This window comes from Microtus oregoni, unplaced genomic scaffold (assembly GCF_018167655.1).
Source record: "Microtus oregoni isolate MIOR12 unplaced genomic scaffold, Mior012 000017F_ref0000208, whole genome shotgun sequence".
In the NCBI taxonomy this organism is placed as follows: Eukaryota; Metazoa; Chordata; class Mammalia; order Rodentia; family Cricetidae; genus Microtus; species Microtus oregoni.
In genome coordinates this window covers 20247512-20319600 of record NW_024543076.1, presented here as the reverse complement: position 1 = coordinate 20319600, position 72089 = coordinate 20247512, and the positions used below count along the sequence as shown (strand labels likewise).

General features: G+C 41.4%; 1 protein-coding gene across 1 annotated transcript; it reads left to right on the top strand.

Annotated features, from left to right (window-relative positions):
- Positions 1-20888: 20888 nt before the first annotated feature.
- On the top strand, positions 20889-65269 carry Gpr63 (G protein-coupled receptor 63). The gene is made up of 2 exons (XM_041667688.1): positions 20889-21019; positions 62679-65269. The coding sequence occupies exon 2, from the start codon at positions 62827-62829 to the stop codon at positions 64084-64086; it is 1260 nt and encodes a 419-aa protein (XP_041523622.1). The 5' UTR covers positions 20889-21019; positions 62679-62826; the 3' UTR covers positions 64087-65269.
- The last annotated feature ends 6820 nt before the right edge of the window (positions 65270-72089 follow it).

The following is a 72089-nucleotide window of genomic DNA, read 5'->3' as shown; positions in this document are numbered from 1 at the left end:
CCGAATCTCTTACAGTTGACATACAGTAGTGCAAGGCATGGAATGATCCACTCTTCAGGTGTATGAAGGGTAAGAAAAGGAAAAGCTTTCCTAAGCTGGCCCTCAAGGAAAGTTCTATGCGAAGGGTAAGCACTTGTGGACTGAAAGGCTGGCAATGGGGGCGGAGGTTGCGTGGAAACCTGTGTGTGCTATTTCATGGCTGTGTGCCCATCATCTCCATGGTTATTATTGTGCACAGAGCAAACTAGTGCTCTGCTAACCTTGCCACTCTGCTGGACCTTGCCTAAGGTCCTTAAACCTACAACTTAAGCCTGAGTTGTGCCACTAACTGAGAGGTTTTGGAGATAATCTGAGCATCAGCTTCAACGACAGAATCTCTTATTTTGTCAGAAACTATGTAGCCTATTTCTTTCATAAATATTAATTTTTTTGTTGCTGATATATTAAGATGGTGTTCCATTTTCATTTTATTGGTGACGTAGTTAAAGCTCAGAAAGTTTTTACTAAAAGAGTTTGGGGATGCTGGAGAGATGGTTCAGAGGTCAAGAGCACTGGCTGCTCTTCCAGAGGACCTGGTTTTGATTTCCAGCACCCACATGGCAGCTCACAACTGTCTGCAACTCTTCTTCCACAGGCCTGAAGTTGGTTTCACAGACATATGTGTAGACAAAACACCCATACACATCAATAAAATGAATAGCTCTTTTTAAAGAATACATATTTAAAAAGAACATTTTGCCTATATTATACTTTGCAACTTGATGTTTTTCTTAAGATATCATTACTATACTCATTGCATGATTATTTCCTTATACTGTAATTTTAAATGGTCACATAAATTTCCTAGCATATGTGTGGTACGTATGCTTTCAGCTGCTAGACAGTCTGATGATACTGCTGTATTTGCTAATGCTGAGGGCTGAGTTCTCACATGTTGTGTATACTGTGGGTGGAGCTATCAATTTGACAAGACATATGTGAATAGGGCTATCAACCAGTCAACATTTATGGGGGTGAAGTAATCAGTTTGAAAAGATGCATGGATTCAAAATGTTCATGCTATTTGGGCAATCACACACATCATCAGGAAAAGCTGGTCAAATGTGAAGAAACTAGAGAAACAAACATTCAGAAATTAGAAATTAGTGGAATCATTGTATATTCATAGAGTAGAATACATCAAAAGAAAGATTCACGTGTGGTGTCATGGAAAATTATCCAATATAGCGTTTGCCTGAAAAATATTAGGTAAAAGAACATACAAATGGGCATTTAAAGAATGACTGAAGCATATTTAAAGTCATGAAAACCATGACGAAAGTACTGAAGTTTGAAAGGGGTAGTTAGATATATGAGGATGCTAGAAAAGCTGCAAGGTTTTCTGTTTTGTGTGTTCTTGTTTTTCTTTACACTTAACATCATTCTTATTAGAAAAAATGGGGGGAGGAGAGAACTCAGTGGTTAAAAGCATGGGCTGCTCTTCCAGAGGACCTGGGTTCAATTTCCAGCACCAAGATGGTGGCTCACAAGTATCTATAACTCCAGTTTCAGGGGATCCAATTGCCTTCTTCTGGCCCCCTGGGGCACTGCACATTTATGGGGGACATATATACATACAGCCAAAAAACACATAAAGTAAAAATAAATATTAATAATCTTTCAAAAACATGGGGAAAATATGAAAATGCCAGTTGGGTTTCTGGGTCCCTATCACGGTTAACCCAAAGACCATCTGTTTTCTGGCTGTTGCACACAACTGATTCTCCTGCTGGCTTTTGCCCAGTGGAACTGCCTGGCCCTGGGGACCTTTTATTCTCTTAGGACACCCAAAGAAGCTGAAGCCTAGGCTCAAAGTTCAGAACATACACCTGTCCTCACTCCACACAGCTATGGCTGAGGTTCACATCAGCCCCGTGCAGGTAAATACCTGTCAGCTGTCTTCCAATGGCTGCATCTCTGGTTATTAACTGGGAACTGGATTTCCCCCTCAGTTGAAAGGTAGAACTAAAAGTTCAGAAAAATGTTGGTCATTGCCTTTATAATGTGACACAGATTATGGTGGTCAGAACAATAGCATGCTGATGACATTCCTTTTAATGCACTTAACAAATATTTTCACTAATCTGTAGGCAGAGTTTTTCATCAGGACTGCAGGTCACTTCTGTCCCACCAGCCTGCTCCCAAATAACCACACAGAAACTTATTATTAATTATAAATGCTCAGCCAATAGCTTATGCTTATTACTAACTAGCTTTTACAACTTAAATTAACCCATGTTTTACGCCTACCCTCTGCCATGTCGTGGTACCTTCTTTCAGCATGGCATGTTCATCTCCTGCATCTTGCTGAGACTCTTGACTTTCTTCCTCCCAGAATTCTCTCTGCCCTGAAAATCCCGCTTAGCCATCGACCAAACAGCTTTTCATTAATCAATGAGAGTAATACATATTTACAGTGTACAAAGATTGTTCCACAGCACTAATATTTCTTTCTCTCTAATTGGGATTGAACCCAGGGCCTTGCACAACTAAATAAGCACTTTACCTCAGAGCCAAAACCAAACTCTCTCTTTCTTTAATTCAGTTCCTACTATATTGTTCAGTTTGGCCTTGTACTTATTTCATGACTGAAACAATTCTTGAATTTGTGATCCTCCTGCCTCAGGCTCCTGAGTAGCTGAGATGACAGGTGTGCTAGTGCAGGCTTAGCTGATTTTGATAATCTTCCCAATTAATCGTGGAAAAAATGGTCTATGTAGAGGGGGGATTGCTTGATATGCTGGAAAAAAAAACACCTCTAGCGTTTGGGAAGGAAGTCTAGACCTGGAGATTCCTTTTAATTCAAGTGGTGGATGCAGAGCTAACTCGTTCTGCTGATGTGTGATTATCTCGAGTGCACCCCACACTTCCCAATATTCTTGGTGTTTCCTATAAGTTGGTGAACCTTATTTATTCTCAGTGCTTATTTATGAACATGATTGCATTGGCCCATAATGAGGAAGAATTTAAAATAAATGTTTTGCTGTTAATGGACTGGAACAACAGCTGTCTATTTTATAAAATTTTTTTATAAAACAATTATGTACATTTATAGTTTTTAATTTTTAACTTAATGAGACCATGTGGGGGGGCACATGAGTGCCATGGTGTGCATGTAGAGGTCAGAGGATAGTTTTGGGGAGTTGTTTCTCACCTCCCACCTTTCTGTTTCAGGGCCACTCTTGTTTCTGCAATGCAGTGGACTCCAGGCTACCTGGTTCCCAGGATTCCTGCTGATTCTCCTATCTCCACTCTCCTATTCATGTAGGAGTGTGTCTTGGTGAAGCTGGATCTTTTTAAAGACTTATTTATTTTTATTTTGTGTGCATTGGTGATTTGCCTGCCTGTTTGTGTGAGAATGTCACATCCCTTGGAACTGGAGTTACAGAGAGCTGCGAGCTTCTATGTGGTTGTAGGGAAGTGAACCTGGGTCCTCTGCAAGAGAAACCAGTACTCTTAACCATTGAGCCATCTCTCCAGCACTTTGATTTTTTTTTTTTTAACGAAGGTTCTGGGGATCAGATTAGGTCATTCATGGTGATTCATATAAAATTATGAAAATATCTCTTACATTCTAAGACACTGGAACTTTTGGTGAACCTCACAACCAAAGTTAATAATACACCCTGAGGTCCCTCCTCTGAAAGCTGCTCCCAGAATGGAAGAATGAAAATCACAGCTTCCAGAGGCAGGAAGCCAGCAAGACAGACGAAGGCGGGAGAGGCTCCTAAGTGGTTGTTACTTCTTGGCTTCAGCTCTGCCCTTGAGCTGTTTTCTGTTTCTCACCACTAAAACGGTCTTAACTAGTGCTATAAGTAAGATGAAAAGCCACAAAGTCTTAAGCATGAAATTCGTGCCATGGCCTTAGCTGGGAGGAGTGTATTGCAGCTCTCAAATGCTGGGATTTGTTTCTGTCTCCTAGCTGTGTGTAGAATGTCCTTCAGTAATCAAACAGCTGGCACTTAACTGTAACATTTCTCAGCCCCCCCCCCATGCTCCAATGGGAAGGGAGTGCTCAAAGTGTCTCCAGGAAGGTACCATTCTTTTGGAGTAGAGAAGATGGGTACCTCTGTGCCCACTCTTATCTTAAGTACTGGAACTTGATCCCATGAGTATAATATCAGGGGTTTTTCTAACTATGCACAAGGAGATGCTGCCTACTAAATCTTGTGTTTCGAATGCTCTAAGATAAACCAAAAACAGTGTATATATGAAGATATCACATGGTACACATAAAGCTAATTTCTTGTTACCTAAAAAATAATAATTTAAAAAATAAAATGGAGATGGCTCCATTGGTGAAGTGCTTGACATGTAAAAATGAGGACTCAGGTTTAGATACTTAGCATCCACATATAGATCCAAGCTGAGAGATACACATCTGTATTGGCAATGCTGGGAAAATGGAGACAGGTAGATCCATGCCTAGGGCTTTGTGGTCAGCCAGTCTAGCTGAACCTGTGAGCTTCTGGGTTATTGAGAAATTCTCAAGAAATCAGGCAGAGAGTGATAGAGGAATACACCTGACATTGACCTCTGGCTTCATGTGTTTGTCTACACATAAATGCACAAACACACACATGCACACTCACACACATACACACACAAGAATATATGCATATGCATATGCCATATACATACCTGATAAAAAGAAAGAAAAAGAAACCAGAAGTAGAATGGAGGAAGAGGAGAATCCAGATTTGGTATAACTTTAAAAGACTTGATGAGGGTCTGGGGAGGAGGCTCCGTGCATTTAGGCACTTGCCAAGTAAGCATGAGAACCTAAATTCAAATTCCCAGAACTCATGTAAAACCCGGACACAGTAGCTAATGTCTGTAATCCTGGCATTCCTAAAGGAAACGGAAGGTGGAGATGAATGAATTCTGGGGATCTGGTTGGACAGCTAACCTGCATTTGTAAGAGGAAACAACCACAAGGTGGATGTCCTCTGACCTCCATGGGAGCACTGTGGTCCCTGGGTACCTGCGTGTACACACAAGAACACACACATTCACACTCATACACACAAGATAAAAAATAATGAGGAAAGAAGAAATAGTAGATGTACATGGGTAAAATATGAAATCTTTTTTCAAAAGTCTATCAACTGTTAGAGAAGAGGCATGAGGAAGCATGAATAAGCTACCTGGATAGTTTGAGAGAGAGAAAGACTGAGGATGAAGGTTCTATGGAACAAATATGCTTGTGAGGGATGAACAAATATGAAACATAAGATTCTTCAACCAGTGATGCAGAGTAGAAGCACTCAAGTTTGTTCTGCCAGACACTTCATGCTTCGTTTTACGTTCTCTTTGCTGCACTAGAAATAAAAATGGAAACAATCCCTATTGGTATCCAAGAGTCTCAAAGGCCAGTCCTGATATAAAGGAGAAGGAAGCCTAGTTTTAAGATTTAGTTGCAGGGTACAGTGGGCCCTGAGGGCCAGTGTGAAACAGTGTCAGGCAGACCAGAGTTTGTGGTGAGGAGCCTCCTGATATGGAAATGCTCTGGGAGCTTGGGGTTTCCCCAGCACAAGTGAGATGTTTGAGGAGTGAAGAGAAGAAGCTCTGAGCATCCAGTTTTGATTTGGGGAAGAACTTTAAGATCAGCATGAAATAGAAGTAGTCTTCTGGAAGATTCCTACATCCTACCCAAACATACAGAAAGAAAATTTATGTCAAGGACTTGAAAAGTGAAAATAGCTGTAACATGAATTCCAGACGTGAAACTGGTGGTCTACTTCTGCACATAGAAAGTGTGGTTTCTGGTTTCTGATACAGGTCTGAAATGGAAAAAGAGATCTAATAGTGACCAAGAAGAGCTTCCTGGCAGGGACAGAGCAGAAGAAAAGCCCTGGATGAATTAGTGAGAACAAAGTGAGCTTTCTCTTCTGCAGGACGCAGTTTTATCCAGTGTTGACTTTGGTTCAAACACCAAAGTATTATCTTCTCTTCCCCACCCCCACCAAACATGTTCTCTTACAAGGAAGCTCTGATGGCTTTCTTCCCGAAGGCTCAGCAAGTGCTCCTCCTTTTCTTAGCAGAAGTCAGCAGCATTACCAAGCAATAGAGATTATCCAGGCTATCCAGACCTCATGCTTGTGGAAACAGATGAAAAGGCTTCCAACTTGTCACTGAAAATTTTGTTTCAGAGAGGTTAGATGTTGATACATATGGGGGGATTTATGTAATAAGGTGGAATATCAGCACATTTGGTCACACATTTTGGGTATCTTTCCTTCCATGTAGTTTGAATGTAGAAAACTCAGGTTTATATAAACCACTGACTTATTTCCTGTAGTCAGAAGTCTGAAATTTATAGTGAAATGTCTTTAGTTGAGACTCTTTTAAAAATATTTTATTTTATGTGTATGAATGGTTTGCCTAGATGTATATCTGTGAACTATGCAGTTACATGCAGACCCAAAGTGGGCACAGAGATAGAAGAGGATACTGAGTACTTAGAACTGGAATTATAGACATTTTTGAACTGCCATGCAAGTATGGGGAACCAAACCTGGGTTTTCCAAAACAGAAGCAAATGCTCTTATCAGCTGAGCCATCTTTGCAGCTCCTATATGAGCTCTTAGGAAAGCTGTGTGATAGCCACACATTTAAACATTATATATATGATGATTATTTTCTCATAACAGATTCCTACATGTGGGACAATTTCTCTGGGTTAATTCCCAGATAAATTCCATAAGTTATAGATTGGTAAAGCCTTAAATCTGTGCTGGTCCTGGGAGGTTGGTTTGAGAAAGAGAGTTTTGTGTAGAGGTAGAAACAACAGAGGGCAGATCTGGACTTGATCTGGGCATATGATATAAGATGCTGAAAGCTTTGCAAAGTAAAAACAAATCCCAGGGCACAGCAGCACTGCTGTAGATACACAGTTGTGTCCCTATCATTTATTAGATAAGACAGAGAAGAAGGAAGGAAAGACACTTGCCATGTTGATTTGATAGAAGTCTTTTATTCCCTAGTGGTGAAAGTAGTATGTGCTCAACTGAACAAAGGCACCAAAATTATTTGTGTATGTGTGTGTTTGTCAACATATATACTAGAGGGTTTTGGTTAGATTGTTCTCATCTTGACAAGCTAGAATCATCTGGGAAGAAGGAAACTCAATTGAGAAAAATGCCTTCATCAGATTGGCTTGTAGGCAAGTTTGTATGTCATTTTCTTGATTAATAATTGGTGTGAAAGGGCCCAGCACACTGTGGGCAATGCCATTTCTGGGCAAGAGGTTCTGGGTTGCATAAGTGGACTGAGCAAGCCACATGGAGCAATCATGGTCTCAGTTCTGGTTCCTGCTTCCAGGTTTCTGCCTTGGCTTCCCTCAGTGAGAGACTATGATCAGGACATATAAACCAAATAAATTCTTTCCTCCCCTAGTTGGTTTTCATCAGTGTTTTATCATAGCATCAGAAATCAAACTAGGGTGATGGAGTATACTGTAGATACAGTTCATTATCCTCCTCACTGGGTAGTAGTAAATCATTAGCATTTCAAAGTCTTTAAAAGTTCTCCAGAAACACAATTTAAAACAGCTGCATAGGGGCGGGAGAAATGGCTCATCGGTTAAGAGCATTGCCTGCTCTTCCAAAGGTCCTGAGTTCAATTCCCAGCAACTGCATGGTGGCTCACAAGCATGTGTAATGAGGTCTGGTGCCCTCTCTGGCCTGCAGGCATATACGCAGAGAGAATATTGTATATATACAATAAGTAAATAAATAAATATTAAAAAATAAATAAAACAACTAAATAAATAAAACAACTGCATAAGTGATCAGAAGGATGTATTATAATTTATTTAAGGATTCTGGTTTATATTTTATACTATTGCATATCAACTGTAGGGTGTTGACCATGTTAGGCAAACTACTGATCTACATCCTCAACCTTTAATTTGCTCTTTTGAGCATTTTTTTAATGATGACAGTCACTGTACTTAGCCATAACTATACTCTTATTTCTTTTCTTATAACATATATCTAAATATGGCATTACTTAGGACAAAAGATGAACTCTGTTTTATGGTTCTTCATTTATGTTTTAACTGAACTCTAGAGAATTGGTTCCAGTTCATGAATGAATGTCCATTTTCTTATTCTGAGAATTTCCTAAATTGTGTCTTCTAATATGCTTTGTACCTTGAAAAGTTTGAATATAGCTATTATCTGAGTCTGGGGAGAAGGTTCAGCAGTTATGGGTGTATGCAGTTTTAGAGGAGGCCCCCAGGTGAGTATTATAACTATAACTCTTGCTTGATACTTGTTCTGTGTTACGAAATTTTACTATGTCAAAATTAAAAACTTCCTTTTTAATTAGATAGAAAAGGGGAGATGATGTGGGTTGTTCTTCTGTATATGTGATACTTTTATTGGTTGATGAATAAAGTTGTTTTGACCAATGGACAGGCAAAATATAGCTAGTCAGGAAGTGTAAACAAAGATACAGGGAGATCAAAGGTAGAGTCAGGAAGATGCCATGTAGCCACCCAAGAAGAGAGATGCCAACAGCAGCCAAAAAAAGAAAGATGTCAGAACAGAGGTAATGCCATGGCCATGTGGCAGTGCACAGATCAGTAAAAATGGATTAATTTTTATGGGAGAGCTAGCCAATAAAAAGCCCAAACCATTGACTAAACAATTGTACTGATAATAAGCCTCAGAGTGGTTATTTCGTAAGTGCCTGCAGAGATCCAGTGGGTGGAGAGAAAACAGTTAAATGGGACCAGACTAGACAGAGAAGAGCCTTCTGTCTTCAGTTGAGCTCCCAAAATCCATGTCAGAGAGTTCACAACTGCCTGTAACTCTAGGGGATCTGATATTTTCTTCTGGCCTCCAATGACAGCTGAGCTTACATGCACACACCAATGCACTGAGACAAGCACATGCACATAATAAATAACAAAATAAACCTTTTAAAATTGTCATTGTTTTTATTTACATTTCTTTGAATAATACTGAGCTTGAATACACATTTCCTCTTCTACAAATATGTTTACTTTGCTTTTCTTATGAAGGCCTTAGTGTTTCATTAAGATACTGCATATCTTTATATTAAAGAGATTAAAAATTTATCCTATTAATGGTACACATATATGTATTTCTATGATAACAATGGAGCTCTTTGTGTGTGTGTGTGTGTGTGTGTTTGTGTGTAATATTTTGTGGAAATGGGGTTGTATCTTTTCCTGGTTTGCCTCAGCCTCGCAAGTAGTTCAGAATACAGGCATACAAGAGGGTACTAGACTGCTGAAGTCTATTTTGTTCTATTCTCATGTCCTTGTGTTACACTCTTGTTAATTCTTGTTGAGGGCCAAGTCAAGTGTTCATTTCTTAAAGGCCTTTAAAGTCTCGGCAGTGGAACCAGGCATCTCCTTTCCACAATCTCTCTGCATTTGGTCTTCTCTGCAGCGCTTGCTTTCACTACTGCAGAGGAACAACTTCCTCTTTGGAAAGCAGCCATCTTGTTTTCTGCCCTTGGTTTTCTCTTGCAACACTCAGCACAGGGCTTTATACAAGGGCTTCTTGAATTTTGCATGCAAATGGATGGAAATAGAAAACACTATCCTGAGTGAGGTAAGCCAGACCCAAAAAGAGGAGCATGGGATGTACTCACTCATATTTGGTTTCTAGCCATAAATAAAGGACATTGAGCCTATCGTTAGTGATCCTAGAGAAGCTAAATAAGAAGGTGAATCCAAAGACAAACATATAGGCATCCTCCTGAATATTAACCTTCATCAGGCAATGAAAGGAGACAGAGACAGAGACCCACATTGGAGCACCGGACATAAATCTCAAGGTCCAAATCAGGAGCAGAAGGAGAGAGAGCACGAGCAAGGAACTCAGGACTGCAAGGAGTGCACCCACACACTGAGACAATGGGGATGTTCTATTGTGAACTCACCAAGGCCAGCTGGCCTAGGTCTGAAAAAGCATGGGATAAATCCGGACTAGCTGAACATAGCGGACAATGAGGAATACTGAGAACTCAAGAACAATCGCAGTGGATTTTTTTTTTATTTTATTTTTTTATTTTTCGAGACAGGGTTTCTCCGTAGCTTTTGGTTCCTGTCCTGGAACTAGCTCTTGTAGACCAGGCTGACCTCGAACTCACAGAGATCCGCAAGCCTCTGCCTCCCGAGTGCTGGGATTAAAGGCGTGTGCCACCACCGCCCGGCTAATCGCAGTGGATTTTTGATCCTACTGCACGTACTGGCTTTGGGGGAGCCTAGGCAGTTTGGATGATCACCTAACTAGACCTGGAAGGAGGTGGGCAGTCCTTGGGCTTCCCACAGGTCAGGGAACCCTGATTGCTCTTCGGGCTGAGGAGGGAGGGGGACTTTATTGGGGGAGGGGGAGGGAAATGGGAGGCGGTGGCGGGGAAGAGAAAGAAATCTTTAATAAATAAATAAAAAAATATTCAAATTTGTTAAAAAAAACAAAACAAAACAAAAAAGTGCTCAGTCAATGTTTGTTATTAAATTAAACTCACTGTAATTTAATTTTCAAAGATGATAGATTCCTATTACTTTCCAATGACAAGCATGGAATAATTGACAAAAATCAGTTACAAACTGCATGAATAACAATAAAAATCTCACAGTGAATTTTCCCTCACAGCCCAAGGTTTTATTTAGCAAAGACAGTAGAGATTTATGAGTCCTGTAATAGTTTGGTTGAAGTTAGTCACTCATGAGCCTTTTCTATGCCATAACCTTGAGCCCATATAATTAAATTTCACTGGAAGAAATATATCAGAAAAAGTACGTTAAGTGACATGGTTATAAAAAAAGAGAAATATATATCAGACAGGAACACTTAATCATAACTTCTAATAGGATTAGAAATATGAAAACAATAACCAGACAACAAAACATCCAGGAATGTTGAGTTAAATTTACCAGGAGTAATTCTTGGTGAGAATAGTTTGTTTTATTTGTGCCTAGGTCCCTTAGGGATATTTAATAAAGAGATAAACATAACTCATATATTGTTTAAGACATGTGTAATAGTTGACTACTGAAGATGAATACAGATAGAAAAATACACCAATTAAAAAACTCAAGCTCCTTGATTTTCCTTGAGAAGTTGATCTGACATCCTGCTACCCAGTGCCTCGCATATCCCAGCTACATTCTCTACCCACTGAGCTATATGTACAGTCTCAATATCCTGTTTTCAGATTTTATACAAATGTATTCCTGAATGGAGAGTCACAAATAGAGCTTGATGGCACTAATAGGTGTTGATTAATATATAGTAGAATAACTTGTTCTGTGTTCTCTTTTATTTAACAAGGAATCACCTAGTGTCTGGTTGTAGTCACTCATCTGAACTGTCAGGAACACCCTCTGAAGTTGGTACCCTTGCTCTCTGTCAGGGAAATTATTTCAGAGTAAGAAGATTCTCCAAAACTTGGAATCCAAAAAGGACACCTTTTTGTAGGATGTGGATTTTGTTGTTGTTAGTTTTGTTTGTTTTTTAAAGCTTTAAAGTTCAAAGTGTGCAGCTTCAGCAGGAAGCAGAATGGGTCTGGAGTAGGTGGGTCTTGTTCTGCCAAAAAGATGAAAGCTTATCTTGAGCAAGGGGTGCAATAGGGGTGTAGCTAGGTTCTGCCTCACCAGCCCTCATACCTTCTGACTTGACTCTCAGGAGCAAATGCTTTGTTGGTAGATAGGAGGAAACACATAGAGCACTCTCCCTTCATTTGGGAGAGATCATGATGGAAAGACCACTCTTCTCAGTAAATGTCCAAATCCACTGTGCAGGTAGGTGGTACAGAAATAGTGGCAAAGGGCTGATGGGCCCAAGGGAGTGCTCATGGAAAGAGAATAGTTATGATCAAAGCATACATGCTACACTAGGATAATGACAGCAAAACCTGAAAACCGAAACGCTCTTTCTGGTGCTCTGTTCAAACTCCGAATGAGTCAGTCTGACCCAGTAATGTAATTACTGGAACCAACTCAGGGCATTGAAGGCAGAGCCAAGATCAGATTAGCATCAGAGGCTTCTTCTCTTCTGGAATCTTCTTGTTCTCTAGTAATTCCTAACTGCCCAAGATCTTGTTTCTAAGCGTTGATCACAAACATTTTTTATAATTACATATTTTTGTGTAATTAAAATGTTTTATTGTGGTATATTGTAAACAAAGGTATTGGAAGAAAGAAACAAACAAAAAGCCAAGGGTCTAGGAAGAAAAGTGTCAAGCCTCAGTCCAGGTTTGTCCTACACCTACCCCACACCACAATCTCAGCCATGCCAACTGTTTGAATGGCCTCACTTTTTTCCTTTTGATCTTTATTACAAAATAAAATCCTGATGTGTTAATTTCTTAATTTTCTGAGTTTGTATTTTACTTACGAATTTGATAGGAAATTTAGTTCATTACATCCACCGCTGCCCTTTTTTTATGCCTCCCACACAATTCATTATTATCATGACTCTGCATGATTTCCATGCAGAACAGTGAGTGACAATCAGTGCTGGCCAACCAGGGCTGAGAAATCAGCAGTGATGAAGAAGAGCTCAGCATCACAGATGGGAAATCTCAGGGTCAGCGCGCAGAAGCTGGGGCCCAGAGGGGGCCAAGGGTGTATCTCACGCTAGCAGCCGAATTTGGTCATATGTAAGAGTCACCCAGGTGGTACTTGTTTTAAAGGCATGAAGGAGTCAGAAAACTTGGCACTGTAAGGCAGGGCTAAAGTTCCTAAAGAACGCCTGGAAGAAGCCATTAGTGAAGGTGCTGTTTAGTTGCTATGGAGATCAGCATTTTGGAGATACCCGTACTATGAGAGGACCACCAAGGACCGAAGCAGTTGTAGAGTAGACCTGGCCTGAGCCTGGAAGACCTGCTGTGTGGACTTTAGTTGGCAAAGCTAGAGAAATAGAGCTGTTGTAAGGCCCTCTGGCCCCCAGAAGACTGTGAATATGCGGGACTGGCCTGAACCTAAGAAGGAGTCGAAGTATATCTAGAACCCCAGATTTTCTCATCCAGTTCTCTGCCTTGTGTGGGCACCAACAGACCCAGCAGATAGACTTCCCTGGAAGCAGACGAGCCCGTTGCGTGTAGCAACTGATAAGCTCATACCTTTCCAAGGCTACGAGGACTGGCTGCTGTTTATCTGCCTGCTGAACCATCCCGGGCTGGACTTCCTTTCTTTTCTATATGACCTCATAAGGTTCCTTCCTCTGGCCGGCCCTTGCTGCTCTGCTGCTCCCGAGAATGTAAATGGAACAAACCCCACTCCTGTGTTCTTGCTCCAGCCAATGACATACCATCACATGGTTCCAACCAGTTATTCCTGGAAATAACAGTGCCCTGCTCTCTCCTGGTAAATGAGAGAGAGGTCCAGACACTGGATACTGAGTTGTTTACAGTGTTGGAGTTTGGTCTTGCTTGTTCAGACTGTGACTGTGTCATGGTTTTTCTTGGATTTGTTATGCCCAGGTCCGTGAAGTCACTCAAAAACCAATAAGGAGACTGATTCCCGTATGTAAAAGCAAAGAGCCTTTATTTTATGCAAGTTTGCAAACTCAGTCTCTCCATGTGTCCAACGTATTGGAATAATTGGAGAGCCCTGAGCTCTGTCAGAGTTGGGTTTTCATAGTAGTAAAGGTGGGGGTGAGGGATTTCTAAGGTTCAGAACCCCTAATTGGCTGGTATTTGCTGGGGTGTCCTGGTGAGAGTGTGCTGGCAGGTGATCCTATCTACATTGGTTGGAACATTAGGAATTTTTTTTTTTGTGGCCCTTCCTGAAACCAGGTGTTGCCTTAGGGTAAACTACTGAGACTCATGTCTCCCTCCATTAAACTTATTGATGGCTAAGTCCTACACTGGCAGGTGATAATGGCCGGAAGCTAAGAACTTCCTTTGGGTGGTTGTTGTAATATGAGCGGCGGGGCTGCATCCTCGGTTCTTGGCTGCCCACATGGCTAGCTTATGCCCCAAAATAATTACATGGACCCTGTATTCTTTTAAACACTGCCTGGCCCATTAGTTCCAGTTTCTTATTGGCTAGCTCTTACATATTGATCTAACCCATTTCTAATAATCTGTGTAGCTCCACGAGCTGGCTTACCAGGAAAGATCTTAACCTGCGTCTGTCTGGAGTGGGAGAATCATGGCGACTCCTTGACTCAGCTTCTTTCTCCCAGCATTCTGTTCTGTTTACTCCGCCTACCTAATTTTATGTCCTATTAAAGGGCCAAGGCAGTCTCTTTATTTAACCAATGAAATTAACACAAAACAGAAGACTCTCCCCCATCAGGTGGTCTGTTCCTATTAAGCTTATCATGGCTGGCTGATCCCTACAGATTAAAAATGTATTTAACTTTTATGATTTTATAGGTGCCCACAGTTGAGAGACTTTAGATGTTTTAAAGACTGGGAATTTTAAAGTTTGGAATATGTTTTATATTTGTGGTATTGATATTAGTATGACAATTAGAGACAACAAGAAAGAGAAGATAATGATTTAAAAGTGATGTATTTGTGTGTCAAGAAGAACCTAAATATTCATAGCCAGATTAATTAAAGCAAGCTTTTTTATTTTACTCCACAGGCTGTCTCTCCCTACGATGGGGGTTCAAAAGGTCAGAATTGGATGTGGGGAAGGTAAGGGCTTTTATAGCTCAGGTGTAGGGGGTTCCTAATGGCGGACTTGGCAGGCAAATAGGTGGGGTTCCAGAAGTAGAACATAACAAGGTGGTTATAGCAAGGAAGTCATAGTAATCCTTTGAAACAAAGGTAGGGTTGGATGTAAGATGGCCATGGTTACAAAGTAGTTATAACTTTTTAAAAACAAAAACATAATTGTCATTTTCTGGAATAGGCAGTAGAGACTGTAGTTAAGGTTACAGGTGGAACATAGGCCAATCCTTGAGAAACAGGTTAATCATAAACAGGAATGAATCTAGTATGTCTTTACTATAAGATGGCTTTCAAACCCAAGATGGAGGCAGGCTCGTTCATCAACTGGATTTAAAAATTTAAGTTTTCTCCCTTGTTTTAGTTGCTATATCTCTTTAGATATATTTGAAATTGTGTTGTTATTATTATTGTTCCTGAACCAAAGATCAACTCAGCCTGGATTTACATTGACAAAATTACAGGGGTTCTAGATTATGGCATCTTAGATAAATTGTATTTGATGGATTTTCTCCTATTCTAATGCAAAGGGACTGTCTTTATAGGGGGAAGTGGGTTAGCCATTGTGGCAGAATGACTGAGAAATGTCCCTTGTGGGAACCTGCGTCAGAAGCTGTGAACGTACTGTGAAGTATGGACGGGACTAAGTGCAGAATGTTCTTCCCACGAAGTGGCTTTCTAGAAAGAATTGCATAAACTATGGCAAATGAATGCACTTGAAAGCAAGGGCATAAAGGGAATTTCCTGCCATGTCCACATTATCTCAGTGGGATAGACAAAGCCTGGGCAGAATATTCTTGGCTCTTTTTCACATAGCCAAGATGACAAGACATAATATGAGATATATTCCCTCTATTCCCTCACCATACTTCCATTTGCTTAAGCTAACTGGAAACATCACCTCGTGTTTTGATTTCTTTAATAATAAAGACGAGAAGTGCTTCTTTTTTTTTTTTTTAAATACTTTTGAGCACAGAACCCTCGAGTCCCTGGTTATTTCACTCAGATCTTTGGCATTTGCTTCAGTCTGTGGAGATTTGGCCCAGCTGGCTGGAGCAGGTTCACAGCCTCTCATAGGCTCATGTATTTGAATACCTCGCTCTAGCGCCCTATGGGGAGGATAAGAAACTGTTAGGAGGTACAACCTTTCTGGAAGGAGGACCCAGCCCACATCCAGTTTGCCCTCTCTGCTTCTGCTCTGCAGTTGAGGTGTGAACTCTCAGCTTCCTGCAGCAGCATGGACTCTCCCTTCGAATCCAAAAATAAACATTGCTTCTTAAATTGTTTCTGGTTGTGGTGTTTAATCCCAGCAACAGAGAAGTAACTCATGCAGTTATGCACACTTCAGAGGAGTTAGTGAATAAAAAAAATTGCAGAAAAGCGTGCCAGTGCTATATTTAGAAGGGGCTGTATGTAGGTATGAACATTATATTTATAGTCAGGATCTAAATAGCTCAAAGTTAATGAGTGATTTTTTTTCTCTATCCAGAGTATGGATTTCCAAGACCACTTGTTCTAGGTTTTCTTCTCTTCCCGAGGAACTTTTGGTGGTCTTTTCCTTCCCTATTAACTCCTCCCGAGATTCTTATAGTCCACGTGGAAAGCACAGATGAGATTTTGATTAGGACTCATGCTGTGTTCCCGGCTGAGCTAAAGCATATGCAGTTTGAACCCCAGGTGAGGATGTTTCCGGGGCAATGAAGAGCAGAAGGCAGTTAGACGTCTACCACCTGCCTGCCATGCACTGGCTCAGAAAGGGAGAGATCAGTCAAGACTTGAGTAAGGAAGAAGGAGCACACACATCACGCTCCTCAGTTCCAGGTGAGTTCTGCCGTGTGACCATCCTGGGGGCTCAGCCATGCTAGAATCTGAATCTCCAGGGAGCTTCTGCTTTACCTCTGTCCAGCATCACTGAGGGTGGGCGCCAGGTGCTAATTTTAATAAGGTTTCAGGTGATTCCAATGCATAGGCAGTGTTGAAAATTCTCAAGTTAGCTCGTATTTAGAACAACCGTTTATAGGCCTTACCATGATTACCTGGCTACGCTGTAAATGCACATATGGAGATTTTCTTTTTCTTCCTTTAAGACAGGGGCTGTCCTAGAACTCATGATCCTTCTGCATCAGTCTTCTGATTGACAGGGTAACAGCTATGTGCTGCTCCCTTACCCAGTGAGAAACTGATTCCCGGAAAGGCCCTATTTGCTTAATATCTTGCCACAAAATTTGTTTCATATATTTGGTTTCAGAGACAAGGATTTTCAATTTATTTCTAACATGACTGAAAATAAGACAGAATTTACATAATTCCAAACATACATTATAGAAAATACTAACAAATAATATTTTTTTAAAAAATAATAAATAGGCAGGCTGTGGTGGGGCATGTCTTTAATCCCAGCACTAGGAGGGCAGAGGAAGGTGGATGTCTCTGAGTTCAAGGCTAGCATGGTCTACAGAGTGAGTCCCAGGACAACCAGTGCTACAAGGAGAGACCCTGTCTCAGAAAAAAAAAAACAAATTAAAAATAAATATTTAGACAGATATGTGATTATAGATATATATTTAAAAATAGAATATAGGTTTTTATCTTGTCTAAAGCAATAATAGTGGAGTCTACAGGTCCTCCCTTATGGTAGAGCACCTGCTAAGCACATACGATATTCTAGGTGAGATTACCAGAGCACCTGCTAAGCACATACGATATACTAGGTGACATTACCAGCCTGTGCCCTGCCCCAACACAAACAGAAAATGACAGTGGTTTATCTCCAGTGAAACGATTTCAGGACAATTAGAGACATTTTTTCTAAGCCAGGAAAACCCAGGGCTCTTTTCTACTCCAACAAATTGCAGTATCTTTTCCCCATCAAGATCTTCTCATTTTATTCTCTTACTTAGGCCCTTCCTTTTGCCTTTGTAAGTCTTTAAAGTCGTTGATAAAAAAAAAAAAATGGACCAACCAAACAAAAAGCATTTCCAAGATTATTCCCACTTATAGTGGTTATTTTGATACTTATTCTTATCACATGGACCTTATCACACACATGTGAATGTGTCTGAGTGTGTGCACACATGTGGATGTCTATGGATGTGGAGGCCTCCACAAGTAGGGAGGCCTTCATCATTCTCCACCTTATTGCTGAGATAGGCTGTCCTACTGAACCTGGAGCTCCCTGCTCCATTTAGAGAGGCTGACTGCCAAGTCTCAGGGGTCCTCCCATCTCTGCTCTCCAGGCTGGAATTCTAGGCTCTTCCTGCCATGACTGGCTTTTACGTGGGTGCTGATGAGCCTATATGCAGGGCAAGAGCTTTGCTGGTGGAGCCATCTTGCCTCCCTCATCATTGGTTTTTACATCAAATTACATGATACATTGTAATGCCCGGTAATTGGTTTATGCCTTGGAGGGTTATGTCTCCTTAACGCAATTTAATTTCGTTAGGACTGTGATCACAATTTACATTACTGCTTCTTGACATTTAGAAGGAAGACACAACTGATATCAAGAACAGTCGTGTGGCCCCAAACAAGCCGGCTGTTGAGATCTTTTTTATTTCTTAAGTGAAAGGGAAGTTTTTGGTTACCCTAAAGTACCTTCTAGATTTATAGATGTGATGTGTAAAGAATTTTACCATATTTACAAATAAAAAGAGAAATGGTTTAGGTCTGTGAAGAATAGAAAGTTTCGTGTGTGGAAAGAAACAAGTGGAAGCTGACATCTTAATTTTATGACGTTCTGTGTGTGAATGAGTGTGGGTTCATTCGTGCTGTGACATCTGTATGATGGACAGAGAACAATTTCCTGGGAGTTGCTTCTACCATCAGCCCTGGGGACCAAACTGAGGTCAGCAGGCTTGTGTGGCAATCACTTCTTCCCACCATCTCCCCAACCTGGAAGCAGGCATTTGGGGTAGGAAAGCATCAACTCCTCCATTCTAGCCCTGAAAAGATGGAATAGTTATTAAAGCATAAAAATGAAGTTGGGCCCTGTGTCCTTGGGACACTGAAAATGTGGTTATTCGTAGACTTTATTCTTTCCAGTTAATGACTACAAACTTACAGACTGCTGTGTAGTAGAATCGATGACATAAAAATACAAGACCTAACAATTAATATAGGTTGGGATGAATGTTGGCAAAGGGACCATAGGTTAGGGAAAAAATAACCAAATAAAACACATCAGATAAAGTTTGTCCACAGTTGGTTACACATCACTGAGGATGTTTCCAGTGGCTACTGAGGATACAGCTACCCAGTTCAGAAACTTGTGCCTCCAGGACCACAAATATTCTTGCTCTTCCAATCTTAAGAGTATTGGTAAAGGACACACGTGGGCAATCTGTACCTGTGGTGGTACATGCAGGTGCTGGACAAAGAGCATTGCAGTGGGTATCTGTTCATCTAGTCGATGTACTTAACCTTTGCGTAGCAACACTTTAATTTTCCTTTAGGGATCATCCTCAGCTCAGTCCATGTGGGTTGTATATATGGAAACTGGTTCACTACGGCTTGACATAGTCGTCGTTCTTGTTTTGTTTGTTTTCAGACACAGGCAAAGGACCCCTGCCCGTCAGGGAACTTTCCATCTTGTGGTTCCAATGGCTAGTTCAGAGGTAAGCATGGGATCCCAGTGGTCCAGCGCACCTCAGCCTGCTCACGTGTTGGAGGCATCAGCTGTTAAGGATGGTGGAGGTACATCTGGAGTTACAGTTCTCATTCCTGATTAGAAAAATAGAACTAGTACAGTAAAAACATGGGCAAGATGAGAAGAGAAACTTAGAGTCACCCTTGAAACAGCTGAAGGAAAATGTTTAAAAAAGGAAATTTGAAAAGATTTTTTTTTCTGACTAGGTCACTTATTAGTCTTTATAAACCTATGAGTCAATAAATTCCACTCTGTACGTAGGTATTAAGTCACTGTGAGTTAAGTCCTGGCTATTAGGTCCGACTAGTCTATTTTCTGGTGGTATTCTCTTTACTCCCGCTGCATGCTAGCCTCCTTCAATGCCATTTACAAAACCTGGGGGTTAGGTCCTCTCCATCTGGTAACAAAAACTGCGTCCACCTCTTGCCTACAGTCTTTGTGCACACACTACAGTGTCCTGAGGGGAAGAACTGAGTTGATTGAGGTCAGGGCTATATGGCACAAGCTCCTTTGAATTAGAAAATGTTTCTCACTTCTTCAGAGTCCTTCGCTGGGACTGATGCTTTGGAGCCCATGTTGTATCATAACCCCGAATTACCTCATAGTTATTGCCCACCTCGGAGCAGTCTCAGGAGTGAGAATCAAGAGGCAGAAGAGCAGCTTTCTATGAATACTCCCGCATGCTGGTCTGCTGTGTGGTCAGGGCTAATGCTGACGTCCTGAGTGTTCAGGGCCCTCCACTGAGCCTCTCGCCACAAATGTTGACGATGGTTAGGAAATCAGTTTCATCTCTCATGTGGACGCCACATATCAAAAGCACCATTATTGAAATTTGAAGATGAAATATTTCCTCTAAAGGAAAGGCTAGTTGATCATGAAAGCTAGTGGTTCTGCCATTGCAGTTGGAGGCCACCTGGCAAATGGCTGTGGAAAGAACAGAGCATGGGTCGAAGTAAGGCATGTTAGCCACTGTACTGCAAGACTCCTTCCTTCAGCGGTCCAGGTCCAAGCCGGTCTTCAGTTTGAAGTGCTCTAGGTTGAGACGCTCATCATAATGTTGGAGATGAAGAAGCAGCATCAGGAAGACTGTACACTCAGTGGAGGAAAATAGTCCCACAGAGCCATGATTTTTAATTGGCAAATGTGACCCAGAGATGGAGTGTTTGGTCAAGACCTTAACAGAGTGTTGGCAGCTCAAGCAAAAGCGGGGTTCCCTAGGCGGCCAAGTAGAGGCTAGGCGCCCTCCATGTAGGCTCTGAGCACTTACTCCCTTAAATTACTCTTGCCCAGGAGCATAGAGGGAGGTGGTCTGGGGTCCTGGAGCAGGAGGAGTCTGAGGTTAGATTGCTGTGGCCTCCCGGGATCCCGTCTGTGGGGCCCCCTCCCCCTTTCCTTGCCTCCTCCCCACTCCTCTCTGCTCCCTTACCTCGCGGCCTAACCGGCAGCGGGCGCCTTTAAGAGCAAGCGCTGGGTATCCGGGGGCGGGAGCCGTCGGCAGCCGGCAAGGCGGAGGCACTGCCGGGCGATGCCCCGACTCTCCGCCGCCGCCTCGGCCTCCTCCTGCGCCAGGGGCTCGGAGCCGCGGAGCTGCGCTGCGATGTCCGCAAAGTTCCAGGAGGCAGCGGCCGGCATCTCCCTGCGCTCCCGCCGCGGCGCCTTTTGTGCGAGGTGCGAGCGCGTCCCGGGCGGGCGGGCGGGCGGGCGGGAGAGCGGGTGGACCGGTGGCGCCGAGCGCGGCTCTCCCGGGTCCCCGCGACTGCACCCGGTTGACTCGGCAGCCAGCGCCCGGGAGAGGCTCCCGGCGGGGACGCGGCTTGCCGGGGGCGGCCCGATGCTCGGCGCTGCTCCGGGCCTCCTTGATGCCGGGTACTCCCGCCGGGACCCCGCCGAGCACAGCCTTGCGGAGGGCTGGGACCCTCGGGAACTTTCCCGCTCTGGGTTCTCGGTTCTGGGCTAAGACTCAGCATGTTCGCTGGCGTGCTTTAAACAGCTCAGCAGCACAGCTTTATGAGAAATCTTCCCCAGGGCTGGCTCAATTTTCAAAGTGATCATTTAGTCTTTGATGAAATATTTAGACAGTCTAGAATACTTAGGAAATACGGGCATCCGCCTTAGGATACACTTTTCCTCGGTGAGGTGGGGTGTGAGGTTTAGCGGTATCTTTTAAAAACTGGATTTTCTTTGTTTATCGACCAGTTGGCTTTTCATCAAGTCTTTGATTAAGAATGCTCCAACTTCTTAAGGATTTTTAGGAGTAATGTTTCTAAGAATGGCAAACAAAACCTGGTTTATTGTCTAATATGACTTTACTTCAGACAGTTTTGCCCATGGAAGAGGTAAGTAGCCATGTGATAAAATCTGATAGAACGTTCATTTACTACACGCACAGTCTTTCTCCACGTGTCCCGTATGTGAAGGAAGCCCCACATGCTCACCTTCTGGCCTGACTACCCTCCTGTGCTGTGTTCTCCAGTTACTGAGGTGAGCTGATGGTGTCCGGGGAAAATCAAAAGTGTTGACAGAATTGTGAGCTGTGTTGCATGGTACCACGTAGCCCACATTTTGGTGACACAAGCGACTACATTACCTAATTCACTTTGAACAATAAAAATAAAACACCGGCACTTCCAGAAAGTATCCTGAAGTGTTTAAAGTAAGTTCATTGGCATGTGTTCCTAGACAGTTTTGTGGAGGAAAGATACTTGCTACTCATGTAGTCACCATAGCGGAGGAAGTGCCTTATCTGTAGCATGGAAGTTTTGAAATGACAGAAACAGCCACGGATACTTGACAAAAAAAACCCCAAAAAAACAAACAAACAAACAAAAAAATCCGGTAACATTGATTTTTGTCTTGGATGTGACTTTGCGGTTATATATACCGGAACTGAAGTGTAACACAATATTTTAAGTGTTTTCTTGTATTTTTCAGTCAACATTCTTGGAGAAAAATTTACTCAGATGACAGTCACACCCTTTAAACCTTAACTCTGGCCACAATTGACCCTTTAGTTGGTTGGACTCTAGGCAAGATGGTAAGAATTGATATTAAAGATGACTGTGACTGAGTTCCTAGAATTATACTTACTAGTGTGACTGCTTTGAGAATTGTATAGGTGTATTTGACTTGAGACATACATTTTATGAGGATTCTTTTTGAGACCTGTTCTCTGTATACATGTGTATCCATAGGGATTTATGTAGGTGTTATAATGATGTCAGACACATGAATCTGTCATCTATCTCTGTCGTCTGGTCACAGGGAAGCGAGCGAGGGTCGCAATGATGCATGCCCACTAAGAACAGTAGATCTAATTGATTAGAAGCTAAATATAGTTCCTTCAGGGTGTGTTAGCTTTGACCATTTTAGCCAAAGAATACTGTTTTCTAGCACTTACCTGAACTCTTATGCTTGGACCAGCATGCCCTATACCAGTGATCTTAAACACACATTTATCTATTAACATGATCCCACCACTGAGTGACTGAATCAGGCATTTCTCCACTTCAAAAATTTACCATTACTAGGTAGGCAATTTCTAGTTTAAAACTTAGATGGTCAAGATGGTGTTTAGTTTAGCTTTGTTTGTTTTTAAGCACCTCAGAAATGACCGCTGGTGATTCTTCAAAAGCTGGGAACTTAGAAAGCTGACCTCAGAGGTAAACCTGGGGGGGGGCGGGTGTTCTGTGTTCTCCTTTGTGAAAGCATCTTAAATGTTAATGGTCTTTGCTGTTTGATTTGACAGTGGCCCACTGATGGTTGGGCAGACTGTACCCATAATACAATGCTGCGGTCACATTTAAGGGTAACAATCTTCCTTCTTTGGAGTACTTCAGAATTTCAGCATCTGCATCAACATTAGAGGTGGAAGCAATAACCCATTAGAGGGTTTTTATTTTTGTCTTAATTTGCTAGGTACTTGGGAAATCCGTTTGCATTTACTGTAAATGTTGTTTACATTGTTGCAAGTGGCATTCATCATAACCTCCCCTTCCTCTGCTTTTGACAAGCAAGATTCCTGTGAGTTCTTAGTGTTTTCTTGAGATACATTTAAAAGTCCCACAAAATTTACATTATGTCTCTTTACCTTAAGAAATTCACATTTGAAACGTTTGCCTAGGAAGGTTCACAGCTGTTTGACGCTGACGGGATCTTGGTTTAAGTTGCTTGGGAAATCTCGGTTTTCAGGTCAGATGTGTCTTTGATTTGAACTGGATGATGCACAAACCCAGTATTTTTGCAACCACAAAACATGGGGAACATTCCACATAATTCGCAGTGTGGGCAGCCCAGCATGCTTTAGTGTTTAGTCGGCTTAAGGCGGCATGTCATGATTGTAAAAAAAAATATATGGTTTCTCAAGTTGACAGCAGGCTGCTTCTGTCTTTGAGCTTGGCACATAGGATCAAATGCCTTTGCCTCTACACAGATCGATGAAGACCAAGCTGACGAATGAATTTCCGTGCATTTCTGTCTGTGCGACAGAAGGTTTAGGAAGCTAAAGAACGAAACTCTAGTACACTGGAAAGTTCATGATCATTGTGCATGTAAGGAACATGTAGGAAAGATTTTAATATAGCTCCATGGGTTTGGGGAGGAGTGTGTGTGTTTGCCATTAAGAGGGTAACTGCTGGTCACCTATTGAAATTAATAGGCCCAGCTGAGATTAAGAAGGTAACCAGCCAGATCCTGTATCAAACATTGCTGATTGATTCGTAACTAATTTCCAGTTGAAACTCTTCTTATTCTTTTATTGTTTGTTTTACATACTGTTTGGGGAGTTTTGACCAAAGGTTATTGGCTAACTTTTTACTTGACCAGATGAGCTCAGTCTGTATCTAAAGCACTGGGAGAAATCCACCTTGGGGAGGAGGTCGGAAGAGGCAGACATCATTCTGCATGGTGTGGTGACCTCCTGAATGGAGACACCCTCATCGTGTCCTACTTTCTTAAAGGAAAAAAAAAAGCTTAGGCGATTTTAGAGAAAGATAATCAACAGGGATTTAATAATGCCCACCGTTTGGATGATAGTTAGGTTTTGACTGGCAATGATGTGAGAATCAATCAACTTGTGTGCTAGATATTTATTTAGTTCTGTGTCCAGGCTGCAGGTGTCTGCTGCAGTTCTTTGCTCTCCTGTGGCATCCCTGGAAGGATGCAGGTACAAAGAGGTTTAATGTTGGGAGGGTCATGGTATCCACTACCTTCCAGAGGTAAATGTTTGCCTGTATGTGTATAATATAAACCATTCTTTCCATTATTTTAGCTTGCCTCCATTTTCACCCAGGCAAGAAGGGGAGCATTCTGCTTGCTCCATTTTGATTAAACCCACACAACCTCAAACGCCATCTAAAATCTTACTAGTGAGAGTCCAGTCTTGAGTTTTCAGTTCGTTGTCTCTTTGCATTGTCCAATTCTTTCATGATGTGTTAGTCTTAATCCCCAGACCATCTGTTAGTGTTCGTCACAGCTGTAAAATGTTATCTTCAAAGGAAATACAGCAGTTGATAGTGTGCCTCTTATCAACTTCAGTCACCTTTACTTCATTCATGCTTGGCTGCCGTAGGTTTACGCACTCTGAGGCACACATAACCGCTCTGAGATTAAATGAACATTGCTTATTATATGGTCATCTTTAAAACTTAAAGATTGTTTCTCTTACTTATGATAACCAGCGCTTGGGCTCTTAACTTTGACTATAAGTTTGTAAGATTTAGATGCACGGAACTTAGCTTTGAGTTGTGCCTGCACGTGTAGACCTATATTTTATCCATGATTATATTAATCCTTCTTCACTCTGTCAATAACATTAAACTATAACTTGGCCAAATATTATCTTTGAAAACTAGATAAGTGTCATATTGGTTATTTATCTTTTAAAATGTGTTTATTTCAGTAACAGAACAAGAGATGCAAAATGGGCATGGGCAGGAAAGAACATGAGTGAGTTCCTGCCTCACGCTCAGAACTGAAGTTGTCTTTAATCATCCAACATAACTCTAAGGGGTCCATCATTGCTGCACTTTCCATGCTCATCCCTTAGTTTTAGAATTTAGCATCAGCTGTGGAAGGTGAGCAGCACCCCATATCATTTTCTGGACCAGTTGTTTTCTTCCACCTTACAACAGGTGGTTCTTTCTTTGTCTAAGTCAAACAGTCAAACATTCAAACATTCAAACTTAGTTTACTGTTTTCTTCCAAGCTGGTGTTTTTTTTCATGGCTTTGCACTTAAAAACAAGGTGTTTTGTTTGTTTGTTCATTTTGCTTTTTTAAAAATTGCTTTGATGAATATTGTTTACCTCTTTCTTTACTATCATGAAGAACTGTGTTTGGATTAGTAAGACTTTTTGTTGCTGGGACAAAGACCTAATAAAAATGGCTTAATGGAAGGAAAGTTTATTTTGTTCATGGTTTCAGGAGTTCTAGTCCAAGGTCACTGTCTCTATTGCATTAAGTTTAAAGGGAGGGGAACCTCATGGTGTAATGAGCCTCTGGAGGAAGAGGCAGCTGTTACCCCGTGGAAGCCAGGAAGCAGAGAGAGAGAGACAGAGAAAAGCCAGCAAAAAGATACCATCCTCAAGAACTTTATCCCAGGGACTTGCTTCTTCCAAGCAGGTCTCATCTTCAGAGTTTTCAGTACCCCAGTATGGGCGTAAAGATGTGACTGCATCAGTGGGCTTATCCATTGATTAGGTAATGGCTTTTAAGATCTACTCTGTCTGAATGATGAGAGAGACCAGATCTAGTAGCTGGTAACCAGCCTGTAATATAGGAATGTTGGGGGCAGCACTTCGTATCCAAACTGCAGCAGTGTCTTTGTATGTTGGCATGAATGTAATAGACATAGGCAGACTGGACAGGTTCATTTTTTTTTCATTTTTTTCTACAAAGAGCATTATTTATGGTTTTGTTTTTCCTACTGCTTCATCCTAAAATAGTTCATTCTTATTTTTGTTTATTTGGCACTTTATGTTAGTTTAACTACATGAATGTGTATCTTGTGTGCCTTTGCTCACTCTTATGATTTGGCGATTCATGCTAAAATTTATTCTTGTAGTTTTTTTGTACTTTTTAACAATTTATATGTTTATAAGGAGGTGCTTGTCAATGTTACTGTGTTTAAAAAGATAAAATTAAATGTTTTGTCATATCATAAAATAAATTTCTGGCCGTCTGTGGAGCCTCTCATTGTTTCTCCTCCATTACTGCTAATCTATGCTTCTCTTTCTTCCTTTTCCATTTTAAATATTGTAATATATAATGTGTCTGAACTCTGTGATATAGTTACTTGTGACTTACTTTTTAACATATTTATTTCCTTAAATGGTGTTTAGATATATTTCACCCTATTCTGATCTCTTCTTAGGTTGGGTGCTTCGGTTCGTGCTTTATTTAAAGACTTTAGATTTCCCACATATCCCCATTTAGCTCTTTATCGGAATATCAAAAAAAAAAAAAAAACATGCAGCTCTAAGTATTTTCTATGGTGTCTTTTTAATGAACCAATCGATTATTTTACGCGTATGGGTATTTTGCGTGTCTGCATCTGTGTACCGTGTGTGCAGTGCCAGTGGAGGCAAGAAGGTGCATCACGTTTCATGGGACTGGAGTTCTAGATGGTTATGAGCTGTCACGTGGGTGCTGGGACTCAAACCTAGGTCCTCTGGGTGATCACCTATTGCTCTCAACTGCCAAATGATCTTTCTGGCCCTGTTAGTATTTGTTTTGATTCAAGTCCTTAAGACTGAGGTTCTGAATACATATTGCTGTTCTTGTTCATTTCTGTTTGAGATATGCTCAGAAAAATTGTTCTGTATCATACTAGTTCTTTGATGCTTGTTAGTGTTGTGGGTTCCAGCAGGCGCTCCACTTTAATAAAGGTTCCCATGTCACTCATGTAATCTATATTCTTTTGTTTCTAACTGGGTCAGCTCTTTACGTTTATTAAGTTTTCTGCTTAGTCACTCAAGTGATGAGATTTTATTTATTGATTTATCATTTTCATCTGGGTAATTAATGTTTTGCTTTTTGAGGACTGTTATAAACAAAAATTTAAATTTTAAAACTTTTTTTATGACAAATTAAACCTTTTTGTCATATGTGATGACTTCATCTCTGGTACTGTTATTTGACTTAAAATCCTTTCCTTTGATATTAATGAAGCAATATATTGTTCCCTATAGATTGTGTTTGCTTTCATATGCCATACTTCTTTCTGCAATTGAAGCTGAATGAATCATTATGGTTTTGGATGTGTCTCTTGTTAATAAGATATATCTGAGTCTGCTTTCAACTGGAGAATTTGGTTTTTTGTATTTGGAGTGAAGATTGTTATATTTAGATTTAATTATGATCAAGAGTTATGTATTTCTCCTGTCTTTTCTGCATCTTCTTTTCTGTCTTAACTTTTTTTGGCTAGATTGACCCCCCCCCCTTTCATTTTTAGTTTTCCGTTTACTAAATGAGCTTAAGGCACTGACTGGAAGCTCTGTATTCTTTTAGTGATGATCCAGATAATTTTATTATGAACCTTCATTTCTATTCATCTAGTATCTTTGTTCTCTATTGTGGAATTGAATTGTGTCCTCTCAAATGTGTGTGTGTGTGTATATATATACACACACACACACACACACACACACACACACATATATACAGTGTAAATGTGTTTGGAGATTGCATCTGTTTTGAGATAATTCAGGTTAAATAAACTCTTACAGGTAGACCCCAGTCTTGTAAGACCGGACAGAGAGATCTCCCTCCCTCTCCACATGAAAGTGTTGTGCCAAGGGACTCGGGAAGGTTGTACAGGTTAGGAACGAACCCATCCTGATGCCACCTTTCTCTTGCACCTCAGCCTCCAGAGCAGTGAGGAATATTCTCTTGTTTAAGCCACTTAGGCTGCATTTTTAATAAGACCTCAACCTTCCTTATTGAAATCACCAGTTCCGAAGAGCAATGTATATGACCCCACCTCCAATTTATTTTTTGTCAGTGTTTTAATTTGCATTCCTTCTTCTTAAATTATCTTTTTGGTGTTGTATCCAGTACTTATGTGTAATTGCCATGACCATCTTTCTTGCCTTCTCTGTGTGTGGATCAGGTCTTCTATCTGAGGACCTGTTTTTGTCTGGCAAATATTCTTTACTTTTCCTTTGCTGAGTGAGTGTGTGGGGAGAGTTTGTTTATAATAATATTTTTAATTACCTTCTTTCCTGAAGAGAGATCCTCTGGGTATTAAATTCATTTCTGACAGATAATTACTGCAGCACATCACAAAATGTGATTCCAGCATCCTCTACATTTTATTATTGCCATGGATAATTAAGCACCCAAGTCTGTTTTGCCTCCTTTGATGGGGAAACTGAGTTCTTCCAAGATCTTTTAGAGACATTCTCGCCACAAAGATAGTTTCCTGTGTGGGTGCATGTGTGTGGGCACATGTATGTTCTAAATTTCAATCTGTTGTTTCTGAGTGGGAATAAAAAACAAGCATACATGATCCTGTTAGGGATCAGACTGACTCTATTTGAATATTAGCATTTTTTGTAATTCTGTTAACTTTTATTTATTATCCTATGAATACTATTTTCTGATCATCTTACACTCCAGTAGCATGTTTGTTCGCATGTCTATATTTCTTTTTTTTTTTTTTTGTTTAGTTTTGTTTTTTTCGAGACAGGGTTTCTCTGTGGCTTTGGAGCCTGTTCTGGAACTAGCTCTGTAGACCAGGCTGGTCTCGAACTCACAGAGATCTGCCTGCCTCTGCCTCCCGAGTGCTGGGATTAAAGGCATGCGCCACCACTGCCCAGCAGTCTATATTTCTTATTATCTCATCGCTTGTACTGCTTTTTGTTCACGTCTCACTCACATAAGTCCGTTCAGAGCATCCAGGGAAGTATCTGCTCTAAAGTATAGTTCACAAGTCATTTCGTTGACTTAGCTTTAATACCAGTTATTTTTTAATTTCTACATTATTATTTGGCACTTCCCCACATCTGCTTACTATCAATTCCTTACTGTATCATGTATTTCTTGTCTAATAATTTCTGCACCTGAAGTCTTTGTGGGTGTGCATTTTAGCTTCCTTTCTGTTGCTCGGCTAATATATCCTGACCAAGAGCAACACAGGGAAGGAAATGGTTCATTTGTTTAGCTTCCAGGTCGCAACCCATCACCAAGGAAGTCAGGGAAGGGACTCAAGCAGAAACTTGAAGCAGAGCTCAGGAGGATCCCTGTTGTTGCCTTAGTCTCTGCTGATGTCCAGCTAACTTTGTATATAGTTCTGGACAGCCTGCTCAGGAACAGAGCTGTGCACAGTGGGCTGAGATGTCCAACATCAATCATTAACCAGTAACCCCCTGCAAACATTCCCACAAGATGATCTGATAGAGGCTTTCCTGCAGGATGACTCCAGGCTTTGCTAAACTGCCAGTTAAAGCTAAGATGCCGTGTCCTTGTTGTTTCTTTCCTCTTGCTCTCACTGCTTCTGTCGCTTTGGTTGGTTTGGTGTTCTGTGAGGGTGCCCTGCTTTACCGTTGCCTGGAAGCAGTGTTTTCCCTCAGCTGCAAGTGAGCTCCTGAGCGGGGACATGCTTGCACCCCCACTAGCTTGGGTGCCATCTTCATCTGGGCATTGTTGAATCAGATTGTTGCTGGAGGATATTTTTTTTTTGTGGGGGGAGGTGGTACCTGATCATATTGAAGAAACGGTTTTATTTATGAGGCAAAGAGACACATGTAAGATTGGATATCTTTGTGGTACATATTAATAAGCAAACCACCATGGGGTTTTGTTTTTGAAAATAAAAAGCTTAGGTAGGAATGGCAGTGCTTGTGTGTAACCCCAGAACTCAAGAGATTAAGGTAGGAGGGTTTTGAGTTCAAAGTTGTCCTCAACCACATGTTTTGAGGATAATATTGGTTATGTAAGAACCTGTCTCAAAAACCTGGGAAAACAAAACCCTACCTATGTTAATTTATCAAGTTAAGAAGACACAGTGATTTCTTTCCCTTCCCTTTAAGCTCTAATTTTGTTCATTGCTATTGTGGTAGTTTGAATGCAATTGCCCCCCATAATCTCATAGCGAGTGGCACTATTAGGAGGTGTGGCTTTGTTGGAGTAGGTTTGGTCTTGTTAGAGGAAGTGTGTCACTGTGGGGGCAGGCTTTTGCTTAAACTTTGCTCGTTGTCACTATTAGTCAACTTCCTGTTGTCTTAAAAATGTAGCACTCTCAGCCCCAGCACCATGTTTGCCTACATGGTCACCATCATGATGATAATGGACTGAACCTCTGAAACTGTAAGCAAGCCACCCCAATTAAATGTTTTCTTTATAAGAGTTGTGGTCATGGGGTCTCTTCACAGCAAGAAAAACCCTAACTAAGTCAGCCATGTTTTCTCTGTTGATAACTCTGTTAAAATTTATGTGTAGGACCTGAAACTGACCCTTTACTGAGACATATTTTGGTTAAAGATATTTACCTTTAAATAAATTTCACTCATTCATATACATACACACACACATATATATATTTATATGAATGAATGAAATTTATGCCTATAGATGGAAGTTTTTGTTCTGCCTGGTCCCACAGCTGTTCAATTCCAAAGAATCACACAGAGGCTTATATTAATTATAAATGGTTTGGCTTGTTAGCTCAAGCCTATTATTAACTAGCTCTTACAACTTAAATTAACCCGTAACTCTTGTCTATGTTTAGCCATGTGACTTGGTACCCACACCATGTCCCCCCTTTTTCTTTTCAAAACAAGACCTGAATGTAATCTTCTTTTATCAGTGAGGCAGTCTCATCTTGTTTCCTCTGCATCTGGTTGGTGACTGTAAACTGAGATTTTCCTCTTTCCAGAATTCTCCTAGTCTGGTTTCCTTGCCTATACTTCCTGCCTTGCTATTGGCCAGTCAGGGTCTTATTAAACCAATATGTGTGACAAATTTTTGCAAGTACAAGAGCATTATCCTACACCATGTTCCCCCTTTTTCTTTTCAAAACAAGACCTGAATCTAATCTTCTCTGTTTAGCTTTTTTTTTTCCTGACCATTATCCATAACAACTTGTAACCAACACATTAAACAAAAATAAGTATCCACAATTCATTTTTTGGAACTGTGGGTATAGCTTTCTAGGCTACTTTCTGCTGATTGGGGCACTGATAATCTTATGGGGACCTAAGGAAAATTTAGGATTATGATTAAGTCCTGACTGGAGTATTTTGTGAGGCTGGATCATCTCAGCCAGGAGTCTGAGCTGTTTTAGATTTTGAGCTCAGAATGTTCTGGACTGTAGAAACTGCAGCAGAGATGCTCTAAAACATTGTATCATCTAGGCCATCTATGCCTATAGGAGATTTTTCAGTGTTTCTTTCTTGATTAGACCTCATTTTTCTTAATCCAGAACGGATCCACATGTGCCCTGGCAATACAAAAGCATGCATGGGCAACCTGTATATGGTGGTTCTGTTGAACTTGTCCATATTGGGTTTCATGATCTAAGTTGGTGAAGATGACTGACCAGGTCTCTTCCACAAGAGGGCACCAGATCTCATTACAGATGGTATGGGTCACCATGTGGTTGCTGGGAATTGAACTCATGACCTTTGGAAGAGCAGGCAGTGCTCTTAACTGTTGATTCATATATATTAGATTCAAATGTTTGACCTTAAAGAAAACTATCTGGCTTCATCTTCCAACTTAGTTTGGTTTAACTCTGGCTTTTGTATTTTGATTTAAAAATGGCAGTAATTTGAAACTGGTCTGTGTTGCCTTATTTCTATCCTTAGAAGTTAATGGTGGATAACTGGAGGACTCTTTGGGCAATTCAGTTTTGAGAAGAAGTACTCACTCTATGCTTATTTCAAATTATTACACCTTGCAAAACATTTTAAGAAACATTTATTTGTTATTTTATTTTCTTCTTGTTGTTCTTAGTGCTAGGTTTGAGTATGTCATGTCTTAGGAAGGCGAAGATTCATAGGTTGGAGCTTTAATCCAAGATGCAGTAGTGTTGAGAAGTGAAATTCTCGAGATTAGGTTGTGATGTCTCTGTTCTCATGAGTGGACTGATGTCCTTGTCATGAAAGTAATATTTACTGCAACAGTCAGACTGTTACGGGGCTTTAGAGGGGGGTCGATAAATAAAGCCCTGCTGTCCAAGTGTTAGGACTAGAGTTTGGATCCTCAAAACCTTTGTAAAAGTAGGGCAGTCATGGTATCCACCTGTAATCCCAGCAGAAAACAAGAGGTCCCTGGGCAAAGCTGGCTACCTAGAATAACTGCAGCTGACAGTGCCAGGTTCCAGCAGAAACCCTTCCTCAATAAATAAAATGGAGGATGTTAATGAAGACTGGATCTTTACATGAATACACACATGCATGTGCTCCTGCACATATGCGTGCAAACACGCATGCAGATACCCAGGCATACATATCTACATGTAGAATAAATGAACTGTGTTGTTCATAAATGTGAGTTTGGTTCTCTAAGAGTTTCTTTTTAAGAATTATCTGTTTTGTTTTACATGTATGATGGTTTATCTGCACCCATACTTATGCCCCATGTGTGTGCAGTGTCTTTGGAGGTCAGAAGAGGGCATTGAATCCCCTGGGACAGGAGTTAGAAACAATTGTGATCCACCATGTATTGGGAAATGAACCTGGGTCTTTTGGAAGAACAGCCAGTGCTCTTCACTGATGGGTCATTTCTGCAGCTCAAGTTTGACCTTCTCTTGCTGGTGTGTGGGTTTGTGCTCACTCTGTCTCTCAGGCTTAGCTATCTTGCTTTTCTCTCTTGTACCATGAGATGCCAAACATGAGGGCCACTTGACATGACAGAGTCTTTTAATCACCTCCAGAACTGTGTCACAAATAAATTCTCTTCCTAATTTACCAAGCTCTGGTAGTCTATTCTTTCAGACCAAGGTGGACTATGCCACATACTAAATTTTCCCTCTTACCCTACACAGTGCAGCAGTGTGGGTACCTCTTTGGCTGTAAGTAGTCAAATAGAAAGAAACTAAAGATCTCAGCCTTTGTGACACGCGATATACATTTACTATAAGATGGCAATACAAACAAGCACAGTGGTGGAATGGAGATGGCGACAGCTTTGAAATCAGCCTGGAGCAATGGCTCAGCAGCTAAGGTCACAGACTGCTTTTGCAGAGGACCCAAGTTTGTCTCTCAGCATCCATGTCAGGAGCCACACAGCCACCTGCTGTTCCAACTCCAGGGGCTTCCAAAGCCCCTGGCCTATGTGGGCATCTGCACTTATGTGCCTATATGTCTATAAAGGTATCCATCACTGGAAATATCAAAGACAGGTTTTTAATGATAATACTACAATTGGCTGGGTTCCATTTGGGTCATTGCTCTGTTCATCAGCGATGACTGCCCATCACTGGACAATGAGAATTGAGCTTTTACTCTGCTGTGCTCTTTTAGGAAATAATTTATTGCTGCATTCTTAATATTAAAATCTTTTTGTCCCAATTTTTTCCTTACATTACATAAAAAAACATCAGGATAAAAATCATCTCTTAATCTAGATCTTAATTAGTTAAACTAGAATCTAGTTTAAGACTTAATCCTAAACTAGAATCCCATTTCTGGCTTATATGGGGATTCTAGGAAAATGGGTGCTTTGGCAGGTAAAGGAAAGGGGCTTGTCTCCAGGGCTGCACTGTGTAGGTCAGTTTGGCTTGAAGGAAAAGCCAACTTCCTTTATATCTGATTGAAGATATGGTCATTCAGTAAATGACATATTTTGTAGAAGTCCATTCAATTCTTTTTTTATCTTTTTCTTATTCAATTTTCTGCATAACAGAAACCATGAATATCAAGAGAATTTTCACATTTATTTCATTAGCTGTTAGGCAAATTCTAATGCTTGGGCCATGTTGTTGCAGAGGGTCTTGCCAGTTTTGAATATATACAGGGTGCATGCATACATGCTTACATATACATCCCTTTGTGGCCTCAGTTACTCTCATAGGCCATTCTGCTAGGAAATCACATGACAAGTGCGTGAATAAGATATAGTAAACATGCAGAAACTTGTCTGGACACAAGTATAGCTGTGTTCAGAATGGCGTTTAGTGCCTTTTCTTTCCTCCTCCTTTGTGCAGAAGCAATTCAGAAATCACAGTTCTGCGATCTGTGTGCACACTTGACACGGAGCCAATGAATTCCCTCCAGGCTCTGGGTCTTCTGTCTCACATCAGTTGCATCAGCGCTTGTGAATTTGCCCAGCATTTACTGGCTCTTTTGTCTTTGAGCAGCAGAAGTCTTGTTGAATGGCGGTACCTTTCATGTCATTACTGGTGGGAACCTCAGTGACAGGCAAGTACTGGGCCTCTCTTAGACCTTTTTTTCTCTTGAGATTTATGTGACACTTAATGAGATATATTTCTTTGGTGTTTAGAGTTCACCTTTTAAGTTGAGCAGGGGTGGTGCCTGCCTTTAATCCCAACACTTGGGAGGCAGAGGTAGGTGGATATGTGAGTTTAAGACCAGCCTGGTCCACAAAGTGAATTCCAGGACAGCCAGGACTGTTACACAGAGAAATCCTGTCTTGAAAAACCAAAAGAAAAAAGGAATTCAGCTTTTAATTTCCTTTTATTTTTAAATGCATTGTAAAGTTATTTCAAGTTTTAAAATATTTGTGTGTATGCACGTGTGTGCACGTGTGTGCGTGTGTGTGCATGTGTGCGCGTGTGTGCATGTGTGTGCATGTGTGTGCATGTGTGCGCGTGTGTGCATGTGTGCATGCAACTGTGGAAGTCAGATAACAGCTCCAGGTGTCTAATGTCTCCTGCCATCTCCTGGGTCATCTCACTGTCCTACCTTGATTTTTTTTAAAGATGAAAATGAATATTGCAGATTTTCTTTTAACGGGTTTCTCTTTTGCTGAGGTATTTTTCTTGGATATCGTATTTTTGTCTCATAACAGCTTTGAATACTAAAGCCAAAGTCATCTTTTGTAAAAATTTAAACGTCAAGTATTTTAAGTATGACCTCAGACTTTTCAGAATCTTCTTAAGCTTTCTAGAGTGAATCGAGGTCACACCAACCTGACACTTTTCTGGGTGTGTTCTCACAGTCTTCAGCCCTGTTCTGAAGTGACAGATAAGGAGCAGTGTGGTCTTTAGCTCTGTTCTTCTCCTCTTGCGTTGCTTTTCTAGCTTCCTGCTCAGGAGAAGCGACTCGTAATTCTGTGTTTTCCCTGTGTTCGTCATTGAAATTGCGGTGATACTGAGTTATAGTTGTACAATGTAGAATCAGTGGGCTAAGGGTTTATCCCTTTTTTTAAAATTGACCAGTTATTATATATAAAGATTGAGGTTACTTGAGGGCTCTGGTGATGTGAAGGTCTTCAGAGCACTTGCTGTGAAATATCTATTCTACCATGTCAGGAGATGTGCCTCATGACTGGGGCCAGGTGGGATGGTGAGGTATGGAGTCTACTCAACTATCCCAACATAACTGTCAGAGGTTATGCTTGAACTCTCTCCAAGGCGTTATCTGGATTTGTAGTAGGAACAAGTGCATTGGATATGCAGTATTTCCTCACCTATTTGTTTTATCTTTTTCTTTCTTTGTTTATGCTGGTATGTGTACAAGTGTGTGGAGGTGGACATGCATATTTGTGGGTAGAAATGTGTATTTGTGTGTGTGCTTGTGGAGGCTAGAGGTTGATCCCCAGTGCTTTCCTGGGTTCCTCTCAAACTTCATTTCTGAGACAGTATTTTTCACAGAACCCACAGGTTTTCCATGTAGCCAGGCTGGCTGAGCCATGAACTCCTTGCCTTGTTTCTCTCCACCTTGCCTAGCTCTGAAGATACAGACAGGCACCTCCTCAACTTCCCTTTAATGCGGGTGCTGGGGGCATGAATTCCAGGCCTCATGCTTGTGCAACAGGTTCTTCACAAGCTGAACCACCTCCCCAGTCCTATTCGGTTGTAGAATATAACATGTCATAGACCAGTGTCAAACTCATAGACAGTGACTAAATGTGATTGATATCTGAGACATATTTATTGGCTTGATTCGATCTATCAGGAATAATTAGTTGGAAATTAAACTTGTTATATCACATCATGTGGGGATCTAGGAATAAACTAAACTACCTTTATGGTAGGATTTTTCTAGAAAACATATAGGGAAGATAGAACCGTCTACACTTTTGGAGCAATTAAAACACAAAAAAGAAGTCCACTTATTGTGGTGACCTGAAGATCTCTGGAGTGCACACTGTGCGTAGTTCTGTTATACCATGTCAGAAGTTGTGCCTGGTTGATGGTGCTGAGGTGGGGTGGAAGGGTAGGGATTCTAGTTGACTTTTCATTTGGAAAGAAATGGCTGAGAGTGGCTATTTTTTTTTCCCCATAACTGAGGTTAGAGAATGAAAGACAAAGGCGCAGTGTCAAACTCACAGAACAGCTCTGGAATTGTGTCATGTGGTTTCTTGTGACTGAGCCTCTGTGCATATAATACTTGTGAAGTCCATGTATAACACAGAACAAATGCGTGATTATTTCTCTCTCTCTCTCTCTCTCTCTCTCTCTCTCTCTCTCTCTCTCTCTCAATAGTTTTCCATGTGTAGCTGCACTGCCATGCTTGTTTATCCATTGATGAACTGATCGACCCTTTAGCTTGTTTGCAGTTTGGTGTTCTTAGAAACAATGCTACTGTGACCACACCTGGGTAAACTTTTGTATAGACGAGACAGGCCTTTCCCCATTTGGGCTGAATACCTAGGAGTGAAATGTTTACATTTTAAAGTTTGTTTCTTTTCTTTTCTTTCTCTTTTTTTTGGGGGGGGGAAACGGATCAGTTGTTTGTCAAAGCAGTTCCTTCATTTTCCATACTTACAGCAGTGTGTGGGTGACCCTCTCTCCAGATCCCTTCCAGCATTTTTGTGGCTCATTTATTCGCTGTAGTCATTCTGGTGGCTGTAATACTAATATACACATTCCTAATTGCAGTAATGTGGAACATTGTACTTCAGCTTGATAGCTGTTTGCCTATTATTCTTATAATGTCTACCCATATTTTCCATTCACTTTTGGTTGGGCTTGGTTCATTTTATTGGAGAACAGCTCGATTAGAAGCTGCACTGGCAAGTTTATTGCCAACTCGACCCAAGCTAGAGTTAGCTGAAAGAAGGGAACCTCAACTGGGAAAATGTCTCTGTGAGATTGGTTATAAGGCATCTTCTAAATTAGTGGTTGATGGGGGAGGATTTAGCTCATTGTGGGTGGTGCCATCCCTTAGCTGGCAGTCCTGGGCTCTATAAGAAAGCAGGCTGAGCAAGCAAGCCATGGAGAGCAAGCCAATAAACAGCACTCCTCCATTGCCTCTGCATGAGCTCTTGCCTCCAGGTTCTTTCCCTGTTTGAGTTCCTGTTCTGACTTCCTTCTATGGTAAACTACTAAATGGAAATGTAAGCCAAAGAAATGCTTTCCTCTTCAACTTACTTTTAGGCCATTTTTTTTTTTTTTGTCACAGCAATAGAAACCCTAACTAAGACATAAGTGTTCTTTGTAGGATTTGGGTACAAGACTGTTTGATAAGTGATTTGAAAGCAAATTCAGTCTATTGCTTGATTTTTCATGATCTTCTGATTAATTAATTGCTTTTCTCCCAGCTGGATCACAGTTCCCCTCCTCCCCTTTTCTTCTCCCATCCCCACCCTCATCCACTCCTCCTCTTTTCTCTTTAGAAAAGGGCAGGCCTCCCATGTGTTCAGCCAGCCATGGCTTATCAAGTTGCAGTAAGACTAGGTATCTCTTCTGCTATTAAGGCTGTACAGTGTAACCCACTAGGAGGAAAGGGTTCGAAAAGTAGGAAACAGAGTCAGAGACAGTCCCTGGTCTCACTGTTAGGAACCTCATAAGAAGACCAAGCTACACACTGTAACATGTGGGCAGAGGGCCTAGGTCAGTCCCAGATTTTTCATCATTTTAATATCTTCTAAAATGTAAACACAATTTTGATGGGTCAAATTTATCATTTTTCTCTTGAATGTTCAGTTGTTTTGGTGTCGCTTATGAATTCTTTGATCCAAGGTTTCAAACTTCTTTATAGATATTTTAACTATGTTAACCTTTAAAGAACATTTAAAAGGACTTCTTAAAGGTTGTTTCTGAGAAGTTAAATTCTGAAAATTTTAATACATTATTTTCATTGCTGAGGCTGGAAGCCAGGCCCTGGTGTGAGCAAGGCAAACACTTTACCACTGAGCTGAAGGTCCACGCCCTGTTATTATGAGACCGTTTCATTGCATAGCTCAGACTGACCTCAAACTCACCATGCTGCTCTGTCAACTGAGGACATGGCTTACTGGTAGGCTCAAACATGCCATGTTTTAATGATTTTTTTTTTGGTAGAAGTTTCACATACAGACCAGAAGATATAAATACCATAAAGGACAGCTTACTAAAAGATGAAAAAGGAGTGTATATATACCACAGAGATTGAGGGAATGTTATAGCATCTCAGGAGTCAGTCATAACATCCTGTACATCACTTCCCTGTCCTTATCACTCCCTCCTCTAGCGGAGCCACCCATCACTTACTAATGCCATAGTTAGCACTCCCTTTGCCATGCAGTATAATGTATTTCTGTGTCTGCACCTTCTGCTTAGATTACTTTCTTAGATTCATCTAGGAGTTGTACTGAGTTCTTTGCTCACTTTAGTGGTGATGAAATACTTTGTTATTTGAATAGATGATTTATTATTAATTCTTCTGCTCATAGATCTTGCTATTCTGCTATCCGGTTATTTCAAACAGTGCTGCCAAGAAAGCATTTGTGCCATTAAATGGGTGAGAGCATTTCTGTTCAGCCAATAATTCATGGGGTTGCTGCATGGCAGAGATGATAAGATGGCATGTTTTTAGTACCTGGTAGCTAGCGTAGCACGTCAGTCTCCACTCCCAACAGCAATGCATGGAAGTCTTATAGGTACTACATCCTGAACACAGTATTTTATTTCTCTGTTACTTCTTAAACTTTAGTCATTTGGGGTTTTGTGCTGTTTTTATTTGTATTTTGCTGCTGATTGGTGGGAGACACCACCTTTATATATGTTATGATTTTTGTTTTTTCCTATTTGGATGTTTTAGTGCTAATTTTTTTGCTTATCTTTCAACTTGTTTGCTTGTGTTTTATGTAAATTAATTATCACACAGACATACACACACACAAACACACTCTCTCTTTCTGTATTTCAAATTATGAGTCTTATGTTAACTTTCCTTCACTATGACAGAGTATGTGAGCCAGTCAGTTTATATGTAGGAAAGTAGGCCCATGGTTTGGGCTCTCTTGTTTCTGAGGCTGTGATTGACATGTAGGGTGATTGCTCATGGAAGAGCACCACTGGTCACTTCACAGTGGCCAGGAAACTCAAGGGAAGTCAGGTCCTGGTAATCCAGCAGCCTCTTCCAGGGCACACACAGCACTCCTAACTTTTTTTTCACTAGGCACTGACTCCTAACAGTTCTTTTACTGTCCAACTGAGCCACAGGCTATGGAGGTGCAACCCTTTACACTCAGGCTCTTGGAAGCCAATCAAGATTCATATCCATTTCTATCATAGTCTTGTTGCAGGAGCCTTTGCCCTGGGTTGTTTTGTTATTCTCAGTGCCTTCTGACCACGAATCAACCTCTTTATAGTGTTAGTGTGTTTGACATTTGGCTTATGTTTTAAAAAGAAACTTTGATTAGGAAATTTAATTAAGGTGAAGGGACTTGCCCTAAGAAAAGCTAGGGTGCAGTCCTCCTATGGACCCATTGGTTTCTTCATCCCTCATGAATCATTTAGCGACGCCCAGGTCCCCACCCATGGGCTCTCATAAGCCTGAGCTCCTCTTCCAGCCTAGGCTGCTCTGCTGCTTCCCAGCTGCCCAGCTGCCTCTTTTGCTCAACTTCACAGCTTCTCAGCTTCTTGTGAGCCTTTCAGCTGCCTCTTCTCGCGCTCTCAGCTTCTCAGCTGTTTTGGGAATCCCTTTGAATTGGCCTTTTGGAATTGGCTTATGCATAGGGAAGACGTGTGACTGATTACAGAGTTGCCTTCATACATTTTCCTATATTTTAATCTTTGAAATCTTGGTTTCTTAAGTTCCCTTGCTCTGGTAGCTCTTTGATGTCTTTAAAGAGTTTCTCATTTCCCTGGCCTTTATTTGCCCGTTTGTTGGTTTGCCATAGTTTGCCTTTGTCAGAAGAGAAGTCCTGGGGGATGTTTGTAAGGCAGCCGATGCGGCTTTCTGAATTACTGTTCAAGTTCATTTCCATTGATCTATTTTAATTTCTCTTATCTTCATTTTAAGCAAAAACCACTGAAGATTTGCTGAACAGAAATTAACAGGCATTTTCATTAAAATTTGTATCCTAGTGGGGTTGAATGCTGTTTCAAATTATTCTTTTCATTTTCTGCACATGACTTTCTCATAACATTATTTTTATGGGATTTTAAGGGACCTTTAATGTGTAACATTGTCTGTTTTAATCATTAAGAATGATAAATTACTACCTTAATAACTTCAAAATAATCCATTTTCCTATTCATCTCTACACATTTTTAAGAGTCGTGGCTATTTTAATTTGCACAGCACACTTTATATCGGTAGAGAAATAGTTACTGATTTTCACAGCCTCACACAACCCCTAGCAGCCCCCATGCTAGGCTTTTCCTACAGGTGCAACTATTTTAGATGCTTCCTCTGACTGGAGCAGAGGCATGCCGCTTTCAGTCATCCGCGTCATTTTCACACCCACAGAAGTTACTATTTTCAGGCCGGATTCTTCTTTGTGATGCCCCCCAGTCACTGACGATGAGCACCTTACTTGCAGTGTGCAGAGGGAATAAGATGTCTTGTTTCCTTACATGAAGTGAAGTCCGTCTCATTATTACAAGTCATCGTACAAAGGCTGAGGAGCAACCTTACCAACTGGAGTTGAAAAGCAGTTGTGAATAAGACAGTTTTCGACTGTCTTCAGAACTCTAAAGTATGCGCATAAAATGCTCAAGAATTGAAGACGTTCTTCATTCACAAACCCTTCCTGACTCTAACCCTGCATCTGCATTTCGAGAACCCATTCAGACAATTCAATTAAAATACTATATTTGAAGGATAGCATGATTTTTCCTTAGGCTAGGCATACTTTGATTTACTTTTAACAATATAATGTAAAATATAATAATGATTTAATAATATTTTGAGATTTTCATATATGCACACAATGTGTTTAGGTTATATTCATCCCCCCTTTACTCCCAAAAGGCCCCAGATCTACCCCACAACCCTACCCCCACCCTGCCCTTACTTCATTTTTTTTTTTTTTAAATAACCCACCATGTCTAATTGTACTTCCCATATATGCATGGGTCTGGGACCACATCCACTCCACCTACCTACCAGGGACCACAGCCTTAAGAGAAATTGATCCCTTCCCCCAGGAGCCATCCTCTGCCAATAGCTCCTCAACTACATGGGTTGGGGCCTCTGAGTCCCTCCACTTTCTGAGCTGGAACATTGGCTAGATTGATCCTATGTAGGTCTTATACAGTTTTGTGAGTTAACAGTTATGTAAACTTATACAGTTTGTGAGTTAACAGTCCTGTCATAGGCAGAAAGTACTGTTTCTCTCTGGACCCCCCCTGACTTCTGGCTCTTACCGTCTTTCCATACCTTCTTAGAGATGGCCCTTGAGCTTTGGAGGGGTGATGTGGGATTCCCCTGTATATGCTGTGAATACCATTGGTTAATAAAGAACTGCTTTCGACCTCTAGCAGGGCAGAACTTAGCTAGGTGGGGAAAACTAAACTGAATGCTGGGAGAAAGAAGGCAGAGTCAGGGAGAAGCTATGGAGCCACCACCAGAGAGAGAGACTGAATCTTGCTGGCAAGCCACAACCATGTAGCGATACACAGATTAATGGAAATGGGTTAAATTAAGATGTAAGAGTTAGCCAATTAAAAGTTAGAGCTAATGGGCCAAACAGCGATTTAATTAATACAGTTTCTGTGTGATTATTTCGGGTCTGAGCTGCCAAGTGACCAGAACGATCAAGCGGCTTTCCTACTACAGAGGGGGTGTGTGAGATATATGTTCCATTTGTTGCTGACATTCCCTGATCTTATGCTAGCTGTAGGCTTCCACTGCACAAACAAAACTTCTCTGATGAGCTTTGAGAGCTGCACTAATCTGTGGTAGAAATAGGCATATAGAGAGCAGCTTGATAATATGTCCATTTAACAAAAGAATAGCAGTAAGTTCGTTCCAGGGGCCTTTTAGCTTTCTGGCCATGGTTCTTAATACAATACCCAACCATACATTTCCTTCTGTTTATCAGGCTTTAAATTCAATTAGAAAGCAGAAAGGGTATGGTGGAGGCAGGGTTGGGGGAGCAATAACTAATACTAAGGACATTAAGAAAAGTCACAAGGGAATCTATTTTTAAATGAATTAATTAGTTTTTTATATATGTGAGTATTTTGTCTGGATGTATGTCTGTGTAGCACATGCATGCCTGGTATCTGTGGAAGACAGAAAAGGGTCTCAGATCCTCTGGGATTAGAGTTACGGATGGTGGTTGTAATCCATCCTGTGGGTGCTGGAACTTGAACCTGGATCCTCTGGAAGATCAGATCGTGGTCCTAACTGCTAAGTCATCTTTACAGCTCCTCAAATCCACTGCTATGTAGCCTCCTTTTAAACACACACAAGAGTTTAATTGGTGTACCTACACATAGGACATAGTGTTCCTTTCAGAATCCATAGGTTGTCAAATAAGAAGCTAAAATGGGAGGTGTTTAAGGCCTTTTTTTGAGTTGTTGGTCGGGGGCATCCCAGAGACACCCACCCTGAACACAGGCTACTGCTATGGTTCTTGGATGCCCACATCTCTTGATGGTATGACCCAATTGCTGAAGGTATTGCCCACTTTGATCTTGGAATCAGGTTGATGCGAACTAGGATGCTTCCTTCCTGCTGGCTGGATTCCATAGTACTGGAAGGTGCTAAACACACTATGCAGACTTCGGGGGGGGGGGGGGGGGAATGAAAGTTATCAACAGTCTTACCTAACTGTGAACCCTGTGAGCTAAAATAGGACCTGCCTGGTAACATATATATATATATATATATATATATATATATATATATATATGTGTGTGTGTGTGTGTGTGTGTGTGTGTGTGTGTGTGTGCGCGCGCGCGCGCAATATTGGCCTGACTATGATGGGACTGTTTTAAATCTGAAGTGTAGCTTTACTCAGAGAAGTGTCCTTGCTTGGTTATTGTCCTACTTCTTTTTTTACTGGTCATTTTATTAACTCTGCAGGAAACATTGTCTGCTCTCATGCTGCCCTAAGCCCTCAGAGGATAATGTTCTGAAGAAAAATGAAGTCTCTAGGGAAGCCCTTTCTAAAAATAAAACCACACGGTGTTGGGCTAGAGATCTAGGCCAGATGTAGAGACAGCATTTTTAACTTTGCTCCAGTGATGACATAAAAGTCACTCTCTGCTTGGATGGTGAGAGAGGCAGCAAGCATTTTGAAAAGACATGAGTGGTGGTGCCAAGGAGACTGGTGCTGTGATTGCGAGTGATTGCGATTACTGTCTCTTGCTGAGCTTCTCTCTGTTTAAATGCAGATAGTAGCTGCTGCCTGTGGAGCACTTTGTCAGCATTAGATGTCAGCTTAGTTTCTCTTCTGTTGCTCTGACAAGTCATCATGACCAAGGCATCTTATAGGAAAGGAGTTTTGTGGGGCTTATAGTTGCAGCAGGTTAGAGTTCAGGACCCTCATGTCAGGAGGCATGACAGCCAGCAGGCAGGCATGACACTGTTGCCGGAGACAAGAGCTCAGTCCTTATCTGCAGGTAGAGGCAGAGAAACCTCAAATCCCATTCCCCAGTGACATACTTTCTCCAGCAAGGCCAGACCTCCTAATCTTTCCCAAACAGTTCAACTAACTGGCGACCAAGCATCCAAATATGTAAGACTATGGTGGCTATTGCCACTGAAACCACTCTATGCCCACTGTAGGCTTGTGACTATATCATAATCCAAAATGCGTTCAGTCTAGCTTCAAATGTTTTCAGGTTTTCACAGTTTCAAGTTGTTTAAAAGGCCCAATGTCTCTTCTGAGACTCAAGGCAATCTCTTAATTGTAACCCCCTGTAAAATCAAAATCCAAATGATATACTTCTAACACCCAATGACTTAGAATATTTGTTACTGTATAAAAGGGAGGAATGGGGACATAGTGAGAAAATATTGGAACAAAATAGAAACAAAGCAAGACCATCCCCCATCAAATAAATTCTAAATTTTGTAGCTCTATGTCCAGTGTCAAAGTGCTTAGATGATGTTCAGCTTTGCTGGCTGTAGACACTTCTCTCTCTTGGGTCCCACTCTCCGTGAGCATCTCTCCTTGGCCGATATCCAGCTCTGGCATCTTAGACATCTTGGGGTTTCCAGTACAATCTTTGCTTCACTCTCACTATTTCTTGCAATGGCATTTTCAGGCCTCCATGCTGGGACATCCCGCTTCCTCCAGGCACAAGCTTGGAATCAGTGGCTTTTCTCAATCATGGAGGAAGAGTCCACAAACTCATAACTCTTATACTTCATGACTTTTAAAAGCAGCACCAAGAGATTGCTGCAGTCAAGTTCAGCTCCACTGCCTGCTTGGAATGTAATCTCGCCCCTCCTTGGATTACATTTGTATATGATTTTCTTTGTTGCTGTTCTTTAGGAACAGACAATTCCTTAGGCCTGTTCTTTTCAGACTGCAGGTTTAGCCGGGTAGGGTCTTACCCTGTGAATATTATTCCTTGCATTCAATTTCTCTTTAACTTTTCCAGCACAAACCATGGTTCCAACATCCAATTTTCTAGTGTTCTTTTTCTCCTCAAATTCTACCTTTTGCGTTTCTTTTTGCCTCATTTGCTATTGTGTATTGTAGATCGGATTTAGAGTGGTCACTAATAACCATGCAGTAGAGTCAATACTAGGTGGTATTGAAATCTCCTGTGCCAATGAAATTTAGTCAAAAACTTTTCAATTTAGCTTTAGGCAGATTCTTAGGAGTAGGGCCAAAGCAGCCACCAAAGTATCTTAAGTACGGTTTCTAGCCCAGTTGCTAATGAAACCTCTTTAACAAGGTTTCCATGTTCTACATCATACTCGCCCACTACTGCCTTCTGTGCTCCTACTGGAATGGCCCATTAGCCCTACTTATAGATCCAACTGCTTTCCTAGCCCAAAGTTCCGAAGTCTTCCCATTTTTCAAAAAGTATCATCTTTAAAGTGGTCACAGCAATAACCCACTCCTAGGCACCAACTCTTGTCTTAGTTACTTTGTATTACTTACAAAGCAATGAGGACTACTGAGAACTCAAGAACAATGGCAATGGGTTTTTGATCCTACTGCACGTTCTGGCTTTGTGGGAGCCTAGGCAGTTTGGATGCTCACCTTACTAGACCTGGATGGAGGTAGGTGGTCCTTGGACTTCCCACAGGGCAGGGAACCCTGATTGCTCTTTGGGCTGACAAGGGAGGGGGACTTGATTGCGGGAGGGGGAGGGAAATGGGAGGCGGTGGCGGGAAAGAGACAGAAATCTTTAATAAATAAATAAATAAATAAATAAATAAATAAATAAAAAAGCAAGTAAAGACCAAGGCAGCTTGCAGAAGAAAGATTTCATTTGGGACTTACAGTTTATATTAGTTAAGGTTCTCTAGAGGAATAAGGGAAGGGGAGGGAAAGAGAGGCTTGTAGGCTGTAGTCCAGGTAATCCAACAATGGCTGTCTACCAACAGAAGGTCCAAAAATCCAGTAGTTACTCAGTCTCCAAGACTGAATATCCCAGCTGGTTTTCAGTATATGACAGAATTCCAAAGAAGTAGACTCTAATTCCAGTGGAGGAATGAGCTTGCTAGGAAGAGAGATTGGCAGGCAAGGAGAGAAAGCTTCCTCCTTCCATGTCCCTTATATAGGCTGCCAGCAGAAGGTGTTCACCAGATTTAATGTGGGACTTCCTACTTTTAAAGATGCATATTGAAAGAGGGTTTTCCCACTTAAAGTGATTTAATTAAGAAAAAAAAATTCTCACAGGTGTACCCAGCTGCCTCACTTTTTAGTTAATTCTGGAGGTAGTCAAGTTGATAACCAAGACTAGCTATCACAGAGCTTCTGAGAGAGTTCATAACCATGGCTGTGGGGAGCATGACAGCAGGCTTACAGGCATGGCTGTGGAGAGGATAGCAGCAGCTGGCAGGCATGGTACTATAGTGGTAGCTGAGACCTCAAAACCTTGTCTGAAAGCAGGAGAAAGCCCTAACTGGGAATATTATGGGCTTTTGAAACCTCCATCCTTATCCGCCAGTGACACATCTTATTTTGCAAGGTCTCACCTATTCTTTCCCAAACAGTATATTAATTGGGTACCAAACTTTTAATATATCAGCCTATGGGGGACATTCTCTTTCAAACCACCACCGATTCTATATGCTAAGGACTGATATATAGAGGGTACTTAAGAACTGGTAGGCATATTTGTATTCTTTTTAAAAAGTATTTTGTATAAGTCTTGGCTTTTGCTTACTTTTATATGGTAACCTTTCACTGATAAGAGCTCAGTAACCCGAGTTCTCATCCCAGTGCTGCTTCTTACTCCGAGGCATTGGACACGATACCTGCTTTCTTTGTCCCTCAGCTCCTCATCTCTAAAGGAGGATAGTGCTTGATGCCCGTCGTCTAGAGTTGTCGGTGTTTTTAACGAATTCAGTTTAGCAGCTGGTCAATATGAAGGCCCTGAGCAGTTAGTAGAGAATGAACATTGACATCCAGTACTAAGTAGATATTGTTGTGAATAAGGGTCGTGGGAGTGGAGGTGGGCTGAGTGGCAGCATTGCTGCATGTGAGCTGATGGACCGAGAGCAGGAGCAGCCACGGGTTCACATGGCTGCTCCTCAGAGACAGACTTGCAGAACAGCGGGGAATTTTCTCTTTAGCTTACTGGTAGGGGAAACTGTGGAGGAATGATTTTGGAAAATGTCTTCTGTTGACTACTTGGTTAGGGAAGAGGGCGAAAAGAAAATAATTCAGCAGAAAATAATTCCATGTAACATTCTCTCAGAACTCAAACACTGCCATTGTTTGAAAAGTCACTCAAGTATATATACATATGTAGAATATGTGAATTGCACATGAAATTGGAGATACATAAGTCTATGGCTTATTTCTGAAATGGTTTTGTGTCTAGAATACCCTTTTCCCTGCCACCTTAAATTAGTGTGAAGAATATTAGAGCTACCCTATTTTGGTTGATTTTTTTTAAAAAAATAATCATTTCTTTTATATCTCCATTCCAAGTAATGCCAGTATTCAGATGAGACCTTGTTTCTATTTAAATCCAATGTCTGGTAGACTCAACAAATATTCAAATGCCATCTTATGTCACACTCTTCAATTAAATAAAACAGCTATTGCTCCATCCTTTTATCTCAAAGGTGAAACAAACTCACAGGGCAGATTCAAGATCAGGTTCATGTACGGGATGAGAAATGAAAAACTTTTTTTTTTTATGGCAGAGTGATTTTCTGTTCACCCAGACTGTCTGCTTCTGCAGTGTGTGTGTCCATTTGTGTATTGTGCCAGTGTGTTGCCAGTGTGTTCGCCCATGTGTGTGCCTGCAAAGACTAGAGGGGGACTTCTGGTGTCATGGAGTCTCTCACTCTACTGCTTTACACTTTTCTTTTTTATTTGACATAATTTCTCACTGAAACTGAAGCTTGCCACTTGGACTAAACTAGCTGGCCAGCAAACTCCTGGGATCTGCTTGTCTCTGTCCATCAACATTGTGGTTCTATGCACATACCCTGCCTGGCTTTTATGTTTTACACTGGCTGTAGCACTTGTATATTGTAATATAATATATATACTATATATATATTGTAATTGTATAGCAAGTGATCTTACCCATGGATCTTTAGGTTGAAGAATTGTGAGAAACCAGCAAAAAGGTTTAAGACAGCTTCAAACTCAGATTATTCTTCGTAAAACTTAAGAATATTATGTGAGGAATAGATCCTTATGCTTCTAGAGAGAAATAATGTTGCCTAGCTCCCATATATCTTTCAGGACTTTGCTCTCTCTCCTATTGGTGGGAGAAAAAGCCTACTGGGACTTCATTTTAACCTGTTTTGTCTTGTCAGGAGGGTGAGGAAGAAGCCAGAAGAAATTTGCCATCATTATTATCCATCTGAGGCTCACCTTTCTGTCTATCTGCCTGACATGAATCTGTCTAACTCCTAGTCCCTCAGTAGGATCACTCTCTTAGAACGAAATTATAAACTAAGAGCAAAAATGAATGTTTGTCTCAGCACAGGTGTGGGAGGAGAGCAGGATTGATGGGTGTGTATCCGCAAAAGGTCAACAGGAGTGATGCTGATGTGGTGAGAGTTGTTGTGTGTCTGAGCTGCATCGCTGTTAAAGTTCTGCTTGTGGAACTGTCTAGTGCTACAAGGCCCCAGAGAAGCAGGACACATGGGATTGCTGCTTTGTTTCTATTAGCTGCATGTTATCTGAAAACAAAACCTTCCTGGGGGGTGGTGATTCTTGGCTGGATGTGTAGTTGAGATTCCAAAACCCAGAGACCATTTTCAAACCTGGAAAAGATAGGTTTAAGTTGAAACAAAAAGACTCAACAATTGGTTTAAAATTAATTTGTTATGCCCATCTGTGGATTTGTTAAGAATCGATTTATATGAAAGCTTGAGCTAGAGCAATTTGCATTTTGTGCACATTTCTTGAGTGTTTGTGATCCCCAAATCCTAGTGTCAAAGTCAATCAAAAAGGGTTGATTCCGCTCCTCCCAACTGTGTTTCTCTTAAATTTCTCCAGTTTTGGCAACAGTGTTTGAAAAACTAAAGGCCATTGTTGGAGTACAGATATGGACAATCTGGCCATTTTCATGGATGCTGACTCCATCCCTAGACATTAGCAAGGACACACTCCTTGATTCAGTGGTAAATTAGTAAAGGTGGGGGATATTCTGTAACCTGTCCTGAAGTTATAACAGTTTTAATTCCTAAGTGGTGCTACGGATGTTTGGTGACTGAAACAGCTTAGCCAGAAGCCTATGGATCTGTTCTATTTCATGTGCATGGAAATCACTTCCATGTCCTGCAAAAGGAAATTCTGATTCGCTAGATCCTGGCAATTGTTTCTGGAAAGCTTCCATGCAGATGGTTGCTGTTTCCCAGATGCCCTTTAGTAGCCAGCTCCTGCAGGCTGGCTAATCTTTGTGTGTATTTTTGCAAAGAAGAAGTAACAGGGAAAAGAAACAAAGATAGCTTCTGATTTCACATTAAAGACCTCTCCTCAGTACAATACACACACATATATTGTTAATTAGTGAAAAAAAGAGACCATGAATTTGAAGGAGAGTGTGGAGAGATGTATGGGGAGGATATGGAGGGAAGGAAGAAATGTTGTAACTATATTATAAACTCAAAATTAAAATATCTATCATTATAATTTAGATATAGTTTAAGATGACTTGTATGTGGAGAGATGTATGGGGGGATATGGAGGGAAGGAAAAAATGTTGTAACTATATTATAAACTCAAAATTAAAATATCTATCATTATAATTTAGATATAGTTTAAGATGGCTTGTATGTGGAGAGATGTATGGGGGGATATGGAGGGAAGGAAAAAATGTTGTAACTATATTATAAACTCAAAATTAAAATATCTATCATTATAATTTAGATATAGTTTAAGATGATTTGTAAGCTCCAAGATGTCTGTGAAAGCCTCAAAGTAGTTTTTAAAAATGACAAAAGAAATTAGAATTTTCTCTTAACTAGGACCAGCTCAGATAAAGTTTTTGAAAACCCAATTTGGTCACTATGAGAAGAGGCAGTGGCAGTCAAAATATACTTAAGATCCTTAAAATGTTCATATATATATATATATATATATATATATCCACATATATAAAATATATCAAGAAGTACAGTTATAAGTTATTCTGTGGAATAAAGAATGTAGTATCTCAAGAAAGAACATTTGTCCTGTAGAAAAACTAGCTATTCAAGAGTAAGAGTAGTTATTTCTTAATTATACCCTCAAGAAATAAGTAGCATTTTTTTCTTTTAATACACAAAAAATTTGAGAATAAAAAAGAAGGTGGGTGCAATGATAGGAAACAGAAAACGCCACTGAGAATGGAGACAGCAGTTGATGGTGACATGAAGTCCCTCCAGGAGTATCAGCAGGATATAGAAGCTGGGGAGTATGCTGAAGTCACTGAGAGTCGGAGGAGCAATAGGAAGCCAGTGGCTGGCACATGCTTCACACCTAGTCCTTACCACCTCAACCCCACCCAACACCATCCCAACCCCACCCAAACCTTACCTAACCCTCACCAAGCTCTAGCCCAACCCCATCCGACCCTATTCAACTCTATCCAGCCCTCACCCAATTCCACCCAACCCCTACCCAACACTACTCAATCTCCACCCAACACCACCCAACCTCACTGAACCCCATCCGACCCTATTCAACTCTGTCCAACCCTCACCCAGCTCCAGCCCAATCCCATCCAGTTCTCACCCAAGCTCCCACCGCCCAACTCAGTGCTGAAAACACCAGGGGTTTGTGCTCTGCTGTGGTTTGCTGTGGAGCTCACCATTGCAGAGACACCTGTACAACGGAGGGAAGCAAAGCATTTAGAACCTGTCTCTGCAGTCTTGGGCACTCTGAAGATGTTCAGCAGAGATGTCATGAAGCTGAACGATTCTTCCTTATCTCGCATCTGATTTGTGTATTTAATGACACTGTAGCACAATAGAAAGTGAATCAAATTTGTTAGAATGTTTTTGTCAGGGAGGTGGCTAAGTTCCTGTATTAACCTCATTGTCAGAGGGGTCACTCAGCTATATGAATGGTTCTCATACACTTAGATTTTTTTGTTTTTTTAAATTTTTTATTTTTTTTGGTTTTTCGAGACAGGGTTTCTCTGTGGCTTTCGAGCCTGTCCTGGAACTACCTCTGTAGACCAGGCTGGTCTCGAACTCACAGAGATCCGCCCGCCTCTGCCTCCCGAGTGCTGGGATTAAAGGCATGTGCCAATATCGCCCAGCTGACTTAGATTTTTTTTTGTATATTTATGTTGAGATAGTCTTGCTGGATAGCCCAGGCTGTCATGGAACTCATTAGGTATCCCAGGTTCGTCTCAGACTCAAGGCAGTACTCCTGCCTCAGACTCCTGAGTTCTAGGATTTCAAGCCTGAGCTACCACTCCCAGTTTTAGATTTAGGATGTTTTTTCTTTTTGTGAGTGTGTGTGTGTGTGTGTGTGTGTCTGTGTGTGCAGGTGCATACTCAGTGCATACATGTAGAGGTCAGAAGTTGACATCAGGTGTCTCCCTCTAGCAATCTCTAGGTTTGTGAATGGGCCTCTTTCATTGAATCTGGAGCTCACTGATTTAGCTGGACAAGCTTGCCAGCAATCTCTGGGGCACCTCCTGTCTTCATCTCTCTGACATTTAGATTACAGGTATGTGCCACCACGTTCAATTTTTTGTGTGGTTGGGTGCTGGGGTTGTGAATTCAGCTCCTTGTCCTTAGCAGACAGTTAGCATCTGTGAGCCATTGTCTAACCTCTAGACTCAGGCGTTACTAAATGATGATTTTGAGGCTTTGTTTTAATACTTTCCTTTAAGGACATTAAGCATATTTATGAAGAAGGCAACTATTTCTCTTTTCTCACAAGGGTAACCAAAGCACAATAAAATTCATGGAAAAAATAGAACAGCTCGTATTTCACCTCTCTCTCTCTGTGTGTGTAGAATATTCGTGATATATGTATATTTATATTTATATATACAGTATTAGTACCTATGTGAATAACATTACATTATAAGCATTCCTCTATGTTTTGCAAGTCTGTTGCTTCAAGCCACGTAATCATCTCTTACTCATTTAATAAGGCACCTAAATATTGTTTCTTTAGGTTGAAATCTCTCTGATGTGTGGTCAAGGTTGCAATATATGTAGTGAAGTGTAAAGCAGAAATTGTTTCTATTTCTCTTTTCTATTCTTTCTATTTGGAAGTATTTGTAGGCGGACTTGTCTGTCCTACCAGCCAGCTCCCAAATAACCACACAGAGACTTTTTAATTATAAATGCTCGGCTGATAGCTTAGACTTGTTACTAACTAGTTCTTACCATTTAAATTAACCCATATTTCTTATCTATGCTCTACCATGTGGTGGTACCCCTTTTCAGCACGGCATAGTCATCTCCTGCTTCCTCTGCTTCTTGGTGGTGACTCTGCCCTACTTCCTAGTATGCTTCCAGTCTGGCTCTCCTTCCTATAGCCTCTTTCTGCCTAGCTATTGGCCAGTTGGGTCTTTATTAAATGAGAGCAAACTATCTTCACAGTGTTCTAAAAAATTATTCTACAGCAAGTAAATCTTGCTAAGTTTGCAGTTTTGTCTAAATCTTGAAAGTGTTTAAGATATTTCTGATATATATATATATAAATGTGATATATATATATAAATGTGATAAAGAACTTTATACTGAGATAGTATTCTACTAGTAGGTAGTTATATTTACAGAATATATTTAATTTAAGAAAGTCAAAATTGCTGAATCAAAAAGCCAAGCAACAACCAAAACAAAAAAAACAAGTCATTGTATGGTCTTAACTAAAGACCTAGGGAAAATTCTTACCTTGTGCCTTGTCCCTGGGAAGTCACTGTCACTGAAGCACAGCCTTCACCAGTAGTTGAATCTACAGTGGTCTTGGAGCAGAGAGAGTACACTTTCTCCAGGCTGCTGCCTTGAGAAGGATGTCTGGAAAAAGCCATATTCTAAAGGAAGTAGAACATTAAGAATGTCCCAATAAAAGCGGGTATCTTTGGAGACAGGGACCAGAAGGTCTATTGGCCTGTTCTTTGACCAACAGCTTCATGGAGATGGAGTGTTTATTCATGATGTGACTAAGGTCACATGACTCAGTAAAAGATGTTTAATGAAGGGTGCTATTAAGAAGCAAAAGAATTACCTATAATCTGGGAGAGAAAAGAGTGGTAGGAAGTTCCCAACTGAATACTTGTCTGTCACTTACTGTGACATGTGGTTTGTAGGTGACCCTGCTTTGTGAATCTCCTTTCCTTCAGGGGTCATTGGCCACAGGCCCTTGAGGGCAAAGGGAGGAGAAGAAATAAGCATGGTTCAGAGTATAATGGAAAGAACGCTGAGTGTTGAGCTTCAGAGAGACAGCTTATATTTTCCAGGGGTAAGGTATATAACGGCTCTAAAGTTCTTAGGGTTATGGCTGGGAAGGGCTGATTGATCATAACACAGCACCAAATTATCATATAGGCAAAAGGAAAGAGTAACACTCTTTTGCTGAGTCATAAGGAGTTTTCAGTTTTCAGGGAGCTCTGTGCAGGGTCATCCGCCAAGCAATGGTGGGCATCTGAGTTTAGGGACACTCTCCTAAGGTTAGACAAAGAGGCAGTCCTGCTGAGAAAGGGAGTCCTCCATTTTGCACCAAGTTCAGAGAGCTATCTGGATATGGTGAACTGTGACCTTAACAATGGGGTTCTCAAGCACTCCTGTCTTCTTCAGTCCCTAAACACTTTATCCACTGTGAATTTATTGGCTAACTTGATATTGTTTAGGACTGAAAAGAGATTTACCACCATTGTTGTAGTTAGTTGGGATTTATAAAGTGTTCAAAAGATTGTAATTTTAAAAGTTCATCCCTGAAAACATACATCAAGTAACATTATACAGTCTGAGGGTGTATTTATGTATTTAGGAATATATATATGTATCTACATATACGTATGTAATAATAATTGAAAAAAGACTTCATGAATTTGAAAGAGAGTAAATGCAAAGGTTTGGAGAGAGGAAAGGGAAGAAAAATGTTTTTTTTTTTAATCTCAAAAAATAAATTTTAAAAAGTTCTTCAAGTTGCTGGATGTGGTGTTGCTGAGTGTCAGTCTCTGTACTCAGGGGGCAGAGGCAGGGGGATCTGTGATTCAAGGCTAGTTTGGAGTTCTGGGACAGGTAGGTTACATAGAGAGACTCTTTCAATAGAATACGATTGTTCCTCTAGTTACAGTGTGGTGGGTGGATTTAAGAGAAGAGGGCAAGGCTGAGGAAGTGAGACCGTGGAGGTGATATGGCGGTGAAGAGGGGGCTGATAAAATCACTGAGAGGGAAGTGATAGGATAGTTACAGTTGAGTGCTGGTGGGAGGATGAGAAGAGATGTTCAAATGAGTGGTCTTTGACTCTCAGGTCACAGGTCAGGTACATGAATATGAGACAATACGTTTGATGAGTGTGTCCTTTTCCTAGATTCCCGGAAGCTAAGTTCCCAAGGCAAAGTCAGTGAGAGGGAGGGCTGTATTAGGGCTTGTAGTCCTAGAGTAGCAGGAGTGAGAAGAAAGGGAAGTGAGGCTGGGGGAAAGGAACATGTTTTTCTGATTTTCATCACATGATTTCCCTTCCTGATTGGTCTATAGGGGCAGGAAGAAAGAGTAGCACTTATTTGCTGAGTCATACAGCGTTTTCAAGGAGCTCTGTGCAGGACCTGGAAGAACTTTCCTTGAACCCCGTGGCCAGTCAAGGAATGAAATGCAGAGATTTTTGGCTCCTCTTGGACTAGATTACGGAAACACTCTGAGAAGCCCGTGGAAAGGAGATCCTGCGCCTCAAAGTGGGCATGGACAGTAACTGTTGAGATGTCAGTGGAGTAAGAGGAACCTCTGTGGATTCTGAGGGAAAGAATCTCAGGTTCAGGGGACTTTTGGAGCCCAGGAGGGAATATAGGAAATTGTGAGCATAGGGAGCAGAATCTTGGGTCAAAGCAGTTGCCTACTTTCAACCCAAGTGTCTTTCCTCTTTGTTTCCCATTTCTGTAAGTTCATAATGCCATGATTTTTATTATGTTATTAAATGTTTTTTACTGGTCAGGTTTAGTCTTACCTCTGTATTTCTAGTTTGTATGAACCTCATACTTCCATTTCTAGATTATCCATTTAATATCTTTTCTTTCTTTTATTTACTTTTTGGGCTCATTTTTTTTTGGGAAGACAGATTCCACTTGATCTCATCTGTTCCATCAATATTGCTGTACTGGTATCTATAGCTTGTTTTCCAAATAGATAAAGCACTTCAAACATTTCATTAAGTAACTATTGCAAAGCAATGGAGGGTCAAAAAAGTAGATTCTCCAAAAGCAAGACTATAAAACCAACTCTTCTTTTAAGAATTTTATAATATGAACTCAAAAAAAGTATAACAGGTTCTGAGTGCAGTGACAGAAGTTAATATCTCAGTAGATTTCTGTTGAGCATGCACTAATTCTAAATTTTTAACTGGGTTAAGAAAAATGTATCTACCCCAGCTTACCCCCACCTCTACCCCAAATCACATCTGCCTCCCAAGAATTTATTCTCCAAGTGGCATGCATGAACATGAGTGAAGAAGAGATGGTTTGGGGAAGTGGTATGTGACTGTCCTACTGTGTTTTCTATTGTGATAAAACATAGACCAAATTCTACCTGAGGAAGAAAGAGTTTATTTTAGCTTACTGTTACCAGCTGCCATGGAAGGAAGCCAAAGCAGGAATCTGTAAAGTAGGAACTGAAGTAGGAAAATGGAGGAATGCTGCTTACTGACCTGCTCCCCATGTCTTGCTCAGCCTGTTTGCTTAAACTATCCAGAATGACCTGCCCGGGGATGGCACTGCCATAGTGGGCTAGGTCCTCCGCTATCAAGAAGGTGCCCCACAGACATGTCCACAGGACAGTCTTAGGGAGGCATTTTCTCATTGAAGTTCTGTTTTCAGAGATATGCACAGGTTTATATCAAATTGGCAACACGCAAACAACGCAATGGCTGCTCACTAAGACTGAAAACAGGTGATAGATGAAAGTCGAGTTTGGGTTACGCAGAGGCTGGAGAAGAGTCTCATCAGAATGTAATGACAGTGTATAGGCGTGGAAAGATGACTCAATGGTTAAGACCACACACTTGCAGAAGACCCCAGTTCATTTCCTAGGGTTCCTGTAGGATGGGTGGGTGGCTCATAACTGCTTGTATCTACAGCTCCAGGGGGATATTGCACCCTCTTCTGGCCACTGTGGGTCTTTGCACTCATGCCTTGGTGCGCTACATAGACACACACTTATTAATGTAAGGCTAACACTCAGAAGTTTGATTTGGGTCATAGAAACACACATGTTATTTATCTGCATTTCTAAAGCAATTGGAGAAACTGATGAGGAGATGAGGGGCAAAGGACCAAGCTACTAGATTTGCTTTTTGTAGTTATCTTGCTAAAATTAAACTCAATTGAATTGCTTTGAAAATACATGAATTTTACTTTGAATGCTTATTCTTCCTTAGGTGTACTAACACAAAACTTTTTGCCTTTGTTCTGTATAGTTAGTTTTAGGGTGATGTTATGGTTGCACTAAGGTTTGTTCCCATGGAAATTCACATTGAGGATTGGTCCCCAGTAAAGCACTGTTGAGAAGTAGTGGAACTTTTAAGAGGCTTTTAGTACTTGGGGGATCTATCCCCAGGAATGGGTCAGTGCCTCCTTGTGGAAGTGAACTTTCCGTCTGTGGTCTGGACTGGGGACCATGAGCATCCATTGCCCCCAGGTGCGGCTGCTTGCCTGCATCAGTGGTAGTCTGGTTCAGATTCCAGCAGTCAGGGAGGTGCACTAATAGGAAGAGCTAGTTCTCCGGTGGAGTGTTGGCATTCTCGTTTGATGCCATTTGCATCCTGAAGATTTGCCACAGCCTTGAGCTTCTTGAAGGAAGATAGGTGTTTGTTTCTGATTGTGCAGTGAAGGGAGACAGGCCTGGCTGGGTTTCCAGTATCTTAGTTTTCCATCTCTTTCTTGCTTTCAGCCTCACCTGAGCTTTCTATGGTCACTGCTAATCAGTTTCTCTGAAGGTTTACAGACAATTTGCTTTCCTTAAAACAACATTTTTCTGGACATTCTGGAGATGAAGGCTGTCTTTTCTGTTTTATTAGGCTAGTTACCTCAGCAGCATCTGCTTGGTTGGTTGGTGTGTTGGTTAAAAACATTTAAAAAATGTTTATTTACTAATGAACTTTAAATTTATACATCTTTTTCATTTTAGCTTATCCATATATTCACAAAAATCGATTCAAAGTGGATTTCAAAATACAGTTAGTGTCCTTGGTCAGTCTGTTCTCTTTAACTCCAAATCCAAGAGCATTTGTTAATCATTTTCCTTTTAGTGACTGGAACACAGCTTGCCCTCAGGAAATCTCTGAAGGCTGAGTGGTAATTGAGAGAATTGAGATTGAAGTTTGTGTTCTAATGGGAGACTTAGAAAACAAAAAGACACTTTGGTTGTGTATGGAATTATAAAACATTAAATAGCACAGTTTAATATTTTTTGTTTGTTTCTTCTTATTTTTAATTGTTTTTCATCATAACCAAAAAAGCCCTAAGTCTAATTTAATTTCTTTTAATCAGTTAATTTTGTTGTTCTAGGAGTTGGATCTAGGGCCCTTTGCATGCTAGGCAAGGGCTCCAGTACTATCCTCCCAGCCTTAGGGACATTACTTCAAACTTACTACTGCAGATCTGATAGATGGTTGTTGAAATAGAATTTAAAATTTTGTGTTACATTTGCTTATTTACTTATTGTAGGTATATATGTGGGGGAGTATGTATATGTCACAAAACACCTGTGGAGGTCAGTGGATAACTTGTGGGAATCAGTTGTCTCTTACCAAACGGGTCCCAAAGACCACATTCACATGGTCAGGCTCGGTGGCAAGCACCTTTCCTCACTGAGCCATCTTGTCATCTTGGAAATGCAGGTTTAAAAGTTTTAGCACAGTTTGCCAAACATGGTTTATTTAGGATTACCATACGTATCTGTCTATGTAGGGCTTTCTCTGGAGGTAGGTCTGTGCAGCAGCGATTTATGTACTGCACATAATAACACTGCGTACGTGGGGTCTCTGAATAGACTGACACGATAATGGTGGGAAACTATGGTAATCTTTCTTCCTTTCCTGCTGCCCCTTTGGGATTATAGACTTTGATAGTCACTAATTTCATGTAGCATTTTGTCAAGGTTGATTTGCAATTTCAAGTGAATATGTGAGGTCATTTAAGATCTAGTAGGTAATGACAAAAAAAATTGTAAAATGGGAGAAACAGCAAAATCAGTATTTTATGTAAATTGCTTTTTTTCTTATTTATAAAATAAACAAGGACATAGGACAGTGGGTTATAGATGGTAGGAAAGCCACGATCTGGCTTTGGGAACTGGGTCTTGGCTTTCACAAATGAGATCCCATCTCTTCCATTCACACCCCATGAAATAGATGAATGAAATGTTGATAGTTACCCTGAAATATCAATGGCTAAGTCTAAGGCCGTATAATGTGTGAATTGTAGTTTTGTTTTAATCTTCTGTGTATTAATTTTATTTTTACCCTTTAAGGTTTTGCTGAAGGAATCTGTCCAGAAACCCAGTCCTCTGTAACTAAAGAGCTTACCCCCGAGTTAAGAACAGCATAAGGGAGAAGCTGTGTCAGAATGTGGTTGATAGGATCATAGATTAAGGAATTCCCCCTACGGAAGATTAAGGGCTCCATAAATTGGTGAGAGATTGGGAGTAAGGATAAGTAAAAGGTAAACAAGTCTTTGAGAAATGAGAACCAAATATCTACTTAAAATTTCTGAATATGTTCTGGATATTCAGGCACTTTCCCCCCATTGTCCTTAACTCTATCATTATTACTTGGTTAGCATCTCCTGTCAAATTGCTAACAGATTATCAATTAGTCTTTGGGAGAAGAAATAGAAGCCTGCATATCAGAAAAATTATTCAAATGGCAGGCCTGCAGCTGGGATCTGTATTGATGTCCCTGGACCATGTTGCAATCAGGGCCCACATGGAGGCCTAGGGTATGGGCCATAACTTGTTGGTATCCAAGGACTATGCCACTACTGTAACCAGGCTGATTTGGGTGGCCAGAGCTGTCAACTGAGGCCATGGTATTGTTTGGATCAGAGCTGTGTCCAAGGGCCATGTCTGGGTTTGTGGCCCTGCCAAATCTAGGGCCTGGGTTGATGTCTGTGGCTCCTGAGACCATCAAAGACTGTACCAATGCCCAGGGTCTGGGTCTGTGACCCTATAGCAGCCAGGGTCTGAATTGATGTCTGGGGCTCCTGTTGTCACTGAGGGCCATGCGGGTGACCAGGGTCTGGTTGACCACCTTGGACCATGTCAGTGTCTGGGAACTGCACCTCACCTGGGGCCTTGCTGATCTGGATAGCTGGCACTGTCACCTGGAGATGTCCAGTACAGGCGACAGCCTAAGACCATGTCTAGCAGAGATAAGGGCTAGGATGGTGTCCATGGCCCCAGGACACCACTGAGGACTGAGTAGATGCCTGATGCCAGTCATCTGGATCCATGTTGGTACCCAGGGGCCAGGCTGATCAAAGGGGCCTGTGCTGCCACCGGTGCTGTGGTGGTGTCTGGACTGAGATTCTGCTGGGGGCTATGTCTGGGTCCATGGTCTTGCTGTAACTAGAGTCTGTGGTGATGTCCATGGCCTGTGTTAGCACAGGGGTCATTGGAAGCATGCTGTGTTGAGCCGGTCTCACCCTTCACTGACCCTGGGAGGGCTGGTCCTGCTCCTTGCTGGACAATACAACAGGCAAGCTGGCCCTACCCCTCATCATAGGTGTGTACTTCACCTGGCAAGCACATTCTGTGGTCCAGGGCACAGGGGAGCTGAGCCTGAGGGCATGAGAGCAGGAGAGCTGACCCCATCCCCCCATTTGCCATGTGGTGGCATGGATAAGGGAAAGGTGTCCTCCTCCGCCTATCCATTATCACCTGTGGCAGGTGAGAGAGCTGCCCTGGGCTCACAAGAGGAGAGCTAGCCCTGACCCTTACTGACGGCAGTGTGTGAGAAAGTAGTGTTTGCTTTCCATCTGGGCACCAATTAGAGCTGACCCTCTTGTTGGGATGCAGGTGAGACAGCCCTGAAGGCGTGAGAGTAACAGAATTCCCCCATCTGTCCTGTGATGGCACAGGTGAGGGAAAAATGATGTCCCCTTCCACCCTTTGCTACCTGTGACAGATGACAACAGCTGATACTATTGTCAGGGTCTCAGGTGAGCCAACCCTGAGAGCAGGAGAGCTGAGCTGACCTGACCCTCTTGTATGTCCCCTACAGCAAGCAATAGAGAGGGTCCTGCACCTTGCCTTGGCAAAACAGTAGAACTGACCCTAGTGATGAGCGTGAGGGGGGGGGCAGGATCTGAGGGTCCGAAAGCAGAACTGGCCCTACTGCTTGCCATAGGCTTCCTTGGGTGAGCTAATCAAGACAGTGCCAGAGAGCTCCTCTGAGTAGTGCGGATGAGAGAAAATTAGGTAGCTAGCTGACCAACATAGCTACAACCAAGATCCAGAACCAGGGCTATGAGTTATGGATCTCATCTGTGAACTTATGGAGCATGTAAAGGGGACAAACCTACAGATGCAAAACTGCAGGATCTCTAAGACACGGGACAATAACAACAACAGGATAGCAAAGAGAAGCCCCCATGAGAGCCCATTACCAGTGATGTAGCAGAAGCCAGCATCCTTGAGCCAGACCAGTGACTCATGACAAGAAACACAAGTAAAGATGAATAGACTAGAGTGTGACTCAACAGAACACACTACAGCTTCCACAATGCGATTCTTCTCCTATATTTTTTTGTTTTGCTTTGTTTAGTTTTGTTTTTCCTTTTAAATGTTCTGTTTTGGGGGAGTTGCAAGGACAGAGACTGGAAGATGAGTGGGATTATGATGCATGGTGTGCAATCCACAAAGAGTCAATAAAAGTAAAGTACAAAATGGACAGGCTTAGAAGAAAGGAGAGAATATAAGAAAGAGCTTTGGAAAAATTATTCCTTTATCTGAAAGACTTTTTTCTAGTGTGCTTGGTAGGGAGTTCCTGAAGGGGGGATGGATATGAGCAAAGATCTGAAGGAGGGGAAATGAGGAGGGGGGAGATGGAGGGAAGGAGGAAGAGGGGGAACAAGAAAGAGGCAGAGAAAAGAAATCAGGGAAGAAAAGCAAAGAACAATTTCAGATCTTAATTGAAAATCACCCCATTCTTACTTTTTAGGGTTGCCAAAACTAAAGTGTGTTATTACCACATGTTAAGCTGGGAATTGAGGTTAAGTTATTTTAACCATCAGGCTTTATGCTAATGTAAAGATGGAATAAGAACCCATAGGAAAGAGCTGTTGAAACTTGTTCTCCTAAGAGGAATAGCGAAATATTTTCTTAATAGTGATTGGAAAGCTATGACGCTAATGCCATTTTTGAAGTTTACTTTTTAATATTTTTATTAATTCTTGTAGCCTTTCATACAATATATTCTGATTATATTCACCCCAGCTCCTTCTCTCAATCCACCACCTCCTCCCTATACTGCAAACTTTGTGTCTTCTTTATTTGATTCAATAACCCATCGAGGTCAATGTGTGCTGTCCATTTACTTCTGGATGTAGAACACAGAACCACACCCTTAGAGAAAACTGTTTGTCACCCAACAAAGGCTATCAGTTGCCCAGAGCTCCCCAGTTAGGAATGGGGGTCTCAGGAGCCCACTGCTACTCCCTGCTAGAATGTTGAGTGGCTTTATCTTCTATGGGTCTTCTGCAGGCTTCCATAGCCACTGAGAGTTTGTGAACACAGTGTGCTTGCTACATCCAAAACAGGTTTTCTCTGGACCTCTTCGTCATATGACTCCTATAATTATTCTGCCCCTCTTTCCTCAATGGTCTGAACCTTAGAGAGAGCTACTGCAATCTTTCAAAAAGCGTCAACCATGGGTTTGAACTTCTGTTCTTGGTTCATTAATGTATTTCAAGATCCATCTTGCTTTACATACAAATATTATAAAATTTCCATCATATTTAGTTAAGACAATGTAACAGTAATCTTTTAGTGACGACTAGGTTGGAGAACACAGTTTTAGAGGCTTAGAAGGTAAAAGAGTAATCCTATCAGATGAAACATTTGAAAAGTCAAATGTATCTATACCATACTGTTCTGAACATGCTTAGCCTCTTTCGATCTCAGAAGCTAAGTAGAGATGTACAGTCTTTGCTGGTACTCAGATGTGACACATCAGAGTGAAATGTATATACTAATCTCACCTCATGTTCCATTTTGGGCTTATTTTCAGGCAAAAGGATTCCTGTAGAAAATGGAACTCTGTCCGTTTTCCAGAATGTGTATCCGAGCCCATCAGTGGAACCTGACCCTACAGTGCTGTACCCCAATGCCTGGAGAGAACCCACACTTCTGCCTGAAGCTTCTGTCCTCCTAACACCATGGTTGTCTCAGCGGTGTTGACTGCATCCCATGCTGGGACATCCAACACGACATTTGTCGTCTATGAAAACTCCCATGTGAATATGACAACATCCCCACCGTTCCAGCATCCCAGCCCTGCTCCGCTGATTAGATACAGTCTGGAAACCATGACCAGCACCGGATTTAGTTCCTTAGCAGTGAACAGCACAGCCATGACCCCGACACCAGCAGTTTTTAAGAGCCTAAACTTAGCTCTCCAGATCATCCTTTCGGCTATAATGATATTTATTCTGTTTGTGTCTTTTCTTGGCAACTTGGTTGTTTGCCTCATGGTCTACCAAAAGGCTGCCATGCGTTCTGCCATTAACATCCTTCTTGCCAGCCTGGCTTTTGCAGACATGCTGCTTGCTGTACTGAACATGCCGTTTGCCCTGGTAACTATTCTTACCACCAGATGGATATTTGGGAAATTCTTCTGCCGGCTGTCTGCTATGTTTTTCTGGTTGTTTGTGATAGAGGGGGTTGCTATCCTGCTCATTATTAGCATTGATAGGTTTCTGATTATAGTCCAGAGGCAAGATAAGCTAAATCCATACCGGGCTAAGGTCCTTATTGCAGTCTCCTGGGCAACTGCCTTTTCCGTAGCTTTCCCTTTGGCTGTGGGAAATCCTGATTTGCAAATCCCTTCCCGAGCCCCACAATGCGTTTTTGGGTACACAACTAATTCTGGATACCAGGCTTATGTGATTTTGATCTCACTCATTTCTTTCTTTATACCTTTCCTCGTGATACTGTATTCGTTTATGGGCATCCTCAACACCCTTCGGCACAATGCCTTGAGGATTCACAGCTACCCAGAAGGAATATGCCTCAGCCAGGCCAGCAAACTTGGTCTCATGAGTCTGCAGAGACCCTTCCAGATGAGCATCGACATGGGCTTTAAAACGCGTGCCTTCACCACCATCTTGATCCTCTTTGCTGTTTTCATCGTCTGCTGGGCCCCATTCACCACGTACAGCCTTGTGGCGACCTTCAGCAAACACTTCTACTATCAGCACAACTTCTTTGAGATTAGCACCTGGCTACTCTGGCTCTGCTACCTCAAGTCTGCATTGAACCCCCTGATATACTACTGGAGGATTAAGAAATTTCATGATGCCTGCTTGGACATGATGCCCAAGTCTTTCAAGTTCTTGCCACGCCTCCCTGGTCACACAAGGCGACGGATACGCCCCAGTGCTGTCTACGTGTGTGCGGAGCATCGGACGGTGTTGTGAATACTGGAACTCGGAGACATTTGGAGTCGTTATGGTTCTCTATTGACTGAATTTTTTTTTCATATGGCTTCTAAACTTCTATTGTTTTTTTTCTATAGTGTGCGTGTGTGCCTGCGTGAATGCATGTGTGTGTATGTGTGTGCTGTAAAAAAAGAATGGTAAGCACTTTGACCCCAAAACCAAGGATATACTGCAAGAAAGTGGTCATATTTATTACCTCTAGATTAAGAAAACTTTGGGGGGGATGTCTGTTTAGTTGACTGGTTTTATTTTCGTAGCATGAATCAGGATTGTGCTTCATGGAGCCTGCAGTTAACTTGAATTGTAGGTTTTTTATAAATGCTGCTGAGGCAAGCTTGATTGATTTAATCAGTTCCTTCCCTTTTCCTTCAAGACACTGCTGCTCTTTGCCATCATATTGGAGTCCAATCCCTAGGCATCTCAGTTGGTAGATTCTTAGTTTTATTTAAAAACAAAACCCGAGGAGGTTGGTGACATTTTAAAGGTTATTACAATTTACTTTGGTGCACTTTAAGAGACAATGTACAGATTAAATCAGTTGTGTTCTTAGAATTGTTTTTATATATGACATATTGTGCTTTGGGAAATAGGTGCTTATGGTTTCTAGGTAGATAGTTTTTATATATGACATTGTGCTTTGGGAGATATGTGCTTATGGTTTCTAGGTAGATAGTTTTAGCTGCGTGTACAATTTAAAAGGGAAGATAATCACACAGGAATTTTTTTCTAAGCACAATAGTGAGTTTTCAGAGCACCAGGGAACCCTGGAGGAGGCACAGCACTATGGCAAATTTCAGGGAGGAGCAGAATGAGAGGGTGGCTGGCCCAGCTTGAGAGCATCATGCTGATTCAAACATTCGCATCAAGCTTAGAGAGAAAGGGCCTCCACTGGGTGGTGGTGCTGTATGCAGGTGCCACACAGTGCTCTGTCCTCCTCGCTCTCTGTGAAATAGGAAAAATAGGAATCCTTTGTTTCCTTGATAAGATAAAAGAAATCCAAGTTTCAAAGCAATAGAAATCCTGCACAGAGGTTCTGGTAGAGCTGGACTCCAAACATCTGAGATGCAGATGCTGTTGTTCCATTGTGCCTGGCATAATCAAGGGGGATATCGCATATTCTTCCCCTCCCCTCTCCTCCCCTCCTCTCCCCTCCTCTCTTCTCCCTTCCCCTCCCCTGTTCTCCCCTCCCCTGTCCTCCCCTCCCCTCTCCTCCCCTCCCCTCCCCTCCCTTCCCCTTTCCTCCCCTCCCCTCCCCTCCCTTCCCCTTTCCTCCCCTCCCCTGCCTCCTCCCCTCCCCTCCCCTCTCCTCCCCTCCCCTCCCCTCCCCTCCCCTCGCGTCCTCTCTTCTCCTCTTCTCTCCTCCTTTCGTTTTCCTTCCCCTGCCCTTCTCTCCTCTCTCCTCTTCTCTTTTTTGGACAAGGTTGCATGAAGACCAAGGAGGCCTTGAAGTTGCTCTGTATCTGAGGAAGCCTTGGAGTTTCTAAAGGAAAAAAAATGACTTCGACCACCCTCTCAAGTGGGTGGGTCTGAAGATAAATATAATATGAAAATAAGATAACTTTTCGGTCTATAAAACAAGTGACTGACAGTTACTAGATGCTCAGTAGAGCTGCTCGTGGATCTTGCCCCGGCAGCTTTGGAGGCTTGCAGCCATCTAGTGTGGTCTTTAGCGTGATTGGTAGTGGAACCTTTTGCCTCAGTGCTTGCCTTAGCAAACCTGAAGTCTGTGAACGTCAGAAGTGTGTCTTCCCAAGAAAAGGGAGAGAAACCCTGTCAGAGCTTAGATCAGCTTTAATAGGTCAGGCTTTGGAATTTTCTTTCTTTGCCTTTAGTTGTCTGCCTTTCCTGGTGTATCCAGGCCCTTGGTGCACCTCGCTCTGTTACCAGCGGCACACCTTGTAAACTGACTGGCTGGGCTACAACTGTAGACTAAAGCCAAAAGGGCTGAAAGCGTAGCCTTTTGAGTGCACTCTGGGCTAGAGAGTACTTTAACAGGGATGTGTATATAGCACCTTTTCAGAAGTCTACTGCTTTGTGAGCCACTGGGAAAAACAAGCCTGTGCTTCCTCAATTATAAAAACCCAAGTTGGATTGCATGAATTGTTGAGGTCTTACCTAGCCCTGAGGGATATTTGTTTGTGTTGTTTGTTTATGTTTTTCCATATGCAAGTATAGTGGGAAGAGCCCAGCCTACTTCATGAGTATTGTCTGGTCTCCAGTATTACTTTATATTTACTTTGTTAGTTCTTTATTAAATTGCTGTCTGAAGAGCTCTGGCATGGTCATCAGGAATTGGGATGTTAGAAATTTGTTGACAGCACCAAAGACCTGGGAAATCCTGCTCCAGAGGTGATTGCAACCATGTTGTAAATCCCCTGTCTGTTTAATCAGCTTGAGGGACTGGTGTATACTATTGCCCACATCATGTTGAGATCATTGTGTATGCGAGCCACCTACCTCTTTAATTCCTAATCTATATTTCTCACAGGTAAATATGTCTTTGTCCATTTGGATCATGCAGGACTTAAACACTGTAGTAGATACTAACAGCACATTGAAATGCATTTTGCTTTCTATTGTCAATATGAACTGGACTGAAAGCAGACATTAATACAGATGCTAAAAATTCAACTTTCAAGAAAGACAGCACTGTGTATATTGATGCACACTGGTGACTCTTCAGACTCCTTTTGTGACGGTAGTCACATGAGTTTCACAATCTGTGTTGTGGTCGGTGTGCAGTGGAAGGTCCTCTCGTGGTTTGGAGGCAGCTACACTTGGCGAGCGCTTGAGAGAGACTGCTGAGCCCACACGGAAGCCATAGGGAAGGGGGCCCTTGAGCAGCAGCTCTCTCTGCACTGGATAATCTGTTCAGATGGCAGTTTACAGATCACCTTCAATAATCTCATTATCTATACCTTTTGAGAGCTTTAGGAAAAAATATTATGGTGCACCGTCAAGGACTGTAGGCATGAAATTGCATGTTGCCTATTATTCCATGTTTTCTTGATGGGGAAATACCACTATTATTAGCCACTGCTGACTGACATAATCAGAAATTATTTATTTTTCCTCCTAGCTAGTTTGCATGGAAGAGATATGAAAATATTTGTTGTCAAAAAAAAGAGTAAAAAGAAATTTCAAATAGTTGGCAGTAGCGATATTTAAACTTTAACGAGCATTTGAATATCCCCAGGGAAGGTCAGTGGTACAGATTCCTGGGCCTCTGTGTCAGGGATTGGGCACAGGAATGTTTATTTTTATTATATTGAGTGTTTTGCCTGATTCTAGTTTAGATGGTTGCTGGGGCACAGTTCCAAGAAACCCTCCTGTAGAAAATAAGTATACCCGTTAAATACTGTCTGTTTTATCTTCAAGCAGTTGTGTGTCAGAAAGCCAACGGTGATCTACAGTGTGTCGCCATCTACAACAGTGAAAGAGTTTGTGCCTATCTAGCCTCCAGGTGTGCTGGGGTGGATATGGCCAGCACCAGCTCAGCTTTCTTTTCACTGGCAAAGTCTGATGAACCCTGTGGTTTCACAGTTGGGGTGAAAGAATGACTCACTTATTGTAAGTCATGACTTCCAGAAGGCTGATTAGTATAGTATTCCTTTTCTACGGATGTCTCTGCAGGGCATCTTAGTCTGTGTAATTTCCTGAAGAGAGTGAGGGGAATGGAAAGGCTCATCTAATTCCTAGTTCTCTGCTTAGAGTGGTTGTTCAATTGAAGCATGAAGTAAAACAAAATAGCCTTTATCTTCATACTTTTGTTGCTGACAATGATATTTAATTTCTTTGACCTTTGTTTACATGGAAATATGTATGTATATATCACAACTATTTCCGTATGCTTGCTATTTTATTCTGTCATGATTTTTATTTAAGTGTAAAGTACTACTAGATTCAAATTTATTTCCATAATCATAATTTTGATGAACTGCCTTCATTGAAAACTCTGTTTTTATAACAATGAATAAAAATATCAAAGCACATGTTTGTTATTGCAAGTAAGTGTTAATACACTTTTCAGCTATCTATAGGTATCTATAGGTAATTTTTAATTCAAATTAATTTATTTTAAAATGATGCCTAGGCTTTAGTGAATGGATAACTTTTAATTTGGGGTTGTAACATTTAAATCCCAAAAGTATGTTTATTTGTTAATATTCTTATTACAACCAAGAAAAGAGCTACCAGTAAAAAAAAATGAATAAATGTTTAATATTTCTAAAGTGGAGTTTTTTTGGTTTTTGATCTAAAGACTTCATTTCATCATAGAAAATTTTGATTTGAATGATGAGAAACTGAGTTTCACGTCACATTCTACTCCCTTTGGATCCTTGACTTTAACTGTCCAGTCTGTTTGTGTAAAGGTATTTTAGGGTTCGAAGGTCTCAGTGGAGCTCTGGCTGGAACGAAACCCGAAAGAGGACAATGAGCATTAGAAAGAAACAGTGAGGGGTTCTGTCTGGGAGAGTCATGAACATGTACTGCTGAGTCATTTAAAATGATTAACATTTGTGAAACAGAGGATACTTCTGTGTAGATGAGATGGTCCGTGCTGCAACTCCAATTCCAGACGTCCCTTTAGGTAAACACAGGGGCTATTTGTCTGAATATAAGAGATGCCGCTTTGTGCCCGTTAGACATGAGGACCTGGTTTCCTCCCTTCTAAATGCAGCTGAGTGTACTTCATCTTTAAACTTATAAAGGAAGGTTACATTGACTATAAAGTCATTGTTTTCTTCTGAAACAAAAAGGTAAGTGAGATTTAGCAAAATAGAGTAACGGGCTCTCTTTAAACCTACTTACGTCTGTGAAAATCATGAATCCAACTTTTACCTTGAAACATCAAAATGTAAGCAGTTGACTTTGCTGTGTAATAAAAAACAAGTTCCATTGCTGTGTGGGATCAGATCTAACCAGAAAGAAAACTCCAGTAGGAGATTAAGACATTTATTGAAAAGAATAAGTTAATACAATTTTAGGGCAGGCTGTGCAGAGCCAAAGGGCAGAACTGGATGAAGAGATCAGTTCAAAAGGCTAGAATTCCTTCCTCCTCTCAGAAACCTTAGCCCCCGCTTTGAAGGATTTCAGTTGACTAAGGCCAGAAATTTACTTGTCCTTCTCCCATCGCTCGGAAGACATGAAGTTGCCACTAAGCTTGCCTTTTTGTTTTCTTGTTTTCTCTTCCATGTGAGTTCTGGGACTGAAATTTGGGACCTCATTCTTGCAAGGCGAATGCTTTACAACCTACCTAGTTCCTTAGCCCTAGCAGAGTCATTTCTGTGGGCATGAAGGAGAGGAGCAGAGTTTTATGTTATTTATGATTTCAAGTTTAAACACAAAGAAAAAGGATGTATTTGTAGCCAGCCAAATAGGCCAATGTCGTGAGATTAGGGACTGCTGCTTCTCAGTGTTTGGGCCAGTAAGATAATCTCAGCCCGGACTTTCTGAGACCCGAAAACTGAGATTTCACCCTCTATCTGTTGCATAAGTCTTTGCTGTCACCTTTGCTTCCTGGACTGGAGACTTCTTGGGAAATTACCTGTCGCAGGAATTTTTTTTTCTGCTTTGACATCTTTCTGGAGCTTCGTATTAGCATTGCATCTGTGAATGACATAAAACATTTTTCCATGACAGGGAGAAAGTTTTTTTTTTTTTTTCCTTGTGCAACTTCACCTAAAGTATAGTCTCTGAAGCTGTGGCTATCTTAGACTGTAAGCAGCTACACTATTTCAGAGTACCCTGGGTGAAGACTACTATTGCATGCTCTTTCTTGAGGCCAATGGCTTCTCATGAAAACATAGTAAGCCCAAATGGAAGCAGAATGGAGCACAGAAGTCTCAGAGGTATAATGGTAGCCAGAAACAGATGCCTTCTGCCTTTTGTCTCCCTTCCCTTTGAGTTCACAATTTCCTGGAGACTGCCATTCCTGGGGGCAGGAGCACTGGGCTTGTTCGCTGTTTCTCTGACTTCTATCATGGCTGTGCACATCGAGTAGTAAATCCCCTGAAGTCTAGAAATGAACCTTCTGATAACAGACTCTTGGCCAAAAACATAGGCTCTAAGCTGTGAGAACTGGGTCGGGCCCAGGTATTGAGTCTTGCAGTTCAGAGACATACCCGTTCTACTGACTTGCTTCCTTAAGTCAAGGCAAAATAATCTTGGTTTTCGGTTTATTTTATTGCTTTCCTCTGATGAATCAGGTAAGGTGAGGAATGAGTCCACCAAGTGGGGATGGTTGCTAACTTTATTTGCTAGACCTGATAGCCTGAAAAATGGTCTGCACGTGTGTACGAGGGTTTGACTCTGTGATCTCCAATTTGTAGCATGGAGGGATTGCTCCGTTCCATTTCTTTAAACCCTATCTGTGACTTTGTCTTGTGGTCTTGATTAAGTGTGCAGGACCCCTGCTTTTCAGAGGTTAGAGGGAGGACATAAGTGACATCAGTGAAGTCTGCTCTTTCCAGGGAGCCGTGTGCCAGCCTGAGAACTGCGCTGCCTCTCTTCTGTGTGGTCTCAGTGTCTCTGTTAATGAATGATCTTCTCCATAGACGAGATGCGTGCTGTGGCTTTCTCTCTCATGACAGTCTGGCTGGGAAGGGTTTCTGTCGATCCATATGTCAGACACCATTTTAAACACTGCCAAGAGCTCTGTGGATTGGAAATCGCTTTCACCACTGATTTGGCAGGACTCCGTACGCATTTCTTTTCAGCTGTTCTTCCTGATTGGAGCTATAAATAGCGTTAGGGAAGTGTATAATTATCTCAAAGTAGGAGCTAAAGATAAAAAGCTGCTTGAGATTCCAAAGGAACATTTAATAGTTGTTATTATGTAACATTTATGAATATGTTCACTGTGCTCATTGTCTTTGCCAGGAAGAAACTGGGAATAAAGAGTCAATCCAAGATGTGGCACATGTTTGAATAGACATAAAGGTGCATTAGCATCCCATCAGGACAATACACTTCCTTGGCTAATAAAAGAAAAAAGGAAAAAAAAAGTTTAGAAAAAGACGAAAAGACAGCCAAGTGAACCTAGAGTCTTGTGGATGTGCAGAAAATATACACATCGCAACAAATCTGTAAAACAAAGATGACTGGTCTCTTGAGAGCAGAGTGTTACAGTGTACATGGGGTGGACATAGGGTATGCCCTGCTCTTGGAAGGCCGCTCAGAAATTAATCTGATCAAGGTGACCACTCTCTCTGTTCCATGAATAGACAAACACTAAAAGATTTAAATACTTAGGATGCACTAATGGTTAACACAAAGTAAGTTTTCTAAGTGGTAGGTAGATTTGCCAGCTCCCGGCTTAGGCTGTGTAACAGTTCTTTAAAACCATGGGAAGTCTACCCCAAATCACAGTAATTCTAGCCATTATTTATTTGATGTCTGACAGGGGATGCAAATAGTCTATTACTTTACCACAGTTTTCCCGTGGTCAGATATCCGACAACCAGGGGCAGTACTGATGGCCCAAGCTTGCTGGATTTGTTCCAAATAGTCCAGAGGCCTCTTTCTCTGTCTCAGATTTCTTTCTAAGGAGTCATCAGCAAATCTTTAGCCCCACAGTAAAGTCCTCCTACCTTGTAGCATACCCTGGGAATTTCTGTATAGCTCCCTGTTATGTAACAATGTACCCTTTTGACTGACCACAGTCAGCAGAAGAAAGTATCTTCAGTGGCAGCCATCTTCCATTGTGTGGTATTACCATAAGCTCTGTGGAAACACAGCTCCAGGCTAAGGAGGGAGAAAGGGATGCCAAGGAATTGTTTGTGAGACAGGCTTAGAGGTCTCAAGAAACAGTCAGTAGGCAGGTCAAGGTTCAACTACCTCCTCAGTTTGAGCAGTAAGAGAGTATTCAAATTAGCCTGTGAAGGATATTTTACCATCAAAATAAATAAGCATACAGCAGGGGATCTGGAAGTATTTCAGGCCCTGTGAGATCATCCTGTCCTGGCAGGGAATGTTTGCCC

Bases quoted from the DNA above. Each gene is read 5' to 3' on its own strand.
- Gpr63 (XM_041667688.1), top strand. From the start codon at position 62,827: ATGGTTGTCTCAGCGGTGTTGACTGCATCCCATGCTGGGACATCCAAC.